Below are 72,089 nucleotides of genomic sequence, written 5' to 3'. Positions count from 1 at the left end.
GGAACCCCATTACTCTGGCAGAGAGCCGTGGCCGTCTCACTCTGCCTGGAAGAATTACTGTTACCCTCCGAGACAGTGTGTGGAGGTCCGCCAAGCCCTTCACAGGGGGAGGACAAAAAACGGGGTCTTGAAGATGAACCTATCAGCATACCTATTTTACTTTGGCAGCTTAACTAACTTAATCAGACACTAAATGGTTTTGGGGCAGAGTACTTGCATTAATGTAGCAAGGATTGATTTAGATTATTAAGTGTGACGGAAATGGCTGTCTAGACTGCTGTTTAAATGCCACTCTGTGGAACAGTTTACATCTGGCAGTTTTTTTTTTAATGCAAAGATGTGACATCCAACATTTAGTGCATTAGGGTACAGCTTGTTGCACTGCACTTACTGCTGCACGTAGCACATGCACATTTCTCATGAATAAACACTCTGTTAGCAGCAGTTGCCATGGTGATTCTAGGGTGCTCTGTGTGGAGAGTCACAAACCCACAGTTCAGCGAGGGCACTGGGATGCAGTGGTCACCTGCCTGGTTGACCGGCTCACCCTCGTCTCATCTCTTTTCGGTCCAGCCTTGTGCACCCCTCCTGTTCCTGCCACGCCTCCATCTGCAGGCCGGTAATGCCCCGCAGGGCGTCCGAGCCCTGCTGGTTCTGGGACCGGGGTGAGGAGGCTTTGAGCTCTGCATTCAAAAATGACACAGCTATATATTTTTGGCACAGATCCCACTGCAAAAGAAAAACTCTGGATGTTAGCAAAAGTGCTAAACAGTAACTGATATATATACTGTATATATATACACTCACCTAAAGGATTATTAGGAACACCATACTAATACGGTGTTTGACCCCCTTTTGCCTTCAGAACTGCCATAATTCTACGTGGCATTGATTCAACAAGGTGCTGAAAGCATTCTTTAGAAATGTTGGCCCATATTGATAGGATAGCATCTTGCAGTTGATGGAGATTTGTGGGATGCACATCCAGGGCACGAAGCTCCCATTCCACCACATCCCAAAGATGCTCTATTGGGTTGAGATCTGGTGACTGTGGGGGCCATTGTAGTACAGTGAACTCATTGTCATGTTCAAGAAACCAATTTGAAATGATTAGAGCTTTGTGACATGGTGCATTATCCTGCTGGAAGTAGCCATCAGAGGATGGGTACATGGTGGTCATAAAGGGATGGACATGGTCAGAAACAATGCTCAGGTAGGCCGTGGCATTTAAACGATGCCCAATTGGCACTAAGGGGCCTAAAGTGTGCCAAGGAAACATCCCCCACACCATTACACCACCACCACCAGCCTGCACAGTGGTAACAAGGCATGATGGATCCATGTTCTCATTCTGTTTATGCCAAATTCTGACTCTACCATTTGAATGTCTCAACAGAAATCGAGACTCATCAGACCAGGCAACATTTTTCCAGTCTTCAACTGGCCAATTTTGGTGAGCTCGTGCAAATTGTAGTCTCTTTTTCCTATTTGTAGTGGAGATGAGTGGTACCCGGTGGGGTCTTCTGCTGTTGTAGCCCATCCGCCTCAAGGTTGTGCGTGTTGTGGCTTCACAAATGCTTTGCTGAATACCTCGGTTGTAACGAGTGGTTATTTCAGTCAAAGTTGCTCTTCTATCAGCTTGAATCAGTCGGCCCATTCTCCTATGACCTCTAGCATCAACAAGGCATTTTTGCCCACAGGACTGCCGCATACTGGATGTTTTTCCCTTTGCACACCATTCTTTGTAAACCCTAGAAATGGTTGTGTGTGAAAATCCCAGTAACTGAGCAGATTGTGAAATACTCAGACCGGCCCGTCTGGCACCAGAAACCATGCCACGCTCAAAATTATATATAATATATATATTAGGGGCTTTCAAAATTAACGGGTTAACGCGGATTAATCCATCATCATGATTAATCTGATTAAAATTTTTAACGCAATTAATCCATCTGCAACGCAGAATGACTCAGAACCCCTGAAATGTCTCTGTCAACCCATTTCAGGCAGTTTTGGTGCGTTCCATTTGCCCTGGGAACTCGTATTCCGAGTCGTATTCCGGAGTTTTGAAGCCGGAAGTGACGACATGCGCTCCCGTTTCTCGGACATCCGAGAAATATCCAAGAGGGTCTAGCTGCAGACGCCTGTAGAGTGGAGCTCCACCGGAAATACGTCACCTCCACAGGAAACACGTGATCTTTAAGGACGCAAAGTGGAGCTCCGGTTAGGGTTAGGGTTTATTCGCTGTGACACAGAGTTGAGGCCACGTGTTTCCTGTGGAGGTGACGTATTTCCGGTGGAGCTCCACTCTACACGCGTCTGCAGCTGGACCCTTCTCGAAATATCTCGGAGCAGCACAGAGGATCCTGAGTTCAGAATCTGATATGGCTGCGCCTTTTATCAACAGAAGGGAAAGTTGTAGTTTTATACTGTTTAAGCACTACTTCTCATTTGTGGCTCATTAAATCGGTCGCACACACTATACCGTCTAACTTATCTGTGGACGTGTTGCTAGGGAGTTTTCTACATAAAACACCGCGTGTAATGTGTTATCAACTGATATTGCTAACAATGGCAATTAACCGGGCTAGAATTGGATTTCATGATTAGTTAGATTATTTGTTGGATTTACGGTAGTTTGGGGTAATTGTAAGTAAACCTTAAATACGACAAGTTGTCCGGCTAAGCAAAATATTTTGCTTTTTGATATGGGTCCATGGTATTGCACTTCTGTGGCAGATGGAATGCATCCGACTCATGTTCAAGATGTTCAATAAACATGTTAAGTGCATATATATTCCCTTTTTTCTTGAGTCTGTTTGCTCATGCAAAATGAATTGTGATTAATATAGATTAAAAATGAATGATATTTAATCGTGATTAATCTAAATTAATCCACAACAACCCTGTGATTAATCTGATTAAAAAATTTTATTGTTTGACAGCACTAATATATATATAATATTAAATGTCTGATAAATGTATATATGATATTTTATTGAATGATAATGAAAGAAGAAAATGAACAAGTATTAACATAGAACATAACATAGAAACACCCCCCTGACCACCACGTCCCCACCCCCCCCCCCCACACACACACACACACCTCACTGTACCCAGAGACAGCACCCTAAAACAAAAACAAAGCAAAACAAAAATCAGTCAATGGAAGAAGTCATCGGCACATCCTGCCCTGGAGAGAGCACAGCTGAAAAAAATAATGATAACAGTAGAAATTATGAAAATAAACGAACAAACAAGCAAGCAAAAAGTCAAATACTTCAAAAAATATTTGATGCTGAGATTTGCTGGGTTTTTTCGTGGTACAGGTCTACTCAATTATCGCTGAAGTCTGTAGCTGGCATATATATATATATATATGTGTGTGTGTGCCTGTGTATATATATGCATCAGTGTGGTCAAAGCACATTTAGAAGATGATAGTGTAGGAGCTACTGTATGACTCCTTAGTCCCCTTGAGATCTCCAGGAGAGACCATTCCCTTCACCTAACCCAAGCTGCTCTACAATGCTCCCTCACACTCTGGCGTCTGCTACTCAAATTCATATGTCAGAGATTTAATGCAAAATTGAGTCTCATTAACGCCACTGTGTGCAGTTGGCATATTGGAAGGTTTTGAATCCACTCATTTCATCCATTTTTTATAAGGGCTTATCCAGTGCGCAGTGCACAGTGAGCCTGAAGACTAAATCAGGAAGTACAGGGCACGCTTTAGATGGGATGCCAGTCCATCAGGCTTACCCACGCTATGGGCGATTCCCAGACACCAATTTTCCCAAATGCGTATAAATGAAATGCATATAAACATGTGGAAACCATAGAAACGCCATGCAGAGGTGGGACTCAGGAGATGCGAGACTATATTACCAAACCCCCAAACACAAAGCCATCCCTGTGACACCTCGGGTCTCTGAGTAATAATATTTGTTCCTTTGCCAGTGCTGTACAGAAAGCACTGTAAGTGTTCAGTTAGGGTGAGACCAGGTTTCCGCAGCAGACTATGGGACCGGGAGAGTTTGCTGTTTTCATGCTCATAGAAGCAGTCAGTGCCCACTCATACCCTGTGGATGGGGACCATGCCATTCCGGAAGATTCCACTCCCACTAGAACATTTCACCTTGCAATGAACGCGGTCATCCTGAATATGAGTGACTTTGAATTCCTTGGTATACATGTATGCTTTACTCTCCCAGAGGTTTAGTAGATTATAAACTATTCCAGCACAGTGCACCAGGCACAGTAACAGCCTGGCAGGGCTGATCATCATGCCAAAAAAGAAGCCTGCATTCTTTCTTCAGTATGTGTCTCACATGGATTAGTCAGCTTGTGGAGAACAGCGTGAAGCGTGACTCATCTGGTCACATGACTTCTTTTCCATGGCTCAGTAGATGGCTTCATGTACTTTGCACCATTTAATTCAGAAAAAAATGCATTTGTAGGTGTAATACATGGTTCATTCACTACGGCCCAACCATTACATCCCTCTCTCTGCACTTGATGAAAACACTGCTGTACTCAGTGCCACCTGACGGCTCTCTGTCTGATTGGGCACCACAACAACGCATGGATATCGGGCATACGCCCGCACGCATTCGCCATGGGTGCTGTGCCACTTCAGCAGGCCATGTTTTTGGATGGCGGAAGGAAGCTGAAGTACTCTGAGAAAATGCCCCATAATATTGGAAGGATGCAAAATGGAATGACTGTTCGGAATGTCCAGATTTCCCTCAAGGGGAGTGTCTTGTGGCTCAGCCTGCGATCAGAATTCTCATGGGTCCATGTGGTCCTTGAGCAAGCCCCTTTACCCCCCCCCCCCCACCAAAATGGTCCAGGGGCTCCAGGAAAATGGCCTCACCCCCCTGTGCCCAGACCCTTATGCATGTGTGTGTATGTCTCAAAGCAGTGCATGATGGGATATGTGAAAAAAACTAAAAGAATTCCAACATACTTGTGAGCTCGATAAAAAAAAGCACCATTGCAATACGGCTTGTATGTATTGTTTCATCAAGTTTTAAAGTTTTCTGGTTGTTTGTTTGGTTCGTTCGTTGCTGGTAGTTGAATTGTCAGGGAACACCACAAAAATCACGGAAATGTATTTGCCATCAAAACTATACCCCTCATCTTCAGTGGGCACTGAGACTTAGCCCCACTGTGTCACAACTTTCGCCGTTATTACCGTGTTGTCGGTAATTATCTGCTGTGACGGCGAAATTGCAGGGTCTGCTTAATGGAGTGGTGCTGGAAAAGGGGTGTCATTTTCCCACAGCAGGGTGGAAGTTCGCCTGGGTGGGGGCAGGTGCCAGGAGGGCGGGGCTGGAAGTGGCTTGATGGTCTAGATAGACATTTATGGGGTGACCCAGTGGAGTCAAGCTGTGGGCAGGACTCTGGACAATCCTGCAGATCCACAAGTGAAATGATGTTCACTAGTGTATGGAGTTCAATTTCATAAGGGAAAAGGAATCCGGAGTTCCGGAAGGCTTAGATCACCATTAAAAGGCAGATATGTGAGCGTACTGCTGATGGAGACTGGCCAGGAACAGTGATGTAGAGCATGTCGTAATAGCTGGGAAAACACGCTACTATATTATTCTTTTTTTCACCATTCTGTGCCGGATCTTTGCCTTCAGGGGGGGTGGGGGGGGGTCACTTTTATTGACTGGGCTTGGACTCAAGTGCATTTTCTACAAGGTTATCGGAAATATCAGATACGGGGTGACCCCTGAATTCGCTGATATGTTACCATTTTTTCCATTCGTTTTTTTTTTCCCTCCCAAAACACAAGGCAGATCAGCTATCGCTGGGCGTTTTACCTGCGTCAGCATGTCACGCAGTAATCGTTTTTAGTGTCCCTGGGATTATTGTGTTATCTGTGAGGCAGATGAGGCTGAACCTCAAAGAGATGCTACGCGTTTTTTTAAAATAAAGCACCCTTTGGCGATTCCATTTGCTTCCGTGACGAGGCGCGTTCCTGCGACGGATCACGCTTCTGCAAACGATCGCCGCGGCCCTGGGCACAAATCAAACAGCAGGTTTTACGGCACAGTATTAGAGGGACACCCCCACGGCTTATCGATTTGTGTTTTGCCAGTGCTGAGCGATACTGCAGTGGCCATTTGATACCCATGTGACGGGAAAACAATAAACAATAACACGAATTAACGATTTCATTAATTTTTTTAAATTGCGGATTTTCTTCCCCTTCTGACCTGCCTTGTCAATCACTTGCCACATCTCATCCATGATCCTGCCAAAAGTCTCGTTTTCATCTCTGCCTCAGCAATTAACTTGCTTGATTTAAACAGCTGGCCTTCAAGGTAGGCATCCTTTTGTCTGTACCTGTAACAGATCTTTAGTGATCGATTTAGCAATGGGGACTGGACCGTAATCACCAGAAGATATCATTAACCAGAGGGTCAAAGGTCAATCACCATCGAGTCCTTGGTATGACTCAATAGATCTTATTTGCTTCCTTTGGAAATCTAAGATCTTACTTTCTACACTTCACTGATCTCTTGAAGAGTGAGGAAACCTATAAGTATTCCAGACTAGCTCCAACTCACGTGCGATGAGCAGCCATTGGCCAATGGCAGTTTCGGTCAGTATTTAATGGGGTAGGACCTCACACCCTGACATCCCAGCTGGGACTGGATGTCAAAGGGACATGGCGTGGATCCCTGCAGCCAGAGGTATACATTTTATGGGTCATAAATTTTTAAAAAGTCGACAAAAATCGGGAAGAGTTTGTTTAAAGTAATTTCGCGCTCAATAGCCCTAAGAGTAGCAGGTAGCAGGCTTAATTGCCTACATTTGCATTAGTTCAGCAGAAAGTTTAATTCAAAGCAACACACATCTTTGTGAAACCACTTCAGACAGGCTGAGGAGCAATTTGAGGTTAGGAACCTTGCTGAGGGAAAAACACTCAGCTGACCCAGAGATTTGAACCTGTAACCTTTTTATCACAGACAGTGTATCTGAACTCACTGAGCCACACACTGCTAGAAAGCAAAATGTTAGGATAACTTGCAGTATGTGCCGTAATGCATTAGCTTAGCATTGGGTCAAGCTAACGACTTGGGCATATGTCAAGAGAAGCTTCTCAGAGAGCCTGGGCGGGCTGCCTAGGTCCCCTAGGGGCCCCTTAAGACCTGCAGCCACTGTCTTCTCCGCGCAGGGACCCTCGTCCATCTGTCTGCCTCTGGCACACGATCCCCTTCCCTCCTCATCTCCTCCTTTTCTCCCCCCACCAGAAAGATGAGTTTCCGTGACAGACAATTTGCTGCTTCGGTGATCCTAACATGGCACAGAAAGGAATGAAAGAAAAGGGGAAAGAGAAGAAAGTTACACAGGAAAAAAAAAAAACGAGAGAATCCTCTTCAGTTGGCACCCGGGGGATTGGAGGCCCAGGGACGCGAAGGTAGCTACCTATCGCACTCTGTAACCACAGAAGTGGTTTCCAGTTGTCAATACTGACAAAACTGCAACCGCCCAAAGCAGTTCTGCTTCTCAAATTACAGCATAGTTGGTTTGTTGGAACTGTGCCGCTGACTGAGTCTGGGCTCACGATCCTCTGTCTCACTATCCTCAGCTTGGGGCTGAATCTATCAGCCTCAATAGATGTTTTTAGGCCTCAATGTATATCATGTATAAAACATTTATGACTTTATTGGGCATACAACTGCGTACTAGATAAGTCAGTATATGTGTAAGTGCTGAAATATGTATAAGAACAAAGAGTGAGGACCGAAATACACAGGAAATGAAGCTTTGTTTGTCATTTGTGCAAACTCATTACAACGCTTTTTGTGTATACCCTCTCTTGCCCTCCAAGGAGATATACATATGCATATAGTCCTGCTATTCGTCTGGTTCTCCTGGAGCATATTTTGGGGTTGCGGGAGGGGGGAGGGAGGGGAGAATTGACCATTTGGCTCAGTGTGAGATTTGAACTGGCAATCTTCTGGTTGTAGGCACAGTAACCAGCCCCCCTCCCCCCACCAAACAACAGCACAGGGCATAGATACATAACAACAAGACAACAAAACAAACATCTCCCCCCAAATCCTTAACAATCTCATTTGTAAATGTGAGGAGAAAAACAACATTAAACCTCAGTCCTAATCAGCAGCAGTCTCCAGCGGGGCCTTTGTCTATCGGTGCTGCTGTCTGCGGTGTTTTGTTGCTTGTGTCTGTGCAAGAAGCGGGTCAGTCTGTCACCGAAGCCCCCGAGAACTTCATTAAAGTGCCGATTTTTTTTCCGGGAGAATAGTGAAGAAACCACGATAAACAGCCGTTTGTTTGGAAGGTTTCCCGAAGTGGGTGCGGTGCGATGAGTCAGCCATCACCGCTGAGGTACGCCACTCATGTTCAGGTACCAGCCGCTGTCCTGACAGTGTGAGGCTCCCCCCAGCAGAACAATGCACTGGGAGGAAGTGGCGGCCATGCTGCCCACGGGAGTGGAGACGGGGTGAGTAAATCGGCAGACAGGAACAAAAAGAAAAGACAGCGGGTTTGGTTGCACCACGAGGGACAGGAAGGAAACGAGAATCTGCTTATCTGTGGGACCAAGGCAGAAACCAGTCAGAAGCCAGTCTTATGCAACTGGCCATGAGGCACAGCTAAAGCGGATGGATGAGCTGATTACCTGACTCCACCCCTCCCTGGATGTCCAGACCCCCTCCCCCATTTGTAACATACACATGATGTTGGGTTTCCTTAATAATACCACAATAACATTGTGTTAAAAAAATACCATTTTCTTTTTCCCCTTTTAACTTATTTTGATAGATTCTCAGTAATTCTGTTGCTGATTTCCATTTGTAAATGGCACGGTGTTTGTTTTAAGAATGAAAGCCATTTACTTTTGTTTGCGGAAAGGTGAATACTGTAATTGGGCCAAAGAGCTAAGTTATGCACGATCACATAGAGAGAGAAGAGGTCAACAGAAAAGAGAACGGGCAGAAGAGTGGGAAAAAGGAGGGAAAAAGAGATTTATTGCTCCTCTCAGCAAGGTATTAGCAGAAAAATTAAATCAGACTTAACAGGCTTAGTCAATGGTATATTCAATGGTGTATTCAATTGTATATTCAATCGTGTATTCAATGGTATATTCAATGGAGTATTCAATGGTATATTCAATGGAGTACTCAATGGTATATTCAATGGTATATTAAATGGTATATTCAATGGAGTATTCAATGGTATATTCAATGGAGTACTCAATGGTATATTCAATGGTATATTCAGTGCTGTATTCAATGGTATATTCAATGGAGTATTCAATGGTATATTCAATGGGATATTCAGTGGTATATTCAATGAAACCCCCCACGACTCCCACAAGTGATCTCCAAGCACCCAGGGTAAATACCGTGATGACATGGCCTTTTTGTGCCCCCCCCCCCCCCCCCCCCGGACACCTTAAATGTGTCTCTCTGTGCCTTCAGTGCATTGGGGTGTGTGACTCTTTGAGGACGGGGGTGCAATGGGTAGGTGCCATTCTGAAGGCAGAGCGCTGCAGCTCAGCCGTAGCAATAATGGCATCCGAGCCGGGGAGGCAGACCAGGCATAATCAGGCACATTTATTACAGGTGGGATAATCACATGCATTAATCACGGCTGCGGAGACGGAAAACAGATCACGAGTCGGGTGCTGCCTCTTACCCCCCCCCCCCCCCCCCACATGTTACTTGATACACACATCATCTCCCCCCAAACCCAGTGGTATCTGTGTTTCACCAAAAAAAATAAAGAAACTGTGAAAGAATACTGAAGAAGCGGAAAACACATTTTCAGACAGAGAACTTTCCAGTATTGGTCTATGCATTTACAAATACACATGGACTGTGGAACACGTCTGCATGGTGCATGGGACAGAGAAACTAAGTGGGCATCACCGAATCAATGCCACGCAAGAACAACGGGGCCTTGGGTGGCTGTTAAACATCATATGATATTGTCGGAAAGATAATTATCGCTATCAATAACAATTGCAGCATCTGCAACAGTAATTATTGCTATTCCCTTTGGGGAAAAAATGGAAAAAGGCATAGTAATGATAAAAATCAGCTCATCATTACTCAAAAAATGTAAATAGTGGAGCATGATGATGCAACTGTTTACTATTCTGAGATGGCAGTAATTTTTAGGGTTTGAAATAGACTAATTAATATGTCTGAAATTGAGATTGCTGGGGAGGGCATTGAGAAAAAATGAAGAGGTGCCGTGTTCTGGTGCTTGAATTTTATACACCCCCTTTGAAAAGCGCAGTCGTCACACTGCAGGTTGTGGGGAATGTATAGTACTCAGAGATGCGTTCATTGGGGTCATTGTAATGAGCGGCTTGTCATACTTTTAATAGCTGGGCCTTTTGTGATGTATTAAAGATGCCACTTTAATGATACTTTAATGATCTACGGGGCGCGGGGATGAGTGGACTTGCAGTGAGCCTTTTTGGGCTTAACAGTCTGGGAGAGGGAAATGAACAGAAAAGACAGGCATGGCTGTAGCAAAAGAGGGACAAAAGGCAGTCTACGGATCAACAGTGTGGTCTGTGCTGAGAGACAAAACAGGAGGTCAGGGTGAACGCGTGAGGTCTGCTCTGTGAGCATGGACCATGAAAGCTGAGGGGGGGGGGGGGCTCATTTTTGGATAATCAATGCAGTGATGAACCATCACAAAAATAGTGTAATGCAGTTTGATAAAACCTTATTAATAGAGGCCTGAATTATATCCATGTTTTTAAAAAACAGACAAGTGGGCATAACTCCCCCCAGTTCCATGGTCCACTTAAAATAATATAGACTGTATATTTTATACTCAAGTAACCAGACCTACAGACCTAGATCATAGATGCATGTGTTGGCTGGGTGGGTTTTGGTCGGGTCGAACGTTCTTTAAAATGTTTACATTTAGAATTTTTCCTTTTAGCATCAAACCAGAATCTAGTCCATCACAGGGCACGAGGCAGGGGGACACCCTGGATGGGATACCAGTCCATCACAGGGCACGAGGCAGGGGACACCCTGGATGGGATGCCAGTCCATCACAGGGCATCATAACAAAATTCTGGCTTTGAGTGCTGGGCGTTAAAATCTACATACTGAGTGCTTCTGTTCTGCTTTCCCTTCACTTTTATTGGCAGGCACTGCCTACCTCTGCTAATGCTGTATTTCATGCTAGACAGCCATCCATAGCCTGGACGCCATGCATGTGATGGATCTCCTGTCTCCTTAGGATGGAGAGCACCATCTGAGTGAGGGGTGGGGGAGCCAGAGAGGGCATTAACGAAGATGCAGATGAGTGTGACAGGCAGAGTGTGCAGGGTGTGTGGGGGAGGTGGGAGTGTGTCATTCTCATACAGGGAACACCTACCATCAGCGACAAACTGACTGGTTTTAATTACACCTTGAGGGAATGAGAATGCCCCCCTCCCCCCGAATACGTGGTTTGCCCTTTCCTCCTGCTCACACCTTTCACTTTCTCATTCTATTAATACGCAGCTCACTTTGCAGGATTGACGGGGCAGGGGGTGTCAAAGGTTGCCAAGAGCCATAATGGAGCAGAGGCTTCAGTGGGGGCACCAAGGAGCTGTTAAATAAAACGGGCCCTGGACCGGAACGGCCTGCTGCTGCCGTCTCCCGCCCCACCCTGCTCCGTGGTGGGCTGTGGGTGCTCCGTCTGAGCACCACGGCCTTGACGTGCAGAGAAGCTCGAGAAGACAGAGGCGGGAAAGGAACGGAGAGGCTAGATGCATGCAGAATGCTAGGGTAATACTGCCTGTATAGAAACATCAGTCACAATGTCATATTTAGAAGCAGCAGCCTGCTGAAGAGCCGTCATTGGAGGACTCAGTTAGAGGCAGGGAAAGCCGGAGGACTCAGTTAGAGGCAGGGAAAGCCGGAGGACTCAGTTAGAGGCAGGGAAAGCCTCTATTTGGGATACAGCAGTGGAAAAAAAAGAGATATGGGCATTTGTGAATAATACATTGTTTTTTTTTGCGAACTGCAGCCTGGCTCGACTCTGTTTCTCATTAATGAAGGGCTTCTTCCTTGCTTTATAGGACTTCAGTCCTGCTTCTAGGAGCCTGATATGAACTGTCCTAGCACTTCACACCTGCACTTAATGCTTCCCATTCCTTTTGAAGGTCATCCTACGATTTATAAGATACTGTCGGATAAGTTAAGAGGTCATCTCTGGCATTAGAAAGTCGCTTCCGCCCTTTACCTGGTTGGTTTCAGGTCATTCCCAGTGTCTCCTGCTTCACCTTATTCTTGCGTACTGCTGTCTTACAAATGCAGAACCTTGAAGCAGCCTGCTGCTCAGTGTAGCCTTCTGCCAGCAGAATTACGATTAAATCAGGATTAAAAAAATGCAGATTTGATTAAAAATATAGAGCGTTCTCTTAATTTTTTCCATGGCTGTATATGTAGAAAAACTACATAGACTTGATTATTTTAGGGGAACTGGAAAAGTCTGGGAACAGACCTCTCTATGAATCGGTAATTAATAACTAAGGGTATAAAGTTTGTTTGTAAAGTATTAAGAAGCAGGTTCCTTGGAGGTGGTGCAGCTTGTGAGGCTTCATGCTCAGCTCAGTCATGTGTCATTTACTTCTTCACCTGCCTGAATTAGTCTGAACATGCTGATAAAATGGCCCCGTGTTCCATTCTCAGGTCCTTGTGTCCTGCGGGCCTGATTGCTGTTAAGAAGGGCTGGCTCTTCCACACTGCCTGCTTTGTTAGTGTGCATAGTGAGCATAGGACTGTTATATCGAGCCATAGCGGGATTCATAAGCAGATTTGAAGATAGATTTCTATATATGATTATATCTTTACAAGCTATAAATAAACTAATTGGATCTGGCAACACATTTGCAGTACTCGGCTTGTACCAGCTGAAAGCCCAGGCAGCCAGTCTAAATACTTATTTGAAAGCTCAGACCGGCAGTCTGCAGACCTACTGAAGGTGCAGACATCGAGTCTACAGACCTGCTGAAAGCCCAGGCAGCCAATCTACAGACCTGCTAAAGGTGCAGACAGCCAGTCTACAGACCTGCTAATGGTGCAGACAGCCAGTCTACAGACCTGATAAAGGTGCAGACAGCCAGTCTACAGACCTGATAAAGGTGCAGGCAGCCAATCTACAGACCTGCTAAAGGTGCAGACAGCCAGTCTACAGACCTGCTAATGGTGCAGACAGCCAGTCTACAGACCTGATAAAGGTGCAGACAGCCAGTCTACAGACCTGATAAAGGTGCAGACAGCCAGTCTCCAGACCTGCTAAAGGCACAGATACCAACTTTGCTAGTCATATGAGGCTCCGTATGCTGGCCAAATAATTGGAAGGTTACTGGCTCAAACCCTGGAAATGGCTGGGAGATTTCAGCCCCTGAGAAAAGCTTTCTATTGCCAATTGCTCCTGCATTCTCCAAAACAATATACATCACTTTGAATAAAAATGTCTGCAAAATAAATGTGAATTAAGAAACATCTTGAAAGCTCATTCAGCCAGTTTACTCAATACTACATGACTTGGATTTCCTTTGTTTTACTGCGATAGGGATTTACTCTTGACAGGATGCATTTCTTCACACAACGTAAAAAAAAAAACATCAAGAAATTGTGCGTGCTGCCTGCTCACCTTTAGTCACTCCCCGAACCAGGACTCCCTGTCACGTCATGTCAATTGAGCGTCAGTCTTGCTTGATTGTGCAAACGCATACAGACTGTGCAAGTTCTGGGCTGCCACTTTAAAGGTTTTGTTATTCCCTCTGGGAGATAATTATTGGCGACAGCTCTACATGAAGACCTGTCTATAAAAATGTACTAAACGAAAAATTGCCTAATTCATTTGCTTAGCGGGCACCTTAATCCAAACCAAATCACCAGCTGTTTAACCGGTAATTTCATTTTATTTTTACCAAGGCTATTTGAGTTAAACGAAGGGCACGTTAACATGACCCCATTTCGCATTTGAACCGGCATATTTTTTGTCACCACTATATGGTCTTTAAGTGCCGCACCATTTCGCTTGATTGACGGAATGTGATCCTTGTGCGTATTAATGTGGCCGTCTGTGCATGAAGGGAAAAGAAGGAGTCAGGCCAGTGGAAGCTGAAATGAAAGGAATCACACATAGCTAGTCAATTAGTGCCTTTCAAGAAATCACCGTGCTAACTAGCAAAGGCTATATACATCTATATATACATATATCCATCCATCCATCCATCCATTGTCCAACCCGCTTATCCTACTGGGTCGCAATGGGAGTTGATAATGCCAACACTTATGGGAATTCTCATATAAAGTCTTTGACACCTTTTAAAAAAATAAACATTAAATTAAAAAACTGTTTTTTGACAGTTATTGTATGAAAAAAGTTGTTCTTGTTCCCTTTTAATCATGGTCCCTGCTTTTATATAATTTTAAAAATGAACACTTAGTTGTTTGTAAAATAGGCAAAGGTGTGGCATTGATTTATTTTTTGCTGAGGGGCTCAAGCTATTTTTAGGTTTTGGCGAACTTTGGAAACCCTTGTCACACTTTTCTTGTTTCAGAGCGTTTTATGTGCTACCAACCATGAAATATTGGCTTTTTCTGTCCAAGATAAGACAACTGTAAACAGCAAAGGCTTCAGAAAACTGGGAGAGTGAGGTTTAAGAAATACGCAGACATCTGTGGTGCTGATCATTCAGGCCTTTAAATCGCCTACTGAGGGTCGCCAGTGACACCGGATTGTTCAGAATGTTTCCTGTCGTCAGCATTTGGGAACACGGGAAGAACAGATAGCGGCAAAACATGTAGTGAGAATGAGGACAGGTCACTGACATGACGTCTAAGGGAATCCTGAACTGCGGAAAGTCCCCGAATATCCGAAACGGGCTCTGGATAGAGAGAGGAGCTGAGGCGCAGCGCTAGGTTGGGCATCATGGCCTGAGCTTGAGTGGTTGAGAAAAAAAAAGCCTCAGTCCAATGTTGTTACACCAGCCCCAGTTTGACTAAGTGTGTTATTGAACCTGCTCTGGGCTGGGTTCAGTTAGACCCCAGCCTTACTTTAGGTGAGCGGTGAGCGCTGTTTGGACGTCAGTATTTCTCTTTCAGCACAGGGCTCAGTATTAACCTTGTCGGAGGCTTGGTTTTGGGGCTGTTAGTGTAGGTCTGTTTTCTCCATGCTTGTCAGTATCCAGTGGGCATTGATTTGGTAGCGTGGGCAGCCCCTGGGGTTCATGGTCCCTATTGACTGGTATTGACCTTGGGCTTCAGGTTGGCTGGTTTCTGTGTCGGGGGGGGGGTGTCATGATGCCAGGTGGCCATCATTCCACAGCTGGTGTGCTGTGCTGCTGCTATCCTGTTATGGGGGGAGGGGTGTCTTCAGTTTTGTGCTCTTCCCTCTTGTAGGTTCTTGTTTTTGAGTTTTCCTGGCCCCTTACCTGAAGCAGTCTTATCTGATCCTGTCTGTCCATCCAGACAGCAGCCCAAGTCCCCCTGGTTCCCTGATTCCTGCAATGTTGGACGGTTGGTCTCAGGGATCAGGGAGGCAGAAGACCTGGTAGGATGGATGGGGGGCTCAGGTAGAGGTACTGTCACAGATCTGATTTCATGAAGGCTAATAAAATGCTTTAACCTGTATCCTGAGTCCTAGTCTTCACAAATACAAAGAGTAGTGACAAGAAACTCTGTATGGGGCAGCGTGTGGCTCTGTGTCCGTGGTCAAAAGATTACCAGTTGAAATCCCACAGCTAGCAGGATGATGTCACTGAATAAGGACTGTAACCCCATTTTTTCCAGGGAGACTGTCTGACGCTGCTCTCTGATCTGCTAAATAAATACGATCGAGTGGGTTTGTCACCTGACTTTTCACCCTCTGTTCAGTCAACAAATGATTGCAGTCCTCTGGAAATTGTAGAACATTTTAGAAAGCTGAAAGATCCTTTATAAGTCTGCGAAATGTCTCAAGTCTGAAAAAAATGTGTCAGAGTGCAATGGAGCAAATCGCCACAAAACGATGTGGCAGAGAATGCGATTGCCAGGCTTATTGTCATCTGGTGTTACCGCTCGGAAATAGCCGGCCATCAGGCGATGACGCAGACCCAGTCAGGGGTCCGTGGAGCTGGCGCTAAAGCTCCCGGCCAATTGCCTGTGGCTGTGAGACCCAGCTGTTAGCATCATAGCGTTATGCATCAAGAAGCATGTTTCACTAACTCCCCATCCACTAAGGGTCACTGAACAGCATCCTACTCATTCTACTCATTAAAAATGAGTAATAAAGTTCTCCCGCACTAGTACTCCCTTTACCGGGATATATACCACATTTATCTCTGGGAAGTTAGCTAAACGGAAGATCACTGGGCGAGTCGTGTTACCGTGTATCAGATGTGGAGAAAATGACTTTCTGTCCCTTATATTTCCCCATGGGCTGGAAATACTCGTCCGTGAAGAGGCAGTTTGCAGGGGCGGGTGGAAGAGAGGGAGTGTTTTCCAGTGTAGTTCGTCACGACATTGGGCCTCAGGGGTCAGGGGTCAGGGGTGAACTGCCTCGAGGCTGCTAAGTAACAGTGGATAAAGAAACATTGTCTTCTTAAAAGGTAGCGTGGGAGGTGAGGCATGTCTGTTATAGTCCTTTAATAGCATTGCTTTTTTCTCTCTGTCTCACCTGCTTCCATCTCTCGTTCTCTCGCTGAGAGCTGACAAGGCCTTCCAGTTTCGGAATGGCCAGCTCTTTTCCCAGAACGTACCTGGCTCTCTCATCCTCGGGCAGGAGGTCTGACAGGCCATTTGCTGCCCTCCGATCTTTGGTACTGTCGGGTCGCCATGACTGACCAACACCTTCAGTCAAGCAGTGCTTTCTTGATATCAGGGTCCGTTTTTGGGGAGAGATGATTTTAATTTTTAAACCGTATCCAATCCATTCATTTATCTCTCTTCGCATTAGCTTAATATCTTGTTAATATCGGAAGTGAATTATCTTCTAAATGAAATTATGGATAAAATGACAATCATTATGATCCTCATATTTTCTACTGATTATCTGATCAGTTAATGAAATAATGAGAAGTAACAGCGCTGGGGATGATAGCAGCAACCTGAACAGGAGGATGTAGAGGGGGGCCCCCCCAGTTCAAACGGAGGCACCCCCCCCCCGATGTCGATTTAACACACTGACAGATGTGACGAACGCAGTATTCGGATTACTCAGTGACACTTCATTGAGACGCACACACACACACACACACGCACACACACACACACACACATGCCCACACACACACACACACACACACACAGCAAAGTTTGGGATCAAAGAACCGGGTCAGGCCACTTATCCAGCACCCTTGTAGCATTTTTCTGGAGGGGGGAGGGGGGTGTTATAAGCCTTGCTCAAGGTCCCAACAAATGTGTGATTACTCCGTCGAGCACGGGGTTCAAACCAGCGACCTTCTGATCACAGAGGCATAACCCACTAAGACACACACTGCTGTTTCTGTGCCAGTACAAGGAGGAGGGGTCATGGGAAAGGGGACGTGACGGGGTCTGGACATGTGTTCTGGGCCCGAGAGGAAAAACAGGAGCCAGACTGTAATGGTGAATTGAATGAGGGAGTTCATCGCGTGACCTCATCCCAACCCCCCCACCCCACCCCCCAGTTTAACAAGCAGCCTTATTGATGTGCTTTTCCAATATATTGAAAATTCAATATAATGCACTGATTGGAGAAACAAGGCAATAAAAGCAGTTATGGGTTATGGGTGGGATTATCATTACCATCAATTACCAATGTACTTAACCCACTTCCCAGTATTGAATTAAACCAGGTGACTGACATCCCACAGGGATCCCACTTAATGTGGGTTTCAAAGCCTCATTTCCCCGGTTTTACTCTAATCTAGATAAAATGCAAGTAAAGTAAAGTATGCAGTGCTGAGTGATTATAAATCCTTATGAGTATGGATGGTTCTGTATGTATAGAACGTCTGAATGATTCATTTTGATGTTTCACAAACAGATTCATCACATATTGTAAAGCATTATGTAAATGAGAGCAACTTTTAATTATGGCTAGAATGTGACACTGTCACGCGAGACTCGGTTCCCTCCTGGCCCAGCATGGAGCTGCCATTTATGTCATCTGCTGGCCTCTTGGAGCGCGACCAGCCCGGGCGGCGCTGGGAGCCCGTTTCCCATCGCTTTGGCTGTCGTTTTTCCGCGCTTGTTTCCAAACGGGCCTGCCATCCGGCACCACGTACGATGCGAGGGAGGAGCCGGCTGGCACTGTTCATTCATTTTTGGCAAATAGGATAAAATAAAGAGTAAAACCTCCCAGGTCACAAAAAAGGGTAGAAATCCATTCCTCTATGCCTCTGGGCTTTTGCCTTGATTGGTTCTGTCGCTTGTATAATACGGAGCATCATCGCTTCCAGCTCCATTCAGATGCTCCGCCCACTCTTGAAGGGAAGATTAACTTAGATTTAGTTGCCCGAGATCCAGCAGAACAAGGCCCTTGTGATGCATTTTAGCCCTCAAAGGAACCCCATCCTGCATTCAGAATGTCAGCCGCATGCTGTGTTTTTGCCGTGGGTGAGATTTCGCATCAAGCTAAAGTCCCTGTTTTACTCTGAGCGATCCTTTCCATTATGTGGCGTCGCAATAAAAAATCCTGCCCCCGCTACATTTCCCATTTTTATGCAGGATCGATGAGTATTGCGACATTTCTACTCCTCCAAGATGCAGCCTGACCCTCAGCTTGCTTTGCGAGCCCTTCAGAATAACCGCAAGAATGCCACCGATCACAAAGAGGAAAGAGGCATAAAGAGGATAAAAGGAGATTTTTTTTTATAGTATTGGAAGCGAATAATTTGTTTTCACCAAGGCTGAATGCAAGACTCTTCCTTAAGGCCTCATGGGAATATTTTCCAGGCGTAGAAAAATAGATAAAGCCACGGTTTATTTGGTATTCCGGATGAGCCCCCACCTTCTGGAGATGATGGAGGTAGGCACTTGTGATGTCGTCTGACTAGTGCCGCAGCAGCCAATCAGCGGCCTGCTTCCTACTGGGTAAAAAAAAAAACTAATTCTGGTGCTTACTGGCTCTGTGCTGTCTTTTGTTTCTAACTTGCTCACCATTCTTATCTTTGAGGTTTTAAGACATCAAACACAATTCTTGGACCTGCTTTGAAATAGCAGACACCTTACAAGCAAAAACATGCACGACGGAGGCTATAGACAGCATGAATGGCAGCATGTACTGCACCATTTAACATGCCATTTAATGCAACAGAGCAAATATATCTATCTTTTTCACAGTCTGCTCATCCATTAGAAAGTTGGGGTGATCCTGGAGGCTGTCCCACCAGACACAGGGCATAGGACATCCCAGGTCTTATGCTCACAGCAATCTAGAAATGCCCTATCATCTCGGTGCATGTTTTCGGCCTGCAGAAGATCATGGTAGGACTCGGAAAATACCTACGGAAACATGGAGGAAACACACCTTTTACAGTGCAAGTACAGGAGTATGTAGAATCAGGAGTATCTAGAATAATAAAGCATAAAATATACCTGGCTCTATTTCTGTACAGCCTGTTTGTCATTGTTTTTAATCTCAAATAGTGGACACATTTTATTTCTGTTTACAGGAAGTGATTTAGAGTTACTAAAAGCTGAACATCAGCTGGAACAGCAGGGCCTTTATTTTGAAGAGTTTTTTAGAGGATTAGCATTTAACATGAATCGACCAAATATGTTTTTTTTATATATATATAAATATATATATATATGCAGGAACCACATAAAAACAAACAGAAAGCATCTTACTTCCAAGTCAAATTAATATGTTGCCCGATGGGAATGTTTACCTCTCTGAAAACAAATCCATTGATAATGGCATTAAAAGCACATTTGCTTTTAATGCGAGCAGAAAGGCACGGTCATCTGGTTGTCATGGAGACTTCGCAAGTTTGTGTGAGGCTAGATGGACGTTTTTTTTTGTTTTTTTTTACGTGAGAAGATGTTCAATGTGTATGGTGTGATACGGGGCAAATTAACACCGCTGCAGATGGCATGGAAACTTCTAGGTGAACAGACAGCTGGCAAGCTGTGCGCAAAGCAGAGCAGGCCTCTGGGGTCAGAAACGTGTCTGGAGTTGATTTCAAATAAGACTCCAAGCGTGATCTTAGCAGCAAGCTTTGAAGCCGAGTTCAAGGGGGGGTCCGCATCCTGCGCCCGGCTCTCTGCTAACCAGGCGCTTCCCTTCTTCCTGTGTGCTTATCACCCACACCGGCACCGCCTGTGTGGGGGTGGTGAGGCACTCTAGTCAGGGGGGGGGGGGGGGGGGCGGCTTGCCTCCTGGGTAGAACCACGTGATTTTTACATTATTACTAGTGTTTGACCTATTAGTGGACAAATTGTGGGAGGGGGGAAGAGGGTGTGGTGGATTATACAACCTAAATGGAGGAAACAAAACACTATTTTAAGACCAATTAGAAGATGATGACTTTAAAAAAAAAAGAAAGCAGAAAGGAAACCGCTCACAGCACGGCTATTCGGAGCTGTCATGAACCCCCTGGAGTCTGGGCTTGTTGTAAAAGATAAAGAGTCCTGGTCATAAAAATAAGTAGAGAAAACAATAAGCAGGAGAAAACTGATGCTAATCTGCATGGCCGCCTAACCCAGCCCCCCAGGAAGACATAGGAACCCTCCTCCCCGCATGGTAGGTAATTACTAAAAATGAAGGAAACATGAGTAAGAGAGGCAGGTGATATATTTGGAATGCAGCAACTTCCGCAGAGGTGTTTGTCTTCAGTTAATTAAGCAATTAACACAGAGCGACGCTCAGGGTTATGCATAGAAAAAACGCTAACGGGCCAGATGAGGAGATCTCAATGACTTTGGGGGGGTTTATACACCTGAACCACGACGAGTCCACACTGGATGCAGAGTGAAACAGATGGGCCTGTCGGCATAAGGGTTGAGTAGCTGACTGTCATGGAGAATCCATGAAGAAAGTACTACTATGACCAGGCTGCAGTGCATTAAGCCACTTTTACTACCTTAAAAATGCATTTTTATGGGTAAAGATGTGGTTTACCAAGTACTCAAGAAAGTCATATTGCCAGATTAATCACCGTTTACCATGTTCCCACAAAGTAGCTGAAGCATGTGCCAAATGAAATGTCTGTTCTGCCAGCACTGTTACTGTGCGGGATGCATTTTTCTGGCAGGCTTTACGTGCCGCAGCCCTTGTTGAAAATATAGATATATAGATATATGACAATAAAGAGATATCTGACCCAAGAGATTGTGTCCATCCCATCCTCGTATGAGCAGAACCTTCCAGGTTGGGAACACCCACATTTACAAAGTCAGAGTAGTCGCACTGAAAATAATGTTGATACCTGGAAAACAAACAATCGCATGAGATTCTGGAGGAATGCCTAAGGCGACATCCAACATCATCAAAACAGCATGAGATAGATTTTATTATGAAAGGAGCTCATCGCATCATCCAATGCAGTTTCTAAGACTTTATTAAAGTTTTTGTTAATGGTCAGTGAAACTGTCCAAGATGGTACAACACCCTAATTTACAATATGTTGCTGTTCTCTTGGCTATAAATGACTAACGTGCATAATGCTGATGTTAGAAGTAATTTGCAATAGTATTAATCATATTTACATCTTTGTGGCATCTGTAGCATGCAAATGTGCTGATCATATCGTCATATGGAGAGTCCTCAAAGTAAAATCTGGAAACTAAAATGTCACGTACCATAGATACCACAGATTCATTCATTTTAACACGTTTGCCAGGAACACAAATAATATGTGTATTGATTCATCTATCTTAAAACCATGAGCTTTTTTCATCTCATAATGAGGTCCAGGCCGCAGTTCTTTCAGCACCACGGACAGCGGCACGCAAATTCGACTGGCGCTTTAATATTCCTCATTTCTATGTAAGCTTGGGGATCTCAGCAGGGAAAACGCGACGGACAGCTACGGCTTTTGTGTTACCCGTTATTGTTATTCTTTGCCCTTCTTCCAGTTGTAGGCTGCAGGATGGTTAGTTTCCGTTAACTTGATCTCGCATGGCAGTTCAGCTGTGGTTGTTCCCTAATGCATTCTGAAGGGTGGTTATAATTAAGAGCAAAGCAGTGACTAAATGCACGCATGACTGCGTCTGTCCACCCTCGGGTTTCCCCAGAAAAAATCTCCACACACCTGATTCTGGGCTCGGTTGGCTGGATTTTAAAAGGCTGGAGAGATAAATCAAGGTGGCCAGTTTGTCAATAAACTACTGGAGAGTTTCCAGTTATGGCTTAATGGGGTGGCAGGGATGCCTCACACCACTGGGGTCATGGATTCAGTTCTTAGCTCTGTGTGAAGTTTGCTTGTTTTCTCCAACATCATATGGGTTTTCTTCTGGCTTCCTCATACATTAGCCTGTCGAAATTGCCCCTAGACTGTGATCGTGATCCCGAACTGGATTAGCTACTATGGAAGTAGCCTGATCAATGGATAGTATGACAGTTACTCTTTATACTGTGACGCCTCCTCAAGTGAGCCATGCTTATGCACCTCCTTATGGTTTTGAAAAGTATGCTCCTATTGTTCTCCTCCAGAGACACCTCAGTTGAGAGTCGGTCTCTGAATGCCACACAGGGCCATCGCAAAGCTCACCACAGCATGTCGGCTTAATGTACTGAGCACGTGTAGAGAAGCTCGATTCCTATCTTGATAGCCTTGAGATTAGGGGAGTCCTCAGCAGACAGCGAGGTTTCAGTGTCACACACCATAAATACCAGCCTCTCAGACAGGGATTCCACCAATTTTGCTTCCGGCTTCAGTGACCATTACTTTCACAGTGACTTTATGGTGCGATTTAACAGCCTGTGAAATAAAAAATTACAGTTTGCCCAGCTATTGTGCTGGAAAACATTCATCTCAGTTACAATGTGAAACACTTGAGAGGCACATGACCAGTTTATACACAACTTCTGGTCAGAATAAAATAAAATAAAAAACATAGATACTGAGAAACTGCTCCTATAATAATATTTAATTATATTATAAAATAAAGCCTATATCCAAAATTGGGTTTTGTTCAGATGTTAAATATTGTACCTCAATGACTCACTATATTTAGTTCCATTTCTTGAAAAGCCTCAAAGTACCTCCATCGTGTTTCGCGATAGTTTCGCCTCACAGGGCACATTTCAACTAAGTTTAAACGTGACTGTTTCTGCCTGCTATTACGTCTAATTATTGTTTCTTTTTGCATTCTCCTCGGGGATTTGAGTGACAACTCTAAAGATGTGCTTGCAAGTGCTAATTATACTTGCGTTGCGGGCATAAAAATGATGTTTTCCTAGCTAGCGGTCGACAGTGTCCCGTCTCCGTGTGGCGCGCTTCGGCTATTTGCGAGAGAGGCGCGATGCGACTCTTTGCCGCTAACGCCGTCGTGAACGTCCGCCAGTTTTGCACATGCTGCGTTTTCGCCCTGAAGTCGCTGTAAGTCACAGCCGATAAAGCAGACCGTCAAATAAACGCATGCAGATGAGTCTCTTGTTCTTTGATTCCGTGATGGTTTCTGACATGTTATTAAAGGAGCCCTTCAACCACGCGCGTGGGTGATAAACAGCACCCCTGAGATAACAGTAAGCGTTTTGAAAGCAACAGCAGTCTGTAACCGGCAAGGGTGCACGTCTGATTTTGGAAAAAGCAGACTCAGATTACACGTTGCCCCCACTCCTCCCTATTGCCAAAGATCTCTGAAGTTTCAGTGTCTCTTTTATGAACTACTTGACATTTAATGTCCTTGTAGCTGTCAAATAAAGTCCACTATAATTCAATTCTAATGAGCAATATCTGTGCGGTTTATTAATATGCATTAATTTCATGTTTTTCCCCAAGGAAAGTCCAGGGTCCTCTTTGGTGTACGATTTTGAATGCAGAAAACAAACACATTGTTACTGAATTGCTCTGTATTACTATAATTCAAAATCTATCAAGTCTGAGAAAAGGTAAATGCAAATCCATGGTACTGACCAGCAGACCATTTTTATATGTGTAAGACCAATAATCAGGAGCCCAGCAGATTCTGAGAAAAGCTTAAAATTTTGTTATGGCTCTGTCTGTATGCACAGGCTGTCTATGGGCGGATTATTGACAGAGTGTTTAAAGTATTAGCTCAAAAAAAGTTGAGAATCTTCTTTCAACCCTGTGCGCAACAGCAGCCATTCAGTTAAATATGTCAGATAGCATATTACACAAACAAGGCAACAGCTGGACTATTACAAAATCCACAAAGACGACCCTGATTTCCTGAGGTGGAACTGGGAGAGACTGGCTTTGGCTGTCTTTATGCCAGAATGAGAAGTGTGTCCCAGGCAGGGGACAAGTGACATAGTAAGTTACCTGTCCAGTGACAATGGGTCAAGACCCAACCCTTCAGTGAAAAAGCCTCCTGGTTTCAAGAGCCCAGCTTTTGAACCTGTGGAATCAGGAGCTCCAACAGGATACTGACAAGGCTCAGGTTTCTCGCTTGGACTCCCTTGGGAGGTTGATAGATCAGTTGAGTCAGTAAATGAAGATTTGATTTACACTTAAGGAGTTTAGCATTCAAAATTTGAGAAGGGGATGGTGACTCAAGGAGCAGAGGAAAAAACCACCATTAAGGAACAGAACCTAAGTGAATTTGATGCTGGATCCTTTCAAAAAACACTTTATTTGCTTCAGTGAGAATATCAGTTGGACAAATGGATACAAAAAAATTCAATTCAGTTTTTTTTGTTCATTTTTTTGTGATTTACTAGTCTGTTTTCCCATGACGCCGTACCAAATAAGGGGCTGGAAGATGGATGAATGGGTAGTGGTTTTTCCTGTGAGTTGATCCCAGTGCCCGCCCTGCCATCTCATTATTTGAGTCCGCCGGCTGTGCTGATGCCATGCAGAAAAAAAATCAGAGGACAGCAGAGGAGCAGAACAAAAATCCCTTAGGCTAGACGGGTAGGAAAAAAGTACCTCTGGGGATACAAGGTCAACTGGCAGTCCATCGCCCCTGGGCCTGCTAGCCGCACAGGTTCAGCAGAATTTCCAAATATCTGCAGATGTAGGTGGTTCCGTTCTTGGATATGGGTACAAGTGAGTGAATTATGCCCCCTTTTTTGAAGACAGCATGTTTAATCCTCAGTCTTCTTGGGACGCCAAGATGATTAAATGGGCTACAGAACGTAGACGTCATAAAATATATCCCCTTATCTCCCTCCTTCTGACTGCACTTCTGACTGTTTTTTCCACCAGAACGTAGCAACTTGCTCGCATCCTAATTCCCATCTTCACCGTGTCTCTAATTTTGTAACTATTGCTGTTTGTCAAGGCTGCCTGTGCAGTCGTCACTCAAACTCTTAAATATTGCAATTAGACTTCAAGATTCAGCATCCACAGCTTTTGTTTAGGAGATATTGTGGACAAACAAGGTAAAAAGATGTCTGTGTTGTGGGGGAGCTTTTTGCAGTATTAATTCTCACATGCAACAGTTTGTTTTTGCATGAATGATTAATTAAACTTAGATTTCAGTTTGCGATCCATTCATGATCTCGCCTTTTTAAATGTTCTAAATGTGTTTAAGGGCAATGCAAAGTGAATCTTAAGCAAAACTGGTGGCTGTAAGTAAAAAAATAAGGTCAATTATCTTGGGGAAGTTGTGTATTTATAAATGTATATTGTGTAAATAAAGAAAAATGTGGAGGGACCATCCTGGTCGACAAAATTTGCCCTGGGTCGCTAACACGATAAATGATGAATGGCTCGGTTGGAGAGGCTGAGAAACACTGGTCTACAATAAACACAGACGCTCAGACTCACCTGGAAGCAGCCAAACGGAGAGAAAACATGGCTGAAGGGGAGGCATTCAGTCGAGATAGAAATGCCATGGACACTGGCCAATGGAGAACAAGCTAGATGATGTCAGATGGAGATTAACCTTGCAGAGAGACTCCAGGCACTGTTGTGCATTCTGTTTTCTGGAGACATGGCTGACCATTGATATACCCAAGGATGCAGTCCAGCCAAACGGCTACAAAATCATGGGCTAGACTGAATCATCTGCAAAGAAAAGAGGTTGATGTGTATGTTTTGTTATCAAGAATACGCTGGCAGTGCTGGCCATCCTACCTGCAGATAATGTTCTCCCCTGTGTTTTGTGTTCACTGTCTGTAAGATGCTTACACTTCATGGGGCAAACTGCATGACATCACCATGAATTGTGAAAACGCTCATCTAGAGGGCACATTCATCACAGATGAGGACTCTAACTAAGCAAACCTCAGGAATTACCAGCAGCACATCAAGCACGCTGGACCTCTGCTGCACTCCAATTAATGAAGCCTTCCGCTCAACTGCATCCACACCTGGGCCAGTCAGAGCACTACTCCATGCTCCGTCGTCCTCTTCACAGGCAAGGCACGAGCAGACCGGTGAAGATCCACCAGATGCTGGAAACAGAAGAGAGGCTGCAGGCCTGTTTTAAGTCTGTGGACTGGGGCAGATTCAGAGACTCTTCACTAGATTGGCGCACATATGCAACAGTCTTTACAGACTTCATTAAAAAAGACTACAGTCCACATCCTTTGCAGTCAGAAACACTGGATTAGCACAGACACCCAAGGTTTGATGCAAGCTCTTAATACTTCTTACATATTCAGGTACCATCTCTGAAAAACAATGAAATAGGCAAAGAACAGAATACCAGAACAACCTGTAAACACAGTATACCAGCACTCGGGACACACATTGAATGTAGTAAGGCATTCAAAGCCTGGCAGACTGCAAGCCGAAAACAAATTTGTCTCCCCCACAACCTGAATGTATTTTATGCAGCTTTGATCTTGCGAACAATGATCCTTCCACGGGAGCCACCGTAGCATCTAATGACATCTACGTCACGGTCTCCAAGGGAGATGTGAGAAGAACTTTCAGAAAAGATCATTACCCACAAAGCAGATGGTCCAGCCAGAGTTTCTGAACTCATTCTGAAGGCCTGCTGTGACCAACTAGCTGATGTTTTAAAGGACAATTTCAGCCTGACGCTAAGGGAGTTTGCAGTTCCCACATGTCCCAAAGAAAGATAAAGTTGACGGTCTGTATGGTCACTGACCAGTGGTGCTGGCACCCATTGCCACGAACTGCTTTGAAAGACTGGTGATGGTGCATTTAAAGACCAATATCCCAGACAGTTTGGGTCTCCTACATTTCTGGACTGCCACAACAGATCTTCAGAGGACACCATCTCAGTTGTACTCAGTTCTACTCTGGCTCATTTGGGCATTGAGCAAATTGCCTTGAAGTTTGATACCAAGTTTACTGGACTTTGGACTCAACATCTCCATACTGGATTCTTGACCTTCTCACTGGTAGACCTCAGCATGTGTTAATGGGAAGCTCAGTGGGAGTTTTACTTACACAATAATGTGGATGGAGCAATGATTGGTTCAAAGAGATAACCAATCAGATTGTAGAGGAAGTGGGTCAAATCAACTAGAGGATTGGAACCAAGACATCTGATTGGTTGGTCCCGCCTCCTCTAATTCCTTGGACCCACCTCCTCTGCAATCTGATTGGTTATCTCCCTGAACCAATCTTTTTTTCCCTTTTGCCCTCAAAACATTTTTATGTTAGTAAAACTCCCATGAGTGAGTGGGAAATAAGCCGTCCTCAACCCTGGTCCTCACCATGGTTACCCCATAGGGCAGGCTGCTAAACCTTCTTGTTGTACTTGTTAATCAGTGTTTCTCAATCTGGTTCTCAGGACCCCCCAGACAGTCCCTGTTTTTGCCCCTCCCAGCTCCCTGCCAGAGAGCAAAAATATGCAGTGTCTGGTTCATTCTGACCAGGGGCCAGAGTTGGGAGGGAGCAAAAACATGGACTGTCTAGGGGTCCCTGAGGACTTGTTTGAGAAACACTGCAGTTAACGCATGACTGCATAGTTACAGCATCAGTTCCATGAAGAATGCTGACAATATCACCATTATAGACCTGAATCAGTCTACAGGGAGGAGTTTGGTGGATAACAACCTCTTCCTTAATTTCAGCGTGACCCAGCAGCCTGTCATCTGGCAGCAAGATGAACAACCATAGTCCGAATTATATTGCTGAGGGCGCTATGGAGTGAGTGATCAGATATAAACTCCCTCATCATGGACCCAATACGCAACAAGAGGGCAAAACTACTTCATAACCAAGGACAGTATACAGGAGCCAGAAGGGGATTCATGTCATGCTCTTAAATACATAAGACAATAAACTTGAGCTTGAGTTAATTCAGTTGCACAGACTTGGTCAGGCCTGCATTAATCTCCTCTCTCCTGGGTTCAACATGCAGATAATATAGTGCAGCCTGGCTGTAATTAACACTGTTGTTCAGTTAGCAAGAAGGGGAGGGGTCGCAAGGTAATAATTCATAGCTGTAATGTACTGAGCAGGAGATTTCACGCTCATGTGTGGGAACCAAGCATCTATACCAATCTCCCCTTACCCATTTGCCCCCACCCCATACAGGTTATTTATGCTCTGCCAAAGGGGAAGAACGACAACAATCCCCCTGGATTTCAATCTGTCAATATACTAACGAAGGGTCCTACCTAGACATTCAATGCCTTGTATTTTTTGTCACCAAAGTGTGAAATTGAGGGCTCAGGGAAAGATTGTACTGCAGACACCATAAAGCCACATACCACAGGGTCGCAGGCTAATTAATCTCCGGCCGCTAATCGGCCTTCATTGCAGCATGATGGGAAGCTACCACATAAAAACAATACGACTTAAAAAAATACATAATAGTCCTGCCTGGATATTTGCTGATATTATGCAGATTCATGCGTAACGATGTGGTTTGGGTTTTAATGAGCATGTCATTTAATTAACGAGACTGACAAGCGCTGCAGTAACAATCCTTGCGTGGGGATAAAGAGGCTCATTCTTTTTGGGACTTAGAGAGAGGCAGGCATTTGCTTGTTTGTCTTTTTGCATGTTTTAGCTACAGTGTAATTTTTTTTTCTCCAGAGAGCAGTGTCAGACACTGGCTTTGTGTCGTACTTGTGAAACAGCCTTCCAGTAACCTCTTGCTGAATATCATCACTGTTTCTACACATATACCAAAGCTAATCCCCTTTTGATTGCATGCTCTGAATTTTTCTCCTGTAAAGAAAGATTTGGTGTACATTTGCAACTAGGTAGAAATTATTACTACTAAACAGGCCTGGTCCTATTGGCATCCCATCCAGGGTGTCCCCTGCCCTGTGTCCTGTACTTCCTGGGATAGGCTCCAGGCCCAGCCTGACCCTGTACTGGATAGCTAGCTATGAAATGGACCACTCTGAACCACTCTGTATGTCATAAGCCAAAGATAGCGGAAGACCAAACACAGAATAACACAATAACAACAAAATGGGTGGCAGGCACAAACTCTCAAGGAATCAACTGAGAAATGAACCCGAAGGATGGTCATCTGACTCACCCTTTGGCCTTCTGGGAAATTGAGTCTTTGGAGGACAGTCATCGACCAAAATGCTGCACCACACTTCATATTAAAGGTTAAAATAACACTTTCCATTTCAATAGCCAGCCATATGAAAGTGTTATGCTACTCATTTCATGAGTGTATTGGATATGCAGGGATACATATTTACTCCAGAGGCTGCATTGCTTCAGATGCGATACCTTGCTTTCACATCTGTTATCATGCTTTTTAGCTTGGCCATGCATCCCGACACGTTTCAGACGCTCTCGCCACGTCGGCGCTCAGCTGTGGAAGGATGTGTGTGTTTGGAAAGGAATCAGACTGGAAGCTCTTGAAGGCAGAAAAACCTGCCAGGAATCCATCGCTTTCCCTTATTGGACGGGCATGAGTGGCTCGCTTTCCCTTATTGGACGGGCATGATTGGTTCGCTTTCCCTTATTGGACGGGCATGAGTCACCGCTTCCCCTTATTGGACGGGCATGAGTGGCTCGCTTCCCCTTATTGGACGGGCATGAGTCACCGCTTTCCCTTATTGGACGGGCATGAGTGGCTCGCTTTCCCTTATTGGACGGCATGAGTCACCGCTTTCCCTTATTGGATGGGCATGAGTGGCTCTCTTCCCCTTATTGGACGGGCATGAGTGGCTCGCTTTCCCTTATTGGATGGGCATGAGTGGCTCTCTTCCCCTTATTGGACGGGCATGAGTGGCTCGCGGCTGGACTCACCCCGGCGGTCCAGCTTCACAGTGCTGCTGGCCTCAGGCCAAGCAGAGACGCTCCGGCTGGCTTTGCGATAGTGATCAGGCATAATATAAATATTTGATCCCAGTACTGTCCACTGAAAGGGATGTGTCACTCTAGCCCATAATAATGCAGCCTTCTCCCCTCATTCTGCTCTAATATCCTTTCTTTTATTCTGATTCATTCATTTTCTCATTTCCTTTGATCCTGCCATGTCTTCCTGACTCCTTTTTGTGTATCGTCTTCCCTCCCTTCCTGTGCAGTGCCCCTCCCCCCTGTCCTTCCCATTCCCTCCATTTTATTTTTCCTATATGGACTTTATTTTCTCCCATCTATGACTCTCTTCATTTCCCGTTGCAGTCCTGTTTACCTTCTGCTCCCTCTTAATTCTGTGTACCGCTCTCGTTCCTTTCCCCCTCCCTCTAAAAGCAACCTGTCCCCACCCCCACTGACCTTACCAAAATGCTTTACCTCCTTTTCATCTGAGTCCCCCGATCAATAATTTAGAGTCCTCCTGTAGAGAAGGACGACTGACAGACTGATTAAACAAGAGACGGAGGTAAAGAGGGAAGGAGCACAGGAGAATGAGTGGGAGGGAGAGAGAGAGAAAGAGAGAGAGAGCGATGGAGGAAAAGTCAGCTGGGACGTGGTGGTCATGTGGTGCTATGGTCATGTGGTGGTCATGTGGTGCTATGGTCATGTGGTGGTCATGTGGTGCTATGCCTTACAAAGCTTTGCCATGCTTATGTGCAACATAATTAACCAGAAAAACAAGAAAGAATGTGGAGATGACTCCAGGGGCCAATATACAGAGACGGGGCCACAGATACACTGGCCCCAGCTCAAAACTGATTGGTCCCCAGAGTGCCCTATCCCCTGTCACTCACCAATTCAAAATATATTATTGGTTGGCCCCTCTGTACAAACCATGCCCCCTCTTATGCTTCCCACATAAAAAAAAATAGAACTGCTGTGGAATCTCACTGACCATTCCTACCCTCACCAGCATGAATACTCTTTGGGTAGTGCTGTTGACTCCTCCCCCCCAGTTGAGTGTGTGTGTGTGTGGGGGGGGGGGGGGGGAGGTATGTTCTTCCAAAATTTGTGCAGAAAGTTTGGTCTCCAAAAACATGGTTAGCTGAACGCTATGACTGGGTCTACATGCTTTGCCTGTACCGTATGCCTCATGGGATACACTCCAGACTTGCTGTGACACAGCATACCAGAGTCATATGGAAGATGGGCGTGCCTGCTAATTTTATCCAATTATTCGTGGAAGGATAAAGAGCCGGGAATCCTGGGGATATTTCCTGCCAGCACCAAGCCTGCATTTAGTCAAAATCCATCAGTAAATAAGCAAGAGTTAAGATTTCTAAATCCACGTCTGGTATCAAAATTAGGAAAAGATAATCTGTTGCAATAATGATTTAAAAAAAAAAAATTCTGATATTGAATTCAATTCGGTCTTACAGTTAATTTTAGAATGACAATTGTATAACACCGACAGATGAAATTGGTGAAATTGAAACACTCATTTGAATCTAATAATATGAAGCAATGTTGCTGCTAGAATCATGGATAAGAAAATTGTGAAGTGGATGAAAGGAATGGAAAGCAATAAACCAAATAGCTATTTTGTTGCGACAACTCAACAACACAAAGAATTGTGCATTGTGTGTCGTTGGTAATGTTATACGGTTAGATACGTTATATTCTATAACAGAAATACAGTATAAGCAGTAACACTGTTGCCCCACACCAACTGTCGGTCCAAAATGCCTTAAAAATTCCCCAAATTTGCATTTGGAGTTAGCTTGTTTTCCCCATCTTGCTTGGGATTTGCTCCAGGATCGTGCGGGTTTCCTTCCGTCGTCCAAAGAACCGCCCCTGTGTGAGTATATGTGCCCTGCGTTGGGACTGGGGTCCCGCACGGAGTGCGCGCTGTGCTGCAGGTTAGATAAGATGGATGAATGGATAACCGTGGAACGGTTTTTAATTGTATTGTTTGCGGTTTAATCTGTTTTGCTTTGTCTTCGCTGAAAAAAAGGATCTTGCAAATTGAAACAAAAAGTTTACCGCAGCGTAGCCTATTTGCCTAATCCTTCACGGAACTTGAAATGGCACATATTGCACTCGATTTTTCTGTTCCTCCCCCCGCCCGTTAGCTTCCCTGAGTTTATTTCTGAGACTGCTGTCTGCGTCTGCTCCTTTCATTACGCTGCTGACACTCTTCCTTTTGTAATCTCTGAGCCTGGAGAAGCGCTGTAATAATGACGTGCCTTGTTATTTTTATAGCCGATATATTCCACGCCGAAAGAAAAGCCAGTAGTTTTCCCATTTATTCAGCCATTATAAGGGAATGAGCGAGGTGGCCTCAGCGCCAAGAAGACTGGCGTTTAGGTCCGGTAGGTGGGCAGGAAAGCGGTGCGTCTGGGCATCTCGTTACATTTACGTTATATTTCCATCTATCCAGTTGCTTAGGTTTAGTTTCATTGACGGAAAGCTGATCAGTAACTCAGGGTCTCCAACTCTGGTCAGCTGGCTGGAGTGAAGTTTTCATTTCGAGACAAGTCTGCACATACATGCACACATATTTACATGCACGTAATAGTTTTATTACCTTGTTAATAGTCTGTAGGGTTTGCAAACTACCCCAAGGCTTTAGATGGAGCTAATTTTGGGTTTGTAATAGAATAATGCAGATGTGTTGTAAAGATTTTTTGCGTGAAAGTGTCATGTAGGCTACGTCAGATGCGTGAGAGTTGGCGACCCTGGTTAACCTTTTTTTTCTTAACGTCATAATAAAAGTTGTTTACAGGTGTAAATTTTACAAAAAATATCCATCCATTAATTTTCTGTAACCGCTTGTCCTATTTAGGGTCAACAAACAGCAAAGACACAAACAAATAAGAATGACCCATCCATCCATATTTAGGATGGGATTGGTTAATCCTTAAGAAGACGGTTTAGGGTTTTGGGAACTAGTTCGTAGATTTAAAAGGATACTAAGTTCTATTCTATTAATTAAACACACACATGCAAAAGTTGTCAGCATTTGAAAATCACGTTTATTTTTGTTGATTGACTGCGCGTCTGCCCACTTAGTGACGACATTATAGTATTTATAGTTTTTGCCACGCAATTATTTTGCACTTGTTTCTGGTCAGTGGAAGCTTAGTGTTGAAGCATTGTAACTTGGTTCCATGACTGCTCTATGCCTGTGGTGCAAGCTGACTCACTTGTATGTAAATAAATGTAATTTTGTTTTATGTGAGCAAATATCCAGTTGTGTAGGTAGATAACAATGGATTTTTTTTTCTTGACTCTCATGTACTCTTTATTGTGTACAAGAAATACTTTGGTCATAAGTATTTAAGTCATCTGATTGACTCGTCTCCTAGCACAGTGAGACCAGTGTTCGTATGTGGTTTTTCCTTAGACACGTTTTTCCTTAGACACGCTCATATGTGTAACAGCGCCATCTGCTGAATGCTAGTGTAAATAGACACTGAGCTTACGTCAAGCAGTCCCAGGCCAGCTGCAAGACAACGGCAGGTGAGCAGAGGAGCGGAATGGTACCACCTCAGTCGGCAGACATCTGACTCGTTTGTCTTCACTCTGATTGTTCTGTCAGCATGACACGCTGTTGTTCTTCTAGCACATCATGTTTTGAAGCGACCGTGCGTTCACTGGGAATTGAGAGGAAGAGAGGTTGCCTGTTGCCGCTTTGTTTGGACACGCCAGATCAACACCTGGGCCTTGCTGCCCCTCCCTTTTGGTGATGTCATAGTCGGGATCCAGTGCCACTTTGATCAGCCTCAAACCTGAATTTCAGATACCAGGGTGTTTAAATAGTGAGCATGTGTATGAACTGACGTAATTTCAGAGTAAGACCAAGCATGCCTGCTGCTGAGAGGATAACCGAGCACAAGCTGAGGGCCAACGCAGACTCAGAGAGGAGAGAAGGCTGGAAATGATTAGCGGTCCTGGGCTGCTCTCTCTACCAATCAATGGCCCTGCTTGCATATGCAGCCCAGTTCCCCATTCTTGCTCACTCACGCTCAAACTATCCACCTTACCGCCATCTGCTCCGCTCTGGGCCCCGCTCTCACGTTGGGGATTAACCGGGCAACTTCTTTTTCTCTGTCATTATGATGATTTAAGTGTCGAACGGACTGGGATATTTAACATGCACATTCATTCAGCTGGTGTTTTTGTCCAAAGGGAAGTACAAGCAAGGCAGATAATAAAACAAGGAGCTGTTAAGGAGCCAACTTATGTATAAGCGCAACTAGGCTAAGCATCCATTGAATGGCCAGAAATAAGTGCAACAGAGCAAGAGCTATACATTATATTGTAAAACACTGCAAGAACATAACAGAAGAACCTTCACAACTAAAGGGGTGGAGTACAGCGAGAAGAGGAGGGGGCCAAAAACTGCACCTTGAAGCACACCGGGTGTTACATCATGTGCCTTAGATACCTGCATTCCCCAGGACACCTGTAAGTATATTCCTAATACAGTAGGTAACACTAACATTCTCAGAGCAGTCCGGATGATGCCAAACTGAGAGATAGTGAACAGGAGGATCTTACGGTTCATCGTGTTGCAGGCTGCACATACACCCAGCAGGATGCGAACCAGTGACCTAGATACAATTCTTGCAGATTGTCAACAGATAACAGTCAAGAGGGTGCTCTTGGTGAAGTGTCCATCTCTAAAAGCAGGCCGTAAAGGGTCCAGCAGATTGCTTTGTGTGAGACTTAGAAACTAGATATTTGCTGTCAGATTTATTTCGATTTGTTTATCATTTTGAATAAATCACAATAATAATTTATTTGCCTAACAGCTGTTATAACTTTACTGTTATTATTATTTTGCATTGCACTGGTGTGATCCATTAATATTAATCCATGCTAAAAATAGCACTTCGTTTCATAGCATGACATTGATGTTGACTTTGAAAATTCCTCTTATTCTGGTCAGTTTAATCCCTTAATTGATTAGATACAGTTCATTGCAAACACACATAGCCAATGTGTATACTCTCCATATACCATCCATCCAAGTCACATGCAGGTAAAAATGGCTGTTTGAGCTCATATTTAAAACGCTAATGCTGTGTTTCTGTGAAACTGCAGAAAAAAGCTTAATGTGAATCAATGGATATAATTAAGAACGATCCATCCATCCGTCCATTTTCCATAACCTCTTATCTGACGCAGTGTAACAGTGAGCCTGCAGCCTGGAGCCTGGAGCCTACCCCAGTAAACATCACAATCTATAGAATCCTTTCAGAATGCTAATTGTCATTAAACTATTTATTAAACTGGTTATGATATCATTGTAAGATGGGGGTGGGGGAAGTGGGCAAGATAGTGAGGTGACGAGGCTCCGCATTCATCTCTGGTTATCTATCGATCCATCCATCCATCCATCCATTTACTGTAACTGCTTATCCTATTTAGGGTCGCGGGGGATCCAGAGGCTACGGGCACAAGGCGGGGAACAACCCAGGATGGGGCGCAAACTCGTCGTAAGGCACCCTCGCCTCACACACACACACACACACACACACACACACACACACACACACACACATACATACATCTAGGGGCAATTTGGTAACTGCAGTTAACCTCAGCATGCTTTGGCCTGTGTGGGGAAACCCCGTTATCAGTGATGATATGAAACAAGCTTTATTGTCTCTCAGGTCCCCCAGTTTGTTAAACCCCCAAAACACTAATGTAGTCTCTGTTCTGTGGCCTCCCCTTTCCCTGGATGTTCGCCAAGTCTCACAACCATTACAACGCACAAGAACCAGCCCTCCCAGTCTTTCCCTACTGTAATATTCGGCACCCAGGGTGTGGCATGGTCTGCCACAGCTCCCTGTCCCATTTGACAGAAATGCAGAAATGGCCAAACATAACGTTTCCCTGATCAAACAGTGCACTGTAATGGCCACTTAATAATCCCAAAGCAAATCAGCATGGCAGGCACTGGGCAGCGAGTCGCTGCACTAAATGTGAGTCACTCTGCTGAAAATGTATTGGCCTGAAGCAGCCAAACTGGCAGAAAGGCAAAGTGCTGAATCAGGAAGCCAGGGCGAAGCTTTTAATGTCATATAAATATACCGGACAGTTTCATCTGTGTGCATTAAAATCTGGGCCCTCAACCCTCCCATCGACAGAACAAATGCAAGCATCATCCTACTTCTCTTTTCCTTGCCAGCAAGATTCCTTTGAGCAAAAATTATGCTGCTATAAGTGTTTATATCTTGTCAGATTAGATTAAATGACAGCAGTATCACAGCTTCTTCGCTACTTTGCATTGCTTTCTGGGACTTTTCTCAGCAAAAATACTCACTTTTAGTGTAAAACAATATTTTCTATCTATGTCGCAACATGTTTCCAAAAATTAATCTTATGCCATAAGTAGTGTAGTATTGATCTACACTTTATGGACAAAATTATTGGGACACCTGGCCATTACAACGACAGGATCTTTTATGACATCCCACTCTAAATCCATAGACACCAATATGGAGTTGGTTCCCCCTTTGCAGCTATAACAGCTGCCACTCTTCTGGGAAGACTTTCCACAAGACTTTGGAGTGTGTCTGTGGGAATTTTTGCCCATTCATCCTGAAGAGCATTTGTGAGGTCAGGCACTGATGTTGGATGTGAAGGCCTGGCTCACAATCTCCATCCTAGTTCATCTAAAAGGTGTTTGATGGGGTTGAGCTCAGGGCTCTGTGTTGGCCAGTCAGGTTCTTACATAGCAAACTCACCCAACCATGTCTTTATGGACCTTACTTTGTGCACTGGGGCACAGTCATGCTGGAACAGAAAAGGACCTTCCCCAAACTGTTCCCACAAAATTAGAATCATAGAATTGTCCAAAATGTCTTGGCATGCTGAAGCATTGAGAGTTTTCTTCACTGGAACTAAGGCGCCCAGCCCAACCCCAGAAAAACAACCCCATACCATTATGCCTCCTCCACCAAACTTTGTAGTTCGCACAATGCAATCGGGCAGGTAACGTTCTTCTGGCATCCGCCAAACCCCGTCTCATCCATCAGACTGCCAGACAGAGAAACGTGATTCATCACTCCACAGAACACGTTTCCACTGCTCCAGAGTCCAGTGGCAGTGTGCTTTACACCACTCCATCCCACGCTTCGCACTGCACTCGGTGATGTGAGGCTTGCATGCAGCTGCTCGGCCATGGAAGCCCATTCCATGAAGCTCTCACTGTACAGTTTATGTGCTGGGGTTAATGCCAGAGAGAGTTTGGAACTCTGCAGTTATTGGGTCAACACAGACTTCTACCCATTATGCACCTCAGCACTTGGTGACCCCACTCTGTTACTTTACTTGGTCTGTCACTTCGTGGTTGAGTTTCTGTTTTTCCTAAACACTTCCGCTTTGGAATAGTACTACTTACAGTTGACCGTGGAATATCTAGCAGGGAATAAATTTCACGACCTGACTTAATGCAAAGGTGGCACCTTATGACAGTACCACGCTTGAATTCACCGACCTTTTCAGAACGACCCGTTCTTTCACAAATGTTTGTAAGCCTGACTGCATGGCTAGGTTTTAATTTTATACACCTGTGGCAAAGGGTCTGAATGAAACAGCTGAATTCAGTGATTAAGAGGTGTGACCCGATACTTTTGTCCATATAGTGTATAATACAACTGAATGCTCACACATAAAGGAGAATAGGTATCAAGGCTCACAGATTACAGGTAAATTTCCACATCTGTGGGATGCAAATGTCATGGGTTGTCAGCTAAACTTGCCTTCCCAGTAGGCAAGTTTAAGGAGTACAGCTTTTTTCAAATCACCCATCTCCCTGTTTTCACTGAAGCTAAGCTGACATGCATGAGAGAGTACACTTCTTTAGCCAAAGATCTGAAGGCCAGTTTTTAAGATGTTTTTGAACGTTTTGCTCTTTACTTCATCAGACATTTTTTCACTTGAGCTTGTGGGCATCAAAGCAGCTTCCAACCTACACATACACTATACATATACCCCCAAATTCTCCAATGAAACCTCAGATTGTTGTATTAATTTTGTTTTTCACATTTTATCTGACATCGTATTCTTTGATCTTCATCCTCCTTAACTTCATGAAAAGGCTTGGAAACCCTACCATACATGCTTAATCAATTTTATCGCTCTTTTGCTGCACAGAAAATATTTTTTTCGCATGCAAAATGTAAATAAATTAATAACTTTTATTGTCTTGACAGGGCTTGACACATGACTCTTGAGTTAATTGAATGGAGGATAAAAGCAAAACGAAGAGACTGGTTTCAGAAAACTAGCTTCCAGGTGCTGTGATTGGCGCCGTGGCACCATGTTATGCTCACAACAGTGACCTCTGCTGACAGAAAGGGAAAACGCAACTGCCATAACGAAATGGGTCATGAAACCATCGAAGCCAGGCGGGCAAAGTAATTTCGGGGGTCCCTGCACCCCAAGGCGATTCTAGGTACTCTGGAGGCTCTAGGCCAAAAACTCCATGCCCCCCCCCCAACTCCCCTTCCCCCTGCATGGTCAAATTTAGGTTTTCTTTTCTCCTTACTTGGGAGCTTTTTGTTCCTCTCCTCCGTTGTCTTCTGGCTTACTTTATTCAATTTCTTTCCTTCCTTTTTCCTGTTCTGTATTACTCTCTCTAATGACGTTGTAATGTATTACAACACATCCATGTAAAGTGCTTTGGGACTCTGCTGTGAAAGGCGCTATATAAAAATAAATTGAAACTTTTTGTGGCCAATGCTCTGGGGTCCCACATAAATGTGTAGACTGAGTGGTGAAAAACTGCAGCTGCAGCCAGAAACAGCATCAACAGAAGTCAATGATTTCTATAAGTCTTCTCTTTGAATGGGAGAGACAGAGATCGCAAAGACAGACCAGCAGGAGGAGCTGTGCTTAAGGAATGCTGTACAAGTCTCAAGATTTCTTCGTCCTTCACACATCATGAACACAAAAAGGCAGGTCTTACTGTACTCCTAGACGATTTTCTGAATTGTTTGGTATATTTTTGGCCAGTAGTGGCTAAGAGGTCCAACCTTAGCTCTGCTGTAGTACCACTGCGTAACCTACAAAACCATAACTGTCCCAGATAATAGAAAAAAAAATCAGTCTACATAAACGGAAAAAAAATCTGTATACTGCAGCACCTAAGTAACTAACGGTAATGGCTTTAGTGAAGGATCCTCTTGCACTAATGAGGGAAATGTACAAACTGTAGCACTGTGAAGGCAGCTTTGAGAAAAGCTGAACCAAACGCGGCAGACGGAGAGGGCAGCAGAATGGTGCCAGGGCAAATCTTCTGTCTTAGCACTGCACTATACTGTCAGACCGGGCAGAAGGACCAATTCCTTGTTTTGCTCAGACCGGATTGAACCAGCTAAGCCATGTCTTTGGGGCGATTTCCCTGATGGGGCACTGACTATTGGTGATATTACCGGGTGGTGAATGCTTTGCAAAGCCCATGTTGTTAATATGCAGCACGCAGATTCGTTAAATAAGAAGCTAATCCCGGCATCTACGGATCAAAGACCTCCTCTGCCTGGTTACGGCGTTCGTGACTCCTGAGTATTAACGGCGTCTGTGGCCTCCCATCGGTCCCAAGCGCAATCATCTGGCTTGATACCTGTCGCATTGCATGCGCGGCTGTGTTCTGTAGGTCTCGCGACACGGCGCCGCTTTTTGCGAGCCCTCCGCTTCCCATCTGAGGCTCGCTGCTTCCTCTTTGCCTCCCGTTCTGCATCCTCGCCGTCTCTGATCTGCGCCGCTCCCTTCCTCTGTTCTCACCTCCACGCCTCTCTCTCTCTCCCAAACTCGCTCCTAATTATTTTCCCTAGATTAGCTCCCCGGTGATTTTCCCGCATCTGGTCTCGGCCTCACGTCCGACCAGAGTGGGGAGAATGGGAATCCGGGGCGGAATTGGGGTGGTGTGGCGTGACAACCGAGAGAGGGAGGGGCAGATATTGAAGGCATTACAGGGCAGGCTGAAGATGATTTCTGATGGAGGATTCATGCTGCTGTATGAACCAGACCCTACGTGGCATACTGAAAAAAATTATCATTATTTTTGGTTTTCGTCCAAGCCGTGGTGTCCTCTGCCTTGCAGCCTGTGCCTATGGGTTTAGAATGGGAAGCAATAAAAGGTCCTGCAGGTATAATGGCCAGGAGTCCCAGTATTGTAGACTGTATTAAAAATCCATCTATTTATCTTCTATACCCGCTTGTACTGTGCATCCTGTCCCGAAAGGGCACAAGGCAAGAAGTAACCCAGGGTTTATTTTTTCATTGCAGTCACAGATTTTTATAAAATAGAGTTTTCCCATATGGCGACCAGGAAGCTGGTCCCCATAAGGTAAAAATAACGGGTATTTATCACGTTGTGGGGACACCACAAGGTAAGGTATACCTGGACCACACACACACACACCCCTATGGACAATTTCGCAACCTTAACAATTCACCTTAACATGTTTTTGGACTGTATGGGTGGGGGAGAGGGGGAACCAGGAGAAACCCCCCCCCCCCCCGATGACATGGGGAGAACATGCAAACTCCACACACATGGAGCCACAGCAGAGACTCGAACCCCAGTCCCAGAGGCGTGACGTAACAATGCTAAACACTGTGCTATCGCACCATCCCCCTGCATTAGAATATATACTTAAAAATCAGACTTAATCACCCACCACCACTTATGCGTGTGATGGACAGAGATCGGTGACGCTGTGATACAAGCTGGAGGGATTTCCTTGATTGAGGACCATATGGTGACCATTAATGACATGACTGGGGGGGGGGGGGGGTGATTCTGTGCTTGGCTGACTGTTGATATCTTTCCAGGGGGATGGACCAAAAACTGCTACTTTTGTTCCCTTCTCTCATGGGACATGATGTGTTTTTCATAAGCTAACATACCATCCCCAGGAAAAGGAACGAAACCCACCTACTGTGCTTAAAGGTGCGAAACAAACCCAACGTAGCTTTAACGCAGGACGAGGGGTTCATACTTAAAAGCTATGAATGACATCAGAAGGGTGTTAGCGATAACTATTGTGCTGTACGTGATATGTGTCAAGTAGCTTTTAACAAAATATACAAAGGAAAACTTAGTGTGTCTGGCTAATTGTATAGCTTCCTAAAACAATTGCTTGTATATGAATCAATCCGCCATTCATCAGCACATCTTCTAATCATTTTGTCCTGGTCTGTATGCAAGGATGAATCCAATGATGCATGGTGACTATCCGCAGAAATCTGCTCTGTGTTTATATATAGTATCAGAGAGCAGAGGTGGAAATTTCAGTTCCAGAGTATAAATCCAGACCAAGATTTTGTTCCAACCAACCAGTTCAGTATTATTGCTGCGTTCCATTTGAATTCGTAACTCGTAAATAAGTTCCTAGTCGGAAATTTCAACTGGAATGCTCCAACACGTGAACTCGGAGGAATCTACACAACCCTGACCTCACAATTAAAGATGGCTGCACCCTTTCTCAACTGAAGTTAAAGCTGTAGTTTTACACTGTTTATTAGCCCTTATGTCTTATTTGTGGCTCATTAAATCGGTCATACACACAGTACTGTCCAACCTCTATCTGTGGACGTGTTGCTGCAGTGTTATTATACCACGTAATGTGTTGTTATCCACTGATATTGCTAACGATTAACCAGGCTAGAACTGCGGCCCGTTTCATTAAGCAGGATTTCTTGCTTACCCAGATCGGATTTAAGGTAGTTTGGGCTAAATGCAAGTGAACGAAGATAAAGGTCAATCAAACTGGGATACCTTAAATCCGACAAGTTATCTGGGTAAGCAGAAAGTCAAGCTATTTGAAATGGGTTTTATTGCTAAATGGCTTCGCAACTTGTCCTGGAACGCTGTTAAATCTTGTGTGATGTCATTCCCAGTTCCAAGTTCCAACCTCTAAGGTAGATGGAACACAACACAAGAGTCACAGTCACAGAGTACTCAACTGGGTGGTTGGAACAAAACCATGGTCTGTATTATTATTTTCTGGACCTGAAATTTCCACCTCTGTCAGAGGGGCAGCCATAAGACTTTCTGTGGCAGGGCAGAGAGACCAGAACACAGTCATATATGACTGGCAATGACCCCTGTACTGACTTCTAGGCTAACACACCAGAAACAGGTTTTGTTTGTTTGCTGGTTAGCTTGTTTTCCTGTAAAACCCCAAGAGCTATCTCTGGGCGGGACACAAAGCCTGCTAGCAAAGACAGGGAATGTATAATAAAGAACAGCAACACTGCCCCTTTAAGTTTCCCAGATATGCCGGCCTGTACCACTTTGGAACCCATCCATCTTCATACCAGCAAATGAGATTGTAAAGTCTGCATAGGGGCCTGAATATCAGTGCCAGCCTATGCAGATATATAAATAATCATATTTAATGCATTTTTTTAGCCTGGAGTATTAATCCTCCTGAGTTCAGCCTGGGAAAGTTTCCTTTGAATATGTTTTGTTTGCGCAGAACTTAGAAGAACGTTCATTTGGCAAGGCTACAAGTTGGCAGCTGCCGGCCCAGACGGTCTCAGGTGACGCGGCACAAATGGCAGCTCTTGGACATCTTGGTAATCAAGTATTTTCCTTAGACTTTGTTACTCAAAAGCAGGACAGCATGTTTTACACGGTGAAGCTGTTACATGAAACTACAACAGCTTCTCTCCTGGGATTTGAAACTACAGCCATCTGGCATCACATATTTTTAATCCACAATCAATAGATGCCAGAGCAACACATAAAGCTTTATTTAGACGATAACCATATTGTAAAAGATGGTTTTAACGTGCAGCCCATGGAAGGTGTCGCAGCCACGCCGGGCTGCCAGAGCCTGCATGTCGAAATCTTACCATTAGTTTTTTCTCCTGGTCTTTTTATAAAACACATTGCAGAAATGAATTCAATGGATTCAGTTTGTCTGAATAAACTGGTTTTCACTCATCGTTTGCAACAGCTGAAGCATTTTGGTTCAAAGTGAACAAATCAAGGCTCTGAAATGGATTTTCTACGTTGATAATCTGTCTCTCTCTCTCACAAACACACACACATACATATATATAAATATATATATATATATATATACGCACACACACATATATATAGATACACACACATATATATATAGATACACACACAACCACACACACACACATATATATATACACACACACATATATATATACAGATACACACACATACATATATAGATACACACACACACACACATATATATATATAGATACACACACACACACATATACTGTATATAGATACACAAACACACATATATATAGATACACAAACACATACACACATACATACACAAACACACAAAGACCAGCTCAGCAGGCCTGGCAGGAGGCAGCCAGCTCCCAAGTTGTTTGCGCTTCTCTCCCACGCTCATCGCGACCGAGCGGCTGTTGCACAAGCAAACTAAGCGTTCAGCGAAAACAACAGCTGTAGTAGCAGCCCACTGTCATTACAATCTAATGAACCCGCAAGCGTTTCAATGCAGTTTCCCAGTTCTAGTCCACTAAGACTCCCATACGCACTTCCCACTCGCTAAACTTGTTCGAGTCTGTATGCAACATCGCACTCTTGCCTTAATTGCAATATAAAAATGAGAAATTCAGGACCAATGTCCAGCGTTCTTACACTAATGAATATCTTATTTGATCTTGTAGTATGTATAAATATAAGCAGACTTAAGCCGGCTGATGTAAGAGGCAGTATCTGCTTGGGAAAATAATTACCTACTGTATGGGGTAAGATTCGCGAAACCATCAGAGAATCATCACAGGAATTGATCGCAAGAACTCGGCTGAACTTATGACCGTAATAAAACCGAATCTTTTGGGAGACTTGCATTAGGTTAGTGAGTGTGTTTGGAAGCGCGTCTGATCATCGCGCCGTGACTGATGTTTCCGCCTCTGATCCCGTCCCACAGCCAATATAACCTCCGCGGTTTGCTTTTGCTCGCCCCTGCGGATCTAACTTCTGTTTTCCGTGGCGCAGTCATCGCATCGCCACGCGCTCTGCGGGACACGGGTCAGAGCAAAGCATGCGGAGATGAGAAATTAAAAGACGGTTTGGGCAAAAAAAATTTCCGGAGAAATTAAACCATTCAAAACACTTGAGGCACCACCTGCCGTCCGCTGACGCCCCCCAGCGCAAGGGTCAGAATTATCTAATGATACAGGTGTGCAGGACTTCGCCAACAGAGACACAAGGTCTGGGTTAAACCCTCAAAAGGTGCCCTATAGTGGTACATCAAGCACAATTACTATTTAAATGGCACACAATCCACATGCACTGTGTTTCTGTTTGCTTTTAAACAGCCTTTGTTTATTGGTTTTCAGCAACATTGCGGGGGGGGGGGGCGGGGCGGTGACTGTAACCATTAGTGAGCACCTAAGGCTGATTAATACTGCAGCACAAACGACCTCCCCAGGAGTTCTCGTCTACTGTTTAATGGAAGGAAATTATTCAGCGCTGCCCTCTGCTTCGTGGAGAAGCGAGTCACAGGGGCATTAAAGCATGGCGTGTAAGACGAGTTGTGCAGGCAGGAGGCAGCGTTGTGGTTACGGGGACTGCACAAAATCGAGACCTGCCTTCAACCACGCCAAGCTCTAAAGAAAGATAAAATAACTACGGAATTACATAAATAATATTCATACGTGCACTGGTGTCATATGGGGAGCTACCACAATAAATAAAGCAGCATAAATTTACCTCATAGGGTACTGGACCAGCACAAGCCACCAGAAGGGCTTCAAGGTGCCTTCATCAAGCTTCCACAGGTGTCAGGAACTGTCATGCTCTAGGACAGGGGTGTCAAACTGCAGTCCTGGGGGGCCGGAGCCCTGTGTAGCTTAGTTCTTTCCCTGTTCCAGCACAAATGATTCAGCTCCACAGCTATGTGGTAATTAGCACAAGAAGTTGAATCAGGTGTGTTAAACAAGGGGAAACCCAAAAATGTGCAGGGCTCCTGCCCCCCAGGACTGCAGTTTGACACCTGTGCTCTAGGATGTCCCATTTTCGGGTGTGTTGAGATCATGTGACCGGGATGACCATGGAATATGATCTTCGTTGTTGGAAACCATGTGATGACCCACGTAGATGGATTGTCATCCTGTAATGTCATGCACTCTCATTCCCATCAACCCACTGGGCGACACAGGCTCCATCTTCTGAGGGGGAGCGGATTAGGGAGCCAGTTTCACTCTCAGACAGGGGGCGCTGTCAGTGAAGCTTCCCTGGGGTCCCGCATGGTTTTTCACCACTCCATTCATGACGAAAACACCTCACCGCCAGATGAGCTTGACAAACGGTTTATGTGCTGCAACCCAACAGTAATATCCCTCTCTCTTTGAAGTCCTTTCAAGTGCTTATGCGGCCAGCTTTAAATACAGATTTCCAAACAAATTGGCTTGGTCTTAGCTGGACAAGAAGCCAAATACAGTTTGGCAGGTCTGCAAATAGCCACCAAACAACTTTGTGTCACCGCTAATTATGACCAGTGGCAAAGGGGGCTTGCAGTGTTACTGGATCACTCCCAGTTTGTGAGTGACCCCCCAGGTGTGAGATTACCAGGCGGGAGCCCTGGGTGAAAGTATGGGATGGGAGATGTGGGGATTGTGCCTTTGATGCGTACTGCATACGGTTACTGCCTCTGCACTGGAGAAGCTATACTTGATGAACTGGTTAGGAAATACAGGAACAGAGAGGCTTACATCAATCTGACCCTCTATCTATCTGTAGGCATGTGTCTCGCTGTATCGATATCATTCCAGTATGTACTTGTTCTGAAGCAGCTTCACACATTTTTACATTTTTGTCCAGAGGGATATGTACCAAAGGAATTCAGTAATTTGGTTTTCAGTTTGAAAATGTCCTGTAACGAGGACAGTTCTGCCCCAGTTTGGAGGCTTTGAGCTGCCTGCTTCCAACTGACTCAGAAACATCCTGAAAAGCACTCAGGAGGGAGAACCATCTCTGACCAGCGCCGAAAAGAACGATCACCTTCGCGGTGATTTATGTGGCGTCCCGACCTGTCAACAGCGCATGACATTTCGTTACTGAATGTTAACAATCCCCAGGGTTTCGGGGATGATTTAAAATCGCAATGGACACTTCAGTTACGTCCTGGCTGTTGATATAGGTTTTATCTCATATTATGTAACCTAGAATCAGACTGAAATTACTTATCATACATGTAACATACAAATTATACACATCCATACTAATACCCAAACCTATACAATGCACACAAACAAAACATCAGATCAATAAAGAGCATATAATACAGATGACAAAAAAGGCAGCAGAACTAGTAAGCAACTAATATCTAGTGTTCACATATCTGCTTGTTGACAAGCCGCCACTTCAACTGACCAGTAAAATAACACTGTGTGTTGACGTCTCTAAATATGCATTGCCAGTAAATTCCATTCTGTGCATGCTGTCATAAAGAATGCTGACTGACTAATAGCACGTCTTCGGAGACTGTTGCAGTTGTCAACAGCAAAAGCTAGATATGAGGGTTGTTTATAAAGGCTGGATGGGAAAGTGCGTCATGTGACCTGGAGTGGGAGGCCTAGCAGGGATCCTGTTTGGGAGCAACACAGACACACAAAAACCGAAAAGAGTGACATGGCAAGGTTACAACTGTGTTCAGGTCTCAGGGGCTGGCAGTGGAAAGAAACTAAAACACAGTACGAAACAATAATGGTCAGATGGGGAAAAGAAAGAAAAAAAAGCACGAAAAGTCTTATAATCACCTGATTCACCCCCATCAGAAAGCCAGATGGTGGCCCCGCCCCCTTATTCCCACACCAGTCTATGAAGGACAAGAGCATTTTACTGAATTGAGTGCTTAAGCTAATCAAATTTGCCATTAGCCATTAGATAAGCAGCATGCGATTGCGTGTGATATGTGGATGTGTGTGTGCTGTGTTTTCTCCATTCTCTTTGATTAATTTAGTCTGAGGATCTGACCACAGAGCTTAGCACCCCCGTATCATAGCCCTGCTTTGTCCTGGGGGGTCTCCCACCCACTCCTGGCCATATATCATGGCACAAATCGGACCCACAGGCGACAGCTCTCTTCCAGCTGAATGCAGCCTTATCGTCAGCTCACCGGCGGCTCTGGATCTACAAGCCAACCAGACACACACACAACGTGCAAAGGCGCACACGGATAACGCACATTGACACACGGTAGAAGTCGGGGGGGGGGGGGGGGGACTCCAAAGCAATGCCGGGACATTCGGAATGCTGTTCTCCATTTACAACAATGTCACCATGGCAATAGATATAAGTTTGAATATATTCAATCAACCGTTCAGGCAGAGCAAAATGGTTATTTGGGGTACTTCTGCTTGTGTCGTGGGTGATGAATGTCTTGTGCCAGGCATGGCAGGTATTTACCTCTGTGCAGACCCAAAATGGTGTGGCCTGAAAGCATTGTTTCTCCCTCTCCTTCTCCAACTTTGAAATATGCTCAACATCACACCAAATAAGTCATACTTAGCTCGATATTAGACAAGCTGCATAATCTAATTTTACACTAATCACACTCAGGATTGTATAATTAGACAGAACGACACGTGTGTTGGAACGGTCTCTTGAAATAAAGCCTAGAAACACATCTATCTATAAAGAAATGCCTGCGTGAGGACATGGGATAGGGACTGTTTTATATGCGGTGTGCGCTTGAGACTTGAGAGGAGCGGCGATCATTGCAGTAATGGATGCCATAGCAACCTGGTTCGCTAACAGGAAAGGTGTTTCCAGCCAGATACCCTGGCCGAAGCGAACCTGCTGACGCCCAAGTCTGCAGTGCAATAAGAACTCGATCCAGACCCTCTCTGGCATGTCCTTCAGGCATAAATTACTGCAGTAGCGACTGATTGATTCCACCGTGCTTAATGAGTTGCTGGTTTCGATTCCACAAGCCTGCGCGCGACAGGCAGCAGGCTGGAAGGTCAGACCTGCTCCTTCCCTTCATTTACAAAGTGTGACATTCCAGTAGCTTGCTGCCAATCATGCTCGTCTTTTCTGTCCAGAAGGTACACGTTTCGCCGTGGTCCGACTCGATGCCAGGCAGGGTTCCAAAATATCCAGAATGTTCTGCAGCAGATGCCTGAGCCCCGCTGGCTGCACGGGGAATATGATTAAGCGAACCAGTGGCCCCGGGGAGCCACGACGGGGCCCCGAGTGATGAGAACGGACCCCGGGCTGGCTAAGTTGCCCCGCTTGCGTATTTGCCCTATGTTCGGTGCCAGAACTTGGTCCATGTTTTCTGAATTTGGTTTTTCTGCCTCCCAGTGGTGCTGCTATCCTTGCATGGCTAGCGTTTTGGCACCTTGCTTGCTTGTTGGGAGGAGGGGGGGGGGGGGGGCATCGTCCACATATCAGTGATGCTGTCAGTCAGCTCAATAAGCTAGCTTATCCATCACCGTATTTTACACACTTTCACTCAAATAGCATTATTTAATTTAATACTATTAATTTTCTCTACACAAAAATCTAGAGATAACCACACAGCTGACAGTTCCCTGCAATATGCAATTAGAATTTGATGCCCTTCAGTAGAGCCTGTTCTGATAACCGAAGCCACAACCCTTCAGTTGTCTGTCAGTCTTAGCCGACATGCTACCTGCTACATGTACATGTATAAAAATTATTAGTTTCAAATTAATTAAATAATTTTATAGTTCCATAGAAAATTGCAGAATTGTACTCCAGTAAATGGGTGAATGTTTTAATGGAGAAATTCAATTCAAAGGGTCTTACAGCAGGTTCTTCCTTTAAGTTAAGCCCTACTGACTGTGAACTTTGCTCCCTGGTCAATCATTCTTCTTTCTCCTTCTCTATGTTCAGAGGCAGGATTCACCGCAGGCTTAGCAAAGCTGGCCTGAGGTACTGTATGTGTTTGGGGGGGGGGGGGGGCTGGGCTTACTGGAAGAGGCTTACTGGTGTGGAGACATGGACACTAAAGAGCTTATGGGAGAGGTTCATGGGCAGTGAGGGATGGAGAGATGATGTATGAGATGGAGAGACAACGTATGAGATGGATGTAAGGAATAAGACATACTGATGGTGATGTACCGCAGGTGGACGTCTTTAGGTGACCCCAGTTTTCCAGCATGGTGGGTCTTGTGCCCTAAACCCTAACCCTGACCAAGAAGCCCCAGGTGGTATTAAAGTAGCTCCGTAATGATTACAGGTTCAAATGAACTTATTCTTCCTCCCACCCATCTTCCATAAACAGTTATCCAACACAGGAGCAAAGGAATGAGCCTGAAGCCTATCCCAGTCCATCACTGGGCACGAGGCAGGGGACACCCTGGACGGGATCCCAGTCCATCACTGGGCACGAGGCAGGGGACACCCTGGACGGGATGCCAGTCCATCACTGGGCACGAGGCAGGGGACACCCTGGACGGGATGCCAGTCCATCACTGGGCACGAGGCAGGGGACACCCTGGACAGAACGCCAGTCCATCACTGGGCACGAGGCAGGGGACACCCTGGACGGGATGCCAGTCCATCACTGGGCACGAGGCAGGGGACACCCTGGACGGGATGCCAGTCCATCACTGGGCACGAGGCAGGGGACACCCTGGACAGAACGCCAGTCCATCACTGGGCACGAGGCAGGGGACACCCTGGATGGGATGCCAGTCCATCACAGGGCACGAGGCTGGGGTACACCCTGGACAGAACGCCAGTCCATCACTGGGCATGAGGCAGAGGACACCCTGGACGGGATCCCAGTCCATCACTGGGCACGAGGCAGGGGACACCCTGGACGGGATGCCAGTCCATCACTGGGCACGAAGCAGGGGACACCCTGGACAGAACGCCAGTACATCACTGGGCACGAGGCAGGGGACACCCTGGAAGGATGCCAGTCCATCACTGGGCACGAGGCAGGGGACACCCTGGATGGGATGCCAGTCCATCACAGGGCACGAGGCTGGGGTACACCCTGGACAGAACGCCAGTCCATCACTGGGCATGAGGCAGAGGACACCCTGGGTAGGATTCCAGTGCATCACAGGGCATGAACTTTTTAGTTAATAAAGGAATATTGACCAATGTGGTAATTTGCCAAATGCTTTTGGCAACATCATGCTATTTTATAAGTTAATATATTTTAATGGCTTATTAAGTCTATTTACACATTGACACTAAATATATCTTATTTAAATACTCAAAATGGGTGATAATTATACAAACCTATAGCACAGCAATGTAAGAGTAAAAGCACTAGGTCAGCTTTCCAGTCCGAGTACAGGTGGGAATCTGAGAAAAGTAAATATTTGAGATGGCCTCACATGGGAAACCACTGACCACGAGCAGGGCAGTGGCTACAGCAGGAAGGCCTTACAGCGTCACTGAGCCTTCAGGATCTTTCTGAAGAAGTGTATTGGGGAGACTGCCAGTGTTACAGAAATCATATTTCCATCCCTGAAATTGGGTTGGGGAATTTAATCAAGCCCGCACAGAAGTTTATCTGTTTGTGGAATTGCTCACAGTGGTTACAACTGTAATTATATTCACAGTTACATAATGGCTTATATTTTGTGACTTTGTCGACATACTTTATTGACATTTTTTTCTAATTTTTTCCCTTTCCTTTCGCTGTGGGACTTTGAACCAAATGTGAGGCTTTTGTTCCAGACCAGCTGTCCTGGTTTAATTTGGATTTGTAACTAAATTGTACCTGTTTTTTCTCTCTCTCTCGTTCATTTCTTTTACAATCCCTGGCTCCGAAAGTTGTCCTTCTGGTTTATCTAAAATAAACACCGGCTGGAGCCGAAGCATTGTTAACAAGTTAAATCTTAATTGAAGGGCGTCGAGAAAATGACGAGGATAAACACGGCGTGCAGCCCCCCCGGGATGCCAGCCTGGCGAGCCGCCCGGTTCAGCCGGCTGCGTGTGCCACCGTGCTGGAACGTCGTCACTGATGGTCAATATCTGACACAGCGGAGGAGGCCACAGGGGTGGGAGAAATTATTAACTGTGGTCAGATGGTTATCAGTGGATAAAAACCATCCAAAAAAAATGCACATGAAGGTCAACATGAATATGAAAACAAGTTAACCTTCACCAAAATTGTGACCTTTTCAATAAAAAAAGCAAACACTCAAATTACGCTCCAGCAGATACATAGATGGATAGATCTGTACGTTAAATCGATGAAGCACTGAAGTCGCACATTGTTTTCACGAGCATCACATAGTAGCGTGCATGTTCATTATTATGAACCATTGTATTTCATTTAATTTTTTTTATATAATAGGCTTTATGGCGATCTGGAAGTAGGAATGTAACCCCCAGTTCAGAGACCTACTGAGCCACTGGATCAGTAACATATACAAACCCTTTATATGAAGAACAGTAATAGCAACATACAAAATACTCTATGGAGCTGAAAATAAAATAATAAAAAATTTGGCCAGTGGTGGCTTAATGGTTAGGGAAGTGCACCTGTAATTGAAAGATTGCTGCCCCCATGAGGTACCCTGAGCAAGGAACCGCTCCCAAGCACTGCTCCCTGGGCGCTGAATTAGTTTCATGCAAGACAATTTTCCACGGACCAGCCATCATGCGTGCATAATATAGTCTGAAGAGATAGTTCATGGTCAGTAACCTGCATAACAATAAAATAAAATTGACTCATTTGTGAAAAGCTATCCCGCTGCCTGTTTTTAAGGTTTGGTCTGTTTGTACGCCCAAACACCGCGTGCCTGCGACATTTTTCCAGGCGGTCTATCATCAGTGACTGGCGCGTTGACCGCCCGCACATGCGCACATGCGATCACAAACGCGGTATTTACCTTTTAATACCTATGATAAAACTGTGAAAGCGGCACAGACGGAAGTGATGGGGAGACTATCATGGCCCGTATTCACAAAACATCTTAAAGCTAAAAGTAACTACTAACTTGCCTATTTATTAGTGTCAGTCCTAAATGTAGGACTCCTAATTTTTTTTTTTGACCAAAACCAATTCACAAAGCCCCTTAGCGCTAAAAGTAGCACCTAAGTCTGGGAGAACTAAAGGGTAGTCTAGAGGACTCCTAAATCACTAAGACCACTTCACAAACCGTCGCCATGTCTTGGAAACATTGAACGAACGCTGAATTACTTAATGGGTACCGCCTCAGTCGGGAGGGAATAATGGTTGTTGTGGAGCTTGTAAGGGATGCAATAACATCTCCAACAAACCGAAACAATCCAATCATATATACGGTGAATTTTTTTCCCCTTTATGTCTTAGGCATTTACCGTCTAATTGACATTTGTATATTTATTACATGAATATAAGGTAATAAAACGGACTGTGTCGCTATGTGCTTAATTTTATTGACTGATTCAAAATACAGTACAGCTGTTTCAAACGCGCGCTTTTCAAATGACTGAACTGTGTATAATTCAAATACACTATTATATAGTACTGTACATAAAATTTACCTTTATGTAACTTCGCTGCTGTTTCTCGTTGGCTTGGTTTTATCAGTTTACCATAAGCTGTGATGAGTCTATATTTGTCATTGAAAGAAAATGACATTCTTTTTCCCGTGATGTTTTCTATGCACTCAGCATTAGCCTCGGGTACCTATAGCAAGAAGCAGACGGGCGGGTTACCCGCAAGGCAAAGTAGGGCGATCAAACTAAAGTTTAAAAAAAATACCGTAGCTGTAATTTTCTTACATATGTTGTAATTTTAAAAAAAGACCAAAAACTACTTTAAACCTGTTTATTTGGTTACTATAAGCGGATGATTTAAACAGTATTTGTACATGCAGTAATGATTTTGTCCCACGCTTTTTGGTAATTATAATCGGTTGCTCACTATAACCATGATCACTATAAGTGGTTCCCACTGTATTTGTGTTTATGGGATGTTGCGCGTCCATTTTCACCAGCACATACTGGACTCATCAACCACCCCCCGTGGTTATTTCAGGCAAGCTCGTGCATGAGAACTGACGTCAGCCATTGCGACGGAGTCTTGCACTTAGGAAAAAAGCCGACTCCTAAGCTAACTACTAAGTGCTTAGGAGTCGGCTTTTTTCCTAACTAAAAGTTGCTCTCAGCCACTTTGTGAATAGGTTTTAGGAAAAAACTCTTAGTTAAAAACTTTTTGTGTGATTTAGGAGTACTCTTAGTGGTAAGATAAAAACCTTGTGAATATGGGCCCCGGTCATTCAAAATAAAACCCTGCAGCCTCCAACATTCAATAAAATGGAATTACATTTTTTTACTCTTTCTGTGCAGCCCAGTGGTTGAGGATTGCTATTCTAGAACATTTAAATAAAATTAATCAAGTAATAGTTTTAGGTGTGATTAAAATAGAATCTTTGAGTTATTAAGATTAAAGTTGAACAACATGTCTTGATGGGAGCTCCTAGCTGGTCGAAGACTCAAAGCTGAAGGTCTTTGGGCTAGAGAAGCAGCTTTCCATCACGTTGGAACAATGATGTGGGAGATCTGGCAGAAATGGTGAGTGTGGCTAAGATTGTGTGACTCACACCCTGGGGGGATGGGTAACTTACACCAAACAAGGTTCAGATGTTGACTGTAACTGTGCATGATTGGAAAAAATTGACAGCAGTGACACTGTTCTGGTAGCACTAACAGGTGAATGAGCTCAAGCATAGAGTGGGCATCTATCATCCATCCATCTGTTTATCCTGTGCAGGGTTCATGGAGGGACCTGCTCAGGCAGGGGAACAGAGGAGGGAGCCTTCAAATTCCACACACACAGAGCAAATTCGCAATTTTAAACCCCAGCCCCGGAGGTGTGAGTTAGCAGTACTACACCATCAGCCACAAAGTCGTTCTGCGAAGGGGGTAGATGTACAAAAACCATAAATTTGTTCCACCTCTGCCCGAGGAGGATGCATTAATCAGCCTGGTTCTCCTTAATAACCAGGACGGCGAAAGCAGCACCAAGGTGACAGAACCTGTGGCTGACCGTGACCAAAACACAGCAGCTTCTCATAATTACTTTTGCTTCTGCTTTCCTTGCCACCCTCCTCCATGTAATTGAGGGTTTAAGTTCCCTAAACACGATGGTGGACGGCTAGTGACCGCAATCCTCTCGGAAAACAAGCTCCTTCATTACTGGAGGCTTTACGCTACGTGCCTTCCTCACGTATCGACCGTGACCCACCGAAAGCATGGAGGGTTTCTACGCAATGTGCCAATGATCTTGGCAGCAGTTTTCGTTATGTTTGATTAGTGTGCGCGGCTCTGTGTTCTCAGTGGCGAACGGAGCAGCCGTGCACGCTGATGAAACAAGCTGAGCACTCCCTCTGCACGAGTGGCTGGCTGGACCTGCAGAAATCAAATGGTTTAAAACAGTGTTTCCCAACCCAGTCCTCGGGGAACCCCGGACAGTCCACGTTTTTGCTCCCTCCCAGCTCCCAGCCAATCAGGAACACTGAATACCTGGTACAGGCGTGCTGGGAGCTGAGAGGAAGCAAAAACGTGGACTGGGTTGGGAAACACTGGTTTAAAACTGGTCCACAGGGATCCACAATACAGAATGTTTGGCAGGGAGCTAAAACATGGATCATTTGTGGGTTCCCGAGGACCGGGTTGGGAAACAGTGGTCTAGAAGAAAGTCTGACTCGTGATGCTGCAGCCACAGAGAGGAGCCTTGCCAAAATTTTTATTAGTTATACGAAGGCCATGGAGACAGATGCCTTACATGCATTTTGCACTTATGAGGAAGCCTGTGTTCTGACATAACAATGGCATAGTAAACTACAAGGCTTTTTATGTTAAAGTGAAATTAACTCCAGAAAAGTTGGTAAATTTAGGGTGTGATGTAAATGGTACATATGACTTATATTCGACTCCAAATCTAAATTTGACTGCTTATGTTGAGGAAAGGATCACAAGTTGAATGCAGGCCAGTTAAAATGTAATGGCAGTTGATAATGATCAAAAACAAAACAAAACAAACAAAAAAAATCTCCTACTGATGCTTAGTGGTAATATCTGTGGTAAAAACTCAAGACAGGCAGAATCACATCCCTTACAGAACCAGAGTTATGATTAAAAAGGTTGCCGGTGTTATCTTCCAGTATATGATCAGTTGTTATATAGTTATATAAATGTGCGGACACACGGTTCAGTTCAGTGACAAGCACTTATTAAACACAGGAGAGGATGTGTGGAATAACTCACAAAAGTAATGTAGATTCAGTCCACATCACACCCCATATCTGATGTATCCAGACATCAGATGATCACTCGGAGAAGCCCAGAAGGCAAACGCTCTGCTTTTAGATTAAAATGTGAATGTGTCCATCTCGATTTATGGAGCTGCTGAACATTTTTATTCAGACAAATAAGACGCAATGAACTGACCTAAGCCAGGCCATTAATCTGGAGCTGTTATTTACGGCTTTGAAACACTTTAAAAAGGGCCCTTGAGGAGACTCTTCTCCCAGATCTGTCTGTTATTTTTACATTCTGGGCCTTAATAGGTCATCTTATCATCTCTAGCTCAAAGGTTGTTTTTATAATAGCTCAAATAGTGCATCACTTGCCATTGACTAAGAAAGTGAAAAGCCTTTAGTCAAAATACGAAACTATCCAGAAAGAGTTCAGGTTTTTCAGTTTGCAGGGCCCAGCTCAGCCAATCAGGCTTCATTTGGCAGATGCTGATCGGGTACTTTATGTGCAGAAATAATCTTAGACACAAACTCAGCTTCTCACTGGAGAGACTCAGCCTGGCGGGAATCTTCTGTGCTGTGGTTGTGCGCCATGGTTGCCAAAGCTTCAGCCATGGTCTCCAAGAGCAATCCAAGCTCTCCTTCCTCCGGCACAAAGCTCCTTCATTTACACCTTTGCAGACTTTCGGACTATACGCTGAGAACTGAATCATTACTCAGCCCCAGGCGTCATCTTTTCGTGACGCCATGTATGGGGTAGATATCATCTAATACACTGTCATTACCCTTAACAGCCTTGAAATATCCAGATTTCAGATTCAGTGTAAGATTCAGTTTTTGTACAGAGATGCAAAAAGGGTCCTTGATAGTTATATCACATCAGTATTAGCATATAATAATGACACTTTATTGATCGCTGTGGGGAAATTCTCTTTTCGCCTACCCTGTCTTGCTCTCCATGACACACACGTAGGGGAGGCAAGCTTGCCAGTGAAGGGCAGCCACCTGCAGCAGCGCCCATGGAGCTGGGGGTTAAGGGCCTCGCTCAAGGGCCCACAGACGTGACTATACTGCAGAGGCTGGGATCAAACCGGCAACCTTCCAATCACAGGCACGGAGGAATAGCCTGCTGAGCCAAACACTCTCCTAATCATAGTTACCCTTTATACATTTGTCATAATTAAGATATAGAGTGGATCTCAAGTAGAGCAAGTCAGACTAGTGTGTACTCAATGGGCTAGGGCCCTGTGCCCAGGAGGAGAGCCTGTGTGTTTTCAAACACACTTATCGTTTCCGTTCACCAGCTCGCAGGGCAAGCCAACGGGCCAAGATCTCAGAGCCTGCGAAATTAGAAATTTCAGAAATTAGCCATAACTGGTAACTGTTCCACAACTCTCACTTATCACATTAAACAGCGTTTCAGTCTCAAACTCCAGAACTCCAATTAGAGAGAGAATTAATGGTTTATAGAAAAAAAGGCATCGATATGTATTTTACTCAAAAAATTAGAGATGGAGGACCATATATTGGTACTCGATAATTTATTGAAAAGGATGTACAACACAAATCCACACCACTTTTAAGTTTTAATGGCATTTTAAACCTCCTTTTTATACATACATACATAGAATGTTTTTGTCCTTCTCAAAAAATAAATCATGCAATAAAAAAAATGCCTGGCAGTTTATGTTCAGGATAAAACCCTTTCACAGCCAACAGATTCCACTTTCAGAGCCCTTTCCTTGTAAAACAAAAAACACTATGCACAATCTAATAAAAATTATTATTAGAAAACAATGATAAAAATCTCTGAACAGTCTAACATCTCGATGTTGGGTAACTATTCACATCGCATCAGTTTAAAGACCGCCTACCTTCCTGTTCCTTCACTACAGAACATGAACCCGCTGAATGGTGCCATTTCAGTCGTTCTTTTGCACCAAGCGGATGAAAGCTTGAATGGGAACATCATCAACAGCACACAGTAAACTGAAGCCTTATTTTTAATTAAGGCATAAGACAACAATCTTTGCCGGACCCCATACTGCTGTGTGTCCACCAGGGGCTGCCTTCGTAAACTACTGATCAAAAAACAACAAAATTAAAAGCTATCCCCCCTCCCCCCAAACTAATAAAAGGAACTTCCAAAGTCTATTATCCAGAACCAATTTACTCGACCACTCTGTGCATTCAGTACATCGGCCAGCACGATACCGAACTCCCACCGATCTGCCCTCTCAGAAGGGGCCAACTGTGTTTTCAGTTACACCTGGAACGAAGCCTTCTAGGTCTGAAGAACCTGGACCAGAGTCTCCATTGCCCCCTTCAAACCACTGGGCAGGCTGCCTGTGCCCAAGCTTCTCATTTCAGGCATATAGCACCAACCGTGCCGCAGATGGCACATCAACCCAGCTTAAAAGCTGCCCGTCTTACCAGACGACCTGGCGTCCCATGCGACTAACGAGAAGACGTGGGTGCATGACTATGGCCTGTTACGGCCCAAACGAGTCGCTGAAAGTGCACTGATCGCCTCAAATCGGAGCCCAAACCTAAATTTCAAGGCACTGTTATCAGTTTCATTAGATATCTTCTCCCTCTAAAAACAGCACCCCCACATCACACCTGCCAACACACATTCTCAAGGTGCCCAGACACGTACCACGCCTGCCGGGAGCAGTGTGGGAACTGGCAGTGATTCCCAGCCTATCACTGCACCAGTGAACCTCACATGCCATAGCTATACTTCCTACTACAAATCAGATTTCTATGAATCCTGAAACTTTTCCATTCCGACCAAAAGTGACCATACCAGTGGCCCTAAACTGCACACCCAGAGTTCGATGCATGCTTTGGCCTGCTATCAGCGGCTGGCTCGCTACACAGGAAGCTCCACGTGAAGCACGGGCAGTCAGTCCCTCGTCAGCAAGTGGGGTCGCGAGCCTGCTGCTAATTACACATTCAGAACATCTGGCTGATAGAGGCCCAGGAGAAAAAAAAGAAAAACCTCGTTAACGTATGAGGAGCATGACGACAGGAATTTAGTTTTTGTTTTCTTTCTACAAGATTCTATCCTTTTTTTTTTATGAAAACATTTATTATATAAAAGGTCACAAGCCTCCTAAAGCAGAACTAGGCTGAATGTGGCAAAGGGAGTTCGGAGACGAACGTTTATTCGTGATTATTTACAGTCAAACGTCCACCTCTGTGCCTGCCCTGCTGTCCCTGTCGGCCTTTGGGGGGAGGTCTGATGGCAGGGTCTTTACACCGTGTGCCACACTCACCGGCCAGAAGAGGGAGCCACTACGCAGGACATGTTTTTCCTTTTTAATCCAATTAAGACTGTGCAAAAATAAGAACTGACTTTGGTAAAAAAAAATCAGTTTAGAGGGAATAGAGACCTGCAAAGGCGCCTGTGCCCAAGGTGCACACCATACCACACCTTTCTGAAAGCAGTGTGCAATAACGAAGATCAGAGTCAGGGATCCCTGATAGAGTGAACTCTGACCACACAGTAGGGGGGGCTGGAGTGGGGAATGGGGGTGTTCTGCTTTGAAATGCTGCACTTGTGGGTAGAGATACCTTATAGAGGATAGAAAAGACTGAAGAGCAGGGAGGATGGGTGTGATTTAACATCCCCCTACTCCACCTGCAGGGGTCGCTGTTGAGTTTGTTAGAGATTTGCCTTTATGTCGCTGGCCGCCTCTTCTTCTGCCTCCACCTCCTGACTTTGGCTGAAAAAGAGGAAGGAGCAGGATAAAATTACACAGTGTCAGTGTCTATAACACTTAAGGCTGGTTCATTCTTCTCCGCACAAGGGCAACACTTACGTTCACACTCTGCATACGTGCACACGGAAACGATTATAGTTCTTGGATCAAGCTGCATACTTTGCACAAGCGTACAATGTGTTATATTTATATTAATAATTATTATTATGATATTCCCTGCACATGTATCACAGGTGAGGTCTGTTTCCATTTCACTGTTTTACAAATTCAGAGAGGCCGCTCACAGGGTTGGCAACTTTGGTCAGCTGACTGGCGTGAGATTTTCAATTCAATTCAAGTCTGCACTCACGTGTATGTGACCGTTTTATTACCTTGTAAATGGTCTCTAGGGTTTGCAAGCTACAAACACTCGCCAAAAGCATTCGTACTGGTATTTAAAGTGGACGCTAGCAAATCAATCATGCGCAGCGTGTCCAGACCTGTACGCCGCTGCGCAGACACAAATTTGGAGTGCAGCCAGTGTCTGTCATCAAACGCGTCATAAACATTCGAGTGGACATCTGCTAGTACACATGTGGAGATGTTTGGACCAGCCTTTCTTCACCAAACACTTAAAATCAGACTGAAACTACAGTGACCCAGGCAAACTGGCAGCATTTAATGCTCAAGGTTCCTGTCTAAATTTAGGACTCAAGTAACAACATTTCTGAACAAACAACCAAGCACAAAACTCAGAGTATTATATAATTATTCAAAAGACAATTTAACTTTAGCATTGTATGGAAAAAAGCCCATAATGCTTTGCAAAAGTTTTAAAATGTTTCTGCACTACTGAAATTTTGTCACACAGCACTGGCCAAGGTCAGTGTCAAGAAAGCAACCTGCCATCATTTCCCATAAGCCACTGCCAGTTCCTGGATGTCTCCCAGAGCCAATCACAAAGCACCTTGGCAGGAAACATGGAGGTTTGGCATATGGGCTGACATCCATAATAGATTAACTTAGGCACACTTGTTTGTCCTTTACCTTGTTCTCTTTGTTGCCATCTTTAGTCTGTGAATCTTCCTCCAGCACTGCCTAACGTGCCAAGCCACGAGACACGGGAGCACGAAGGCAAAGTGGTGTATTGGGAAGAGAGTAAGACGAGATGGGGCGTGGGAAAAGTTACAAAAAAAATATGGAAACGAAGGAAAAACAAAAATGTGAATATGGCAAAGGCCAAAGAAAATGGATATGAAAGTGGGTGGGAAAATAATGAATAAGATGTATGGTTTTATGGGTGGGGGGAGGGGAGAGAGACAGATTAACCAGCAGGTTGGAACTGACAGAAGGAGCTGCAGGCGAGATAAGAAGCCGCTGGCCTCCGGTGATTTGGCTTCCGTCTCTGGCGGGAGACGGGGGTCTGACCAGCGCTCACAGCGAACCGTGTGCACGGCCGTGGCACTGACAGAGGGGGGCGCCAGTGAGCTTAAGCTGTCAGGCCCCACCCATCACACCTCAAAAGTCTGCCCTCCCCCTGTGCGAAAACCCCCATCTCTCTCTCTCAAGTCACCTTATTTCTCTGCCGTTTTAGGTTTTCTTCGTGGCAGCTGACTAGTCAAAAGAACATTTATCTAGTTTAAATCTCATCTCTCCTGGCCTGACTCCGCCCCCTCTCACCTGCTGCTGTGTGGAGTGTGGACTGGCTGGCCGCCCCTGAGGGCCCAGCTCCTCATTGGCTGCTGCCGAGCTGTCCTCCCGGCGAGGCGGAGCTTTCTTCACTGACTGCATCTTCATTTGTGGCGGCTTGGCATTGGAGGGCAGGTTATTGGTCGATTGCAGCAGCTGTCTCAGAAGACAAGTATCTATTAGGGTGTCTGAGACTGCTGCAGGACGTGCTGCAAACCTAATTTGTGACTATCCAGTTTTCTGCACAGCATGAGCATGGGAGAATAAGCCTAGCCGGCAAGGATTCGAATAAGCATCAACCAGCAGTGAGTAACCAGCTGGCTTAGCCCCATCTACTGGCAAGAAAGGGGAGTGCAGCACTCGCTCACAATCATAGAATCCCCCCCAAAAAAAAGACTTTAGCTAAATAACACTGGTTAATCAGAAAAGCAATTACAGCTTTTCATTGATCAGCTGCTGTATATCAGAGAATTACGTTATTTAGTGCTGGATATTAAAAAGAAGACAATTTATAAAATGGTCAAATTCCTTTAACTGGTGATTGTAAAATGAAAATACAGTTTGAAAGCCTCATTCCAGAGTGTCCATTATCACTTTATTGCCAGCATTCATAGCCAGTCCCCCTAACCTTGGTGATGGTGCCCACAGCCTTGGTCCTGCCTTCCCTGAAGACCAGCCTCTGTTCCGTGTGCAGGTACTCGGGGGTCTTAATGAAGCGGAAGTGCACGGTGGCCTTGTCTCCTGTCCTCAGACAGTCTCTGTTCATGCTAAGGATAGTTGCTGTCTGCCTGATGCTCCCACAGTGCACTGGGACCCACAGAACACAAAAAGAGTTCATTAGCAGGGTGACGGAAATTGACACTATACCAAGAAACAAGGGCACATAAAGATGAGATACAGCTGATGAGTGTAGTGGATGGTGCCCCCCCCCCCCATCTGGTATGCGAGTGTGGCTGGGGTTTTGTCCATGTAAGTAGCATAGCCTAGCATTAGCATAACATAGTGTAGCGTAGCATCAGCCTAGCCAAGTGACCCCACCACAGCATAACCGTACTCACCCATGGCCTGGTATCTCGGTGAGATGGTGGTCGGGTGATGCAGCACCAGAATCTCTGCCTCAAACTCCCACGAGGCCTGCGGGCTCAACTTGGGAGACACCATCACCATGCCCTTCCTGATGGACGAGCGCTTGATCTGACGGAAAAAGAGACAAGAACACAGAGAAAAAAAATATGAAAATATGGAGGCATCGGAGAAACACGACGACGACCGTCAGGTGCGTCATGAGCAGACTGAAGAACAAACTACCCATTTCAACACAGTTTCTGCTGAAAAGCAAAGAACCACTATGGCCCCTGTGTCATTGGAAAAGCTCTCACAAGGACTATCTGGACGTTTTCAGTGAAAACAAGAAAAAAAAAAACATAACAGGCGACATCCTCTGTGTGCTGCATCACCCTCCTGTCACTGCTCCTACAGAAGCAGACGCAGGGGAATCATAAAGTGAGCTTAGTGTCATCACTGCAAGTTACCGAGCCGTACAGAGAACTGATTAGGCCGTGAGCTGTACCTCTAGGATGTCAGTGGAAAAATCCCCGGTACCTACATGGAATCTAAAAAGCGTAGTATTACTCTGTGAGGGATTATCAAGCACCTTAACTGGCAGAACTGCAATGCCCGGCTGCTCACAAACGCAACATCTGAACACAAGATTTCTCCTTTCCTAATGGAGCTCCGCTCTGTGTTCAGCTCAGTATATTAAGACCAACTTACCAATCTATACATATAGCTTAAATGGGCTCTTTGGGGATAATCAGTGGGTTTGTTATTCATCATAATGCAGACTGATTCCCTAATTCACAGTGAAAAAGATTTGAAAGTTTATCCAGCCAATGTTAAGTTCTTGTCATATTTAAGCTTCTCTCGTTTCCACCCACCCACCCCTCCATTCATCCATCCATCCATTCCTGGGCAGCAAAGTGCATCGGGACGGGCCTCGATCTGGCTGGGATGCTACTATGTTTATTTTCCTAGTTACGCTTGAGCATCTAATCCCCCCTTTCATGTGCACAGAGTCTGGCTCGTGCATTATGTGTAATTCAGTGGCGAGTGACGGGGAAAGGAGGAAGGTGTCACATCTGACCTTCTTCAGGGCGAAAGAGGCCGTCTGACCCCCTCGGACCTCTGTCACCGGCATCCTCTTGCGGTGGATGGACTTGACTGCGATGGGGATGAAGTTTCCCAGGGGGTCTGGGCCCAGCAGCAGGATGTCGTTCAGCCGGATCAACCCGCGTAACGTCGTCCCAGACACCACGGTGCCCACGCCCTAGGAACCAACCAGCAGGACCTGGGTCACACTGACATCTCCATCACAGCGACTTATACAGGGACAGGGTCACATGGGCACTGCCCCTACTGAAACATGATTGGCCCCTGAAATGCCTCACCCCTGTCACTCACTGAATCAAAACATATCATTGGCTAATGAAAAGGCTGCCCCCTTTGTATATGACCATTTTTATAGGCCACACCTTATAAAAAAATTCATAGAATAAGCCCTGCTCCATTTTCACAACATACCAGTAAATTAAACTTTCAGTATGGCCTCCTGATTGAGAACAAAACATCATTACATCCATAGATTAGGTCTAAAGTGTCTTGTGACTATGTGGTGGACTTCAGGCCAGACTGGGCACCAGAGGGTTAATGAGCCGCGCTCGTTACCAGGTCGTCATACTCAAGGTGATACTGACCGGCACGGAGTACGTGTCATCAATCTGGAACTCGGCGGGCTCCTCGTCACTGTACGACGTCCTGGAGGACAGCAGGTTGAGGAACATCTTAAGCAGGTCCATGTTCTCGCCGGTCACATTGGAGATCTGGAAGATGGGACACATCCTGTGGGAAGAAATGAGGGTTACAGCAAAGGCCTGGCCCGAGGATGGAGAGAAGTTCAGAATGGTGGGCGAGATCTCAAAAGTGGCTAAACGAGGGGGACCACCAGACCACGGACATCAGGAGACTTTCTGAGCTAAGTGGAAATGAGGAACACAGTTGTGGTCTTTTGACAACCTTTCAGAGCTGAAGTTGGACGCAGTGACGATGACGTCGTCCTTGTTCTGCACCAGAACGGGGATCTTCCTGCACCCTGGGGACTTCAGTAACCTCTGTAACAGCTTGAGAGTTTCTGTGAAGACACACACATGCGGAAACGTTCTCACAAACCCAGCCTGGGCAGAAACCATTCAGGGGACTCATGTAGGGATTAAAACCACCAAAATCGAGAGCAATCATCTTCTCACTACGCAGTTCAGCCAATATAATGTGACACAAAGCTACAGCAATACTCCAGGAGTTAAGCTAGTCGGATGAAGCCCATTTCTCATAATTTTCAATAAGGGCAGCAGATAATTCCAAACACAGCACCCAGATAACTGGCCACACAACAGTCATTCTCCATAAATAAGGCCAAAAATTTCATTGGCTTCAAAATAGTCACATGAACAGCTACTGCAAGACTAAAAGCTTAATGACCAAAGATCTTTTGGTTGCCTGGGGGTGTCTCTCTTGTTCTGAAAGGTAAATGGAAATGCTTAAATTCCCCCCCCCCAAATTTGCCCAAGGCACTCAAGCACTCCATATAAGGCGTTTCCCTAGCCGAACTAATGCAGCTCTCTCCCACAACAGTGAAGGTGCCCGCGATTTAGGAAATGGGGAAACTAGCATGGAGAGCAGACTGGTAGCAGCAGGGCTGGGAAGATCCAGCCTATAGAGAAGCCTGATCACCTCTCAGGAAACAGAGCGTGTCTGACCGGCATCCGCTCAATCCCTCTCACCTTGGAGGATGTTGGCCGGGCACATGTCGATCTTAGTGACCACCACGAAAACGGGAACATTGAGAGCCAGGGCCAGGCCGAGGTGCTCCTTCGTCATTCCCACAATCCCTGCATTGCTTCCCACCTGCACACAAACGGAGCCAAACAGTCAGGGGATGGGGGGTCACCCCTTAATACCTGCCGTAACAGCTGTCCTGACTCACACCATACCACTAATGCAGACCAGAAGACAGCAGGAAATATTTCTTTACACAAGAGACATGCGAGGTTTGGACTACACTTCCCAGGAGCACAAGCAACCCCGAGTTCAGCTTCACATCAGCTGAACGGGCTTCAAATAAGATTAAATGTTAAAGCCAAATTAATAACACCGACTGAACAGCCATCAACCATCTGAAACAAATTATATTCTTTGGAGAGTAAGGAGAAGATGTAAATGGAGCGAAATTAATGTCAGGGAATCTCCATTTATAACGTGTGTGGTGTCAAAATGATGATAATGATGATGAAGGTTATGATGATGATGATGATGATGGTTATGCTCTCGTGCCTCACCATCAGCATGCAGAAGTCCGGCAGGTGGCCCGTCATGCCAAAGACTGTGGTCTTCAGGTACTTCTCGTGGCCAGCCAGGTCGATGAAGGTGATCACCTTAGATGACTTCTCGCAGATCTTGGTCCAGTCCAGGCTGCCGCCGTGACTGTCAGGCTTGTTGACCACCTGGCCCTCCTGGTCGAAGCCCAGGATGTCGTTGCCCACGCTGCTGGTGCGCCCGCTCTCCATCTCGTGCTTGTGGCGGAACAGCTTCTGGCGCGCGAAGCCACGCCCGTTATCCAGTTCGCCGTGCGTCAGCACACCCAAAAGCGTGCTCTTGCCCGCGTCCACGTTGCCCACCACTGCCACCCTGTGAAGACACAGCGGCCTCCACTCTTACTCTGAAGGCTAAGGGAAGCCATCATGATGGCTCATCACTCAAACAGAAGTCTGCTGCATTACCAAACTGCTCCACACTGGGCCAGAAACTGCCGGAAGGCACTGTGACACCTTCAACCTCCTTGTGCTTGTCTCTAGGACCAGGTCCTCAAAGCCAGGCTGGAAATGCGAGCATTCTAGGTTACGATCCAGCCTACTAACCTAACAGCTCAGCTTCTCTATAACTATAATTTACAGTACTGTGCAGATGTGTCAAGCAGTGAAAGTAAATGTTTAAGGCCCACATGGGGCAGTGTGTGGCTCTGCAGGCTAAGCCTGTGTGCCTGTAACCACAAGGTCGCCAGTGCAAACCCAGCCTCAGCATGTCTGCAGGTCCATGAGCAAGGCTCTTAACCCCCCAGCTCCCTGGGAGCCCCAACAGGTGGCTGCCCTTCGTGGACAGCTGACTCTTCAAAGTGCAAGTTGAGGGAGGCGTAAAGACACTTTATTGATCCCCGTGGGGAAATTATCAATTATTATTATTATCATAAACTTCTCGTGTGGGTTTATGAGTCTCATGAAAATTGCCTAGTAACCAACCGCTTCAACCAAACGTGCCGAAGTCGCCGAGGGTCAGGAGTAGTGAGCCAAAGCCACCGTGTGGCCGGGCAGGAACTCAGCACAAATACAATGGAGTATGGTATGCGGGGGGGGGGGGGGGGGGGGGGGGGGGCACTGAAGGCAACATGGCTACAGACAGTCCATGGAAACAAGTGCACGTGAATTAAAAAGGGTTCTGTGTGTTTTATATGATAATTTGTAAAATATTTTTTGATTTTTATAATCTAAGACTGACTGGTGCCATGCATAGATGTACATCATGTTCAACTCATTTACATTTGAAAACACGTTCGGCCGATACACTGAAAAGAACCAGTTCAAAAGAACAATTCATTCCTAAATAGTAAAATCACCATCGTTCATTTGCATAGCAAGCAGTGTTTCTTACCAAGACCATATTGTGTCGTACTTTGCATTGTGCTTTTCTCTCCGACTTAAAATTGAGCAAATACAAATGCAACTCTGTATCACATTGTACTTGGGTACTAATATATCAGCCGCGTTAGAACACATTTGCGGTGTAATATCGTGTGCTGTAACAGGACTGACAGTATTAGTTACATTTCTCCATCTGATCAATTCATTAATTAACTATTTCTTAACTCAATGAGGTGGGCAAGTAAAAAAAAAATGCACTGAAGTACTGAACAGTTGATTGAAATACTGGGGTAACTTTAGGAGAGGTTTTGAAATGGCTAAGCTGACTTTTGACAGTCATCAGTTTTACAACAACAGGAAGATCATTTAAACATTTTCGTTAAGACTTCCGCACAGTACTGTACATTAATCTGCTGTAATAAACGGCAGGAGTGGATAATGAAAACATCAGGACACACCTCTCACGGAGTCACCTGTTCCCCTCTGTCCCACAGAGAGTTATGACCCCATAGACAGAAAGCTGAGGAATCAGCTGGAATTCCCTCACCTTCGCTGCCATTCATCCACGGTCATTATCTGCATCTTACCGCACCTGCTTGTTCATCAGGTGCCGGAACGCTGGACCAGTTACAGCTCAAACCCCGACCTGCCCTTCCTGCACTCACCTGACCTCCAGGAAGTCTGCCTCTCCCACTCTGCGGCGGATGAGGAAGTCGCGCACGCGGCCACCCGCCTCCGTCCGCTCGCGCAGCAGAATGAGGTCAGCGTCCAGCTGCTCAGTCAGCGACCGTACTGTGGCTACAGAGGCCTCCATATCTGCCTCTGACAGACCATAGTCTCCACCATCTGCGAGAGAGGGAAGGGGATCAGTGACAGGCAGCTAGCCGGCCAATCAGAGCTCAGTATAGGCTGCTCGCAGGTAGCCTGCCAATCAGAGCACAGCAGAGGCTGCTTGCTGACAGAGCTCTATTGCTCTGCACACAGATCAATCATAGGAACCTATCCACCCCCAAACTCACATCGACCAGTAAGAGACAAGACAAAGGTGAACAAATGCAACACTAAAGGGAGTGGATAAAGAAACCAGTGGGGAAAATGACTGACCCTCTGATCAGATGAAGCTGACAGAGGTCTGACACCCTCGAGAAAATGTAATATTAAACAGGCACAGCTTTGCGTTAAACCAGAAGGTGCCATATGTGGGAGACGAACCAGGACAGAATCACACAGACTGTGGCAGTGTCACAGAGGTCCGGAAAGGCCTCAGAGTGCTGTTAGGTCAAGGAAAGGAGGCTTGTGTTGGAGCCCAGGAGGAGTTCTGCTTTTACAGTGGAAGTTAAGGTGGAGCTGAAAACCCACTGCCTCCACCCGAGATCAGCAGGGAGATACCAAGGAGTTTACTCTCCTGGCTGAGGCAGACAGAGCACCATGAAATATAATGGTGTGTTACCAAGCAAACAGCAGGAGCTTCAGGCAAATGGCCCTAAGCTGACATGTGTCCCTGTAAACACACACAGATTAGACACCTTTAAGGGGACTCTACAGTCATTTCTATGGGCATAACTAGGGCAACCTTAACCCCAACCCAGCCCTAACTTTAACCAAAAAGGAACCATTCTTAATTTTATGATTGCATTCACAGACATACACACGCACGCACGCACGCACGCACACACACACACACACAGTGAGATTCACCACGTCCTCACTGGTTATGGCTCAGAGGCACGGTCAGGGTGGCTGGGAGGGCGTGGCGCCTGCCCCAGGTGTCCTTACCAGAGCCCACGCCCACCACATAGATGGTCTCCCCACAGCCCTCCTCCATGCGATCCCTCAGCTGCCGCAGGAGCGAGTCATACTGCGCCCCATTGGGGCTCACCAGAGCAAGCTGGACCGGGGGAAGAAGACAGACAGGCAGATGTCATTAATATGAGAAATTCTGTCAGTCGTCATCCATTTTTATACAAACTTTCCGGTTCGGTTTGCCTTTTTCCAACCTGCTGATTTACCCCCACAATTGTCTGCAGGTCCATTCCTGAAGACCGCCAGCTCTAAGGTAAATGCTCAACCCCTCTACCAGCCTGCCCATATATTTGCTCTAATCCACCACCTGCATGCTTGGCTGGAGAAGCATGAGGACCGGATTGAAAACTACCACGACCGCAGTAGACCACAGCCTCTATGCCTGGCTGCCCAGGGAGGTTAGCATTGAGAAGTACTGCAGAGGATCACAGCGGAGTTCAGAGACAAAGAGAGGCACCAGTGTCCTGCTTAAAACACCCCACAATCAGCATGAGTCACATCCCAGATGGCAACATTTGCAATCCCTGCTGAAATACTGTGTCTAAGAGATGAAACTACCACATACCAGAGCCCTATATGAAAGAAACATGACACCCAAACAGCCAGCAAGGTTAGGCCTGACTTGCATCAGGGATCCCAAATGTTTCATCAGTGTGAGTTCACAGGGCAACGCATGGCCATATTCAGTGGCACGCCCCTTAAATCTTGGCACGGGACTCTCTGATTGTCCCCTTACACAAAGTGACCAGCCATCTATTATCAAAGCAGATGACTGAGCAAGCAGATGTTTCTGAACAACAGTAAACACAACCCTTCCACAGGCACACAGACTAAAGGACTGAGCGGAAGTACGGCAGACAATCATTTAAAATCAATTATCTAAGTTTTTAAAGTAGCAAAATCAGCTCATTTCTAATTTATTCTTGCTGGGTGACCAAAGGGGGGATTTAATGATTAAACATTACAGACAAGAATAATTATTCAGGACATACAGCTTAAGCTGTGGACCCCACATATTTCAGCACAAGACACACATTCCCAGAAGGCTGGTCACAGGGTCACTTACTGTTTACACAGGAGCTGACGGACACAGTTATACTATTACTGGATTGTCAATCAAAACACCACAAGAACGTTCGTCACCCTAAAACTAGCACACACCACAGTTTGGTGGCCAGAGTTACACCTGCTCCAGTATAACTACTAGAAAATTCACAACCTCCAGGTAACGAGTGACCCTTTTCTTAAATAACACAACCCTTGTTTCATGCAAGCAAAAAAGCCAAGAATGGCAAACCGTAGGATGCCGTAGGATGTGCCACATCTCTGACTGAAGCTGCGTTTTCCCGGGCGGTGATACCTAAACTGACCCACTGGATGAGCATGTAGCCACATTCTTCCTAGATGTAGATGTCGTGAGCCGAATTTAGCAGTTCCACTTCATACAGACATTCCTATACATATCAGTTGAAACCACCACATAGCAGAGCCCTATATGAAAGACTGCCACTTAACGAAAAGTCCTGTAAACATGATGGCAAGCTTCAGAAGCGATGGCAAGCTTCAGAAGCAAAGGTGAGCTTCCTGAGAGCTTAAGAACCACGTCTCCGTTTACAGGATCCAGTACTGGCTTATCTGTCAAAAATCATAGACACGACATATGTATCACTTACTTAAGTCATCCACACAAACAGCCCAAGAGGTGCAAAGAGTTCAGTTAAAGCCATAAACCACTACGCTATACCCTGATCCTTTTCCACCCATTATACAGCTTAGCTGAAGCTGAAATTACAGCTCATACGCTGTTTAGTGTCACCAGAAAGTGACTTCAATACAGGAGCTGTGTCTCCCTGCCCCACGTGAAGTACCATACAGGTTAGGTGAAACCTGAGCAAACGCGCCTCCTCGCCATCCCATGTACCCACCTAACGCACCAGCAGACATTGATAACCTCACCTCGCTTATAAGAATATTTGTAACAATCCAAGTGTGAGAGATGAAATCATTTCGGCCTGAAATCAAAATCAGCCCCGTGTTTTATTGATATAACCTGATAATTAACTTCGCATGCAGTCACTGAGGGCACTTTCAGAGTTAAGCCCAGTTCCGTGAAGCACTAGGTTCTCAATAAGGATCGCATTTGCAGCTGAGTTTCGGATGATGTAACCGTAAACCGAAACATATTTATCTCCTCCCTATGAAATCTTAGCTTAACTTTGTGTTTTTGTTTTTTTCTCCTAAAATAGTAAACATTTAAACAATCGTGTAACTTTTTTAAACTTTGTTGAAAATTATACGAGAATTAAATAAGTCAGAATTCCTCGTCACTCGAATGTGACAGGTGACCTCATAAGGGCTACCCTAGGAAAAGTTTACAGTGAAATTGTCACACGATGAAGCAAATCATTCAGCTAATGCCCAAGTCAACAACCATGGCGACTCAAGACGTGTCATTCATATTGAGGCTTTTTCTGCAGAACCAGCGTCCTATGCCGTGGGCTATTACCAGACCGGGCCGGCACAGGACGTCGCGGTGTTACTATGTTAAGATCCGTCAGAGGCACGAAATAATGGGCCACGCAAGCAGCCACGTCGGTATTTAGTTACAAAACACAGCCCCGGTGAGTGCAACGGACGCGGCCTACCTTGCTGCTGAAGTCCAGGTGATCCCCGGCCTCGCCGTTGAAGGTCTCGCCGTCCTCGAAGCTGTCCGCGCCGTGTACGTCATCGCCACATCCCCTGCCCGGCGCGAACATGCTAGCAGGGACCAGGGACTCCGCGGAGGGTGCTATCGGAGCCGGGCTTAAGTTCGGCTCTTTCGCTGCCACGGACGCCATCACCTCCGACCTTTAAACACGAGAAAAAAGGGACAGACTGTATGCAAGCTATCGGAATAACAGGACGGTTAATTCAACACACAACTCGCCTGACACTAATGTCAACTGAACAGCGTCCGGCGGTAGCAAGCCAGCAACCTAACTTGCTAGCTAACCGGTGCCTTCGTAAAAAATTCTACCTTTGTGTACACTTTCCTTTAAACAACTATTAATAAAACAGATGTTAAAAGATGTGAAAATTGATATAGATATGATCAATACCGGTTTACTGAGGACGGGTAACACCATACAAATCAGTATAAACGCCGCCGTTACCTTACTCATTCAGCGCTGCCTATTGGCTGACGTAACCAACACGCCCCTTAATTAATTATTCAAAAGATCCCATATATCGCAAATAATATTTTGAATTTCCACGCCTCCTTTGGCGTAAAATATAAATATTTAAACCACACATGTCTACTATATCTCTACCCGATTTAGCGAATACTTATTCCCCATCGCTTTTTAAAGCAGTGCTTAGCGTCTGTTTTAGACCTTGGGCGTAAATGCTGTTTTCCATACATGTTAATTGTTAACTTCTACATGGATGTTAATGCATTCGTGGTACGTACGATCAGCATGCGCACTACATTTACCGAAAGTCGCAAACAACATTGTTTGTGTGGGCGTGATGACGTGGCATGCCGGACCGCCGCTGATGCAAGATCAGCTGCAACTATGCACATGCGCTGTAATGGTATTTAGGTTCGTTGGGTGACAGAAC

At 45.3% G+C, this 72,089-nt stretch overlaps 1 protein-coding gene and 1 long non-coding RNA gene across 5 annotated transcripts; one reads left to right on the top strand and one right to left on the bottom strand.

The window, feature by feature from the left end:
• Positions 1-34,285: 34,285 nt before the first annotated feature.
• On the top strand, positions 34,286-38,585 carry LOC140590973 (uncharacterized). Its single transcript, XR_011991859.1, has 3 exons — positions 34,286-34,777; positions 35,744-35,811; positions 38,536-38,585. It is a non-coding gene; the product is annotated as an uncharacterized lncRNA (long non-coding RNA).
• Positions 38,586-55,014: 16,429 nt separating this feature from the next.
• LOC111845245 (GTP-binding protein 1) lies at positions 55,015-71,728 on the bottom strand. 4 transcript variants are annotated; one of them, XM_023814535.2, is made up of 15 exons: positions 71,585-71,728; positions 71,132-71,333; positions 68,460-68,571; positions 67,349-67,529; positions 65,328-65,676; positions 64,773-64,896; positions 64,009-64,123; positions 63,690-63,834; positions 63,080-63,262; positions 61,995-62,130; positions 61,565-61,743; positions 60,928-61,092; positions 60,295-60,345; positions 59,120-59,271; positions 55,015-56,880 (listed from the first exon to the last, which is right to left on the bottom strand). In XM_023814535.2, the coding sequence occupies exons 2-14, from the start codon at positions 71,321-71,323 to the stop codon at positions 59,167-59,169; spliced, it is 2,037 nt and encodes a 678-aa protein (XP_023670303.1). In that variant the 5' UTR covers positions 71,324-71,333; positions 71,585-71,728; the 3' UTR covers positions 55,015-56,880; positions 59,120-59,166. The 4 variants fall into 4 exon arrangements, with proteins under 4 accessions (XP_023670303.1, XP_023670302.1, XP_023670304.1 ...); XM_023814534.2 differs by lacking the exon at positions 55,015-56,880 and having other exon boundaries at positions 57,065-59,271; XM_023814536.2 differs by lacking the exon at positions 55,015-56,880 and having other exon boundaries at positions 57,065-59,271; positions 71,639-71,693.
• Between the last annotated feature and the right edge of the window lie 361 nt (positions 71,729-72,089).

Source organism: Paramormyrops kingsleyae, chromosome 5 (assembly GCF_048594095.1).
Source record: "Paramormyrops kingsleyae isolate MSU_618 chromosome 5, PKINGS_0.4, whole genome shotgun sequence".
NCBI lineage: Eukaryota > Metazoa > Chordata > Actinopteri > Osteoglossiformes > Mormyridae > Paramormyrops > Paramormyrops kingsleyae.
The sequence above is the reverse complement of the archived record's forward strand: the minus strand, read 5'-3'. Positions and strand labels throughout refer to the sequence as shown.

Excerpts from the sequence above, each read along its gene's own strand:
- LOC111845245 (XM_023814535.2), bottom strand. The coding sequence starts at position 71,323 with ATGGCGTCCGTGGCAGCGAAAGAGCCGAACTTAAGCCCGGCTCCGATA. Across the intron at positions 63,835-64,008 it reads TCCAACTTCAGCTCTGAAAG|GATGTGTCCCATCTTCCAGA; the intron begins GTTGTCAAAAGA and ends TTCTTCCCACAG. Across the intron at positions 60,346-60,927 it reads CACACTCCACACAGCAGCAG|GCAGTGCTGGAGGAAGATTC; the intron begins GTGAGAGGGGGC and ends TTGGCACGTTAG.